The sequence below is a fragment of the Helianthus annuus genome, chromosome 16 (genome assembly GCF_002127325.2).
Source record: "Helianthus annuus cultivar XRQ/B chromosome 16, HanXRQr2.0-SUNRISE, whole genome shotgun sequence".
Taxonomy (NCBI): domain Eukaryota; kingdom Viridiplantae; phylum Streptophyta; class Magnoliopsida; order Asterales; family Asteraceae; genus Helianthus; species Helianthus annuus.
The window spans coordinates 149322182-149394270 of record NC_035448.2 but is presented as its reverse complement, the minus strand read 5'-3'; the positions used below and the strand labels follow the sequence as shown (position 1 = coordinate 149394270).

Sequence of the window (72089 nt, the reverse complement as noted above, 5' to 3'; positions counted from 1 at the left end):
CAGTTTAATCCAGCTGACTACATATAGGAACCTTCAGGCTTTGTTCCATTAGGGCCACAAGATCACTTCTCCGAAGATCATATGGATGAAGATACTGATCCAACTGAACCTGCTCGTGGTACGCCCACACATCCGATAGAAGTCTCTGATGGGTCATCCTTCCATGGCACACCCTATCAGGGACCAGACAGTTTCCAAGCGTTGTTTGACCGACATGAGTGGTACTACACGCCACCTCAACAGACATCACAACAACCGCGACATCCACAGGATCCCTCTGAGGATTCACGCTTTGAGGCAGTTACGCCACCACCTCCGCCACCGGCGCAACCAGTAATGCCTGATCCGCCAAGGCGTAGGAGGACAAATGCTCGTATGTCCACACGAGGAGGAGGGGGTATCCACTTCAGCACCCCTCGACACTCTAGTAGTAGCCACTATCCGCCACTACAAGAAGAAGGACCTTCAAGTCCTATACAAGAGGCGAACTCCGCACCAGCTGCACCAAATTCGCCACCATTTGGGTACGACCAACCCATACCTGCTTACACGGGTCCAACGGCTTACAACCCGTTCGAACCGTCTCAGGCACATTACAACTATAATTATGAGCGCGACCCATATGTGGTGTCGGCTAGATATAATGCGCGCTACCCCGACGGAGCTCATGGGAACATGGGACCACCGGACTACTCAGCTCATGGGTATCCAATACCTCCCAGACCCCCAGTTCCGCAACAAGCGCCACAACCACGTTTCTCTCCTCCTGAACAGGAAGAGATACTCCATCGACTAGATCGTGTGGAAAGAGAATTCGAGGAAGAGAAAAAGAGCCACCGAGGATTTCTCAAAGGCTTGGCGAACCTACTAAAGGGCAAAAAGAAGAAACGTGACCACTAGCCCTTAATAAATTGTACTAATGTAATTTCTACTTTGAAATAAGTCCCTGCGTGGACACTTATCATATTTCAGTCCCTACGTGGACTTATCTTTTAGTCCTTGCATGGACACTTATTTTATGTTAGTCCCTGCGTGGACTTGTCACTTATTTTAAACCTCTATAGAGGTATGTACTATTTGAAAGACCCATTTAGGGCAATATGTGATTGTATTTGAGGTTATGGAATGTATGTTATGAGTTTTGTTTTAATATGTATGAAATAAATCAAAACCATTCCTTTTAAATTGATCTGCCTAAATAAAGAATCTTAAGAGTGAAACCTAGCCTGGTGTCTTGTAAGATCCGGCCAAGATGGTAAGACTTAGTTAAAAGATTCAGATTCCCTGTTAACCTCTGCAAGCATGTTGACGATCATGGCGGATGTGATTCGTTAAAATCACACAAGTCATTCTTATGCAATAATCCTTTAGAGGATTTTAAAGACCCAACTAAATGATTTATAAATCTTGGGCAAAAATCATCAATGAAGATGATCATTTATAAAAACATCCATTAGCGATGTAGGGCCTACGGGCCAACCTTATTTAAAACATCATTAGTGATGTAGTGCCTACGGGCCAACCTTATTTAGAACATCCATTTGAGATGTAGTGCCTACGGGCCTATCTTATTAAAACATCCATTAGAGGTGTAATGCCTATGGGCCGTAATAATTGTCTTACAAAGACAAAAGACAGTGGTGGTCTATGACTCCCTGCCAGAACGGGGTAAGAGAACTACGGTTCAAACCTCTATGCCTTTGATTCTCTGAAATCTCGGCTAATATTATAAAACATCCTCGTAATTAGGCTTTATGCCGCCAATATTATTGTTATAGCTAAAATAGGATGTATTCAAATCCTAAGATTTAATGACTAATAAGTTAACCACTTATGGTCTCTGTTACCATGGTTGACAAATTGTCATAAAAGACAATTATATAATAATCTCCTGAATAAAATTTTGTTATCTTCTGTAACAGATTCAAGTTACAATGGTGGATCCCAATGGAGAGAATAGCCATACTAATGATGATGACTACGACAATGCGCCAGTGCATCTGACAGGCGCACAGCTAAAGGCTCTGATTGACAATGCTGTTCAGGCAGCTCTTGATCGTCAATACACTGAGTCTCGTAGCAGATCTGTAACAAAACCACCCTCCAAACCAAAGACACACTCCAAACCACCCTCTCAACCCAAGAAAGATGACGACAACCACTCGTCAGCTGAAAATAGTATTCGTCGTGAACGAGAGTACACTGATGCATCTGGTGCCAAGGGTTGCACCTACAAGTATTTTGTATCTTGTAAGCCCCGGGAATTTACGGGGGAGAAAGGTGCTGTTGATTGTATCACCTGGCTAGATGAGATGGACACTATTGTGGACATCAGTGGGTGCGCAGAGAAGGATGTGGTGAAGTTTGTGTCCCAGTCATTTAAGGGCGAGGCCCTGGCATGGTGGAGGGCGTTGGTGCAGGCATCGGGTAAGTCTGCTTTATACAAGATGACATGGGAGGAATTTATTGCTCTCATTAAGGAAAACTACTGCCCTCAGCATGAGGTTGAGAAGATCGAGGCTGACTTTGTGTCACTGGTGATGACGAACCTGGACTGCCAGGCTTATTTGACGAGCTTCAATACGATGTCTCGCCTGGTTCCGTACCTTGTGACACCAGAGTCTAGAAGAATCGCCCGTTTCATTGGGGGATTGGAGCCTGCGATAAAGGCGAGTGTAAAGGCCTCCCGGCCGACGACCTTCAGGTCAGTTACTGACCTCTCCTTGTCTCTCACTTTAGACGCAGTCCGTTTGAGGACCCTAAGGAGCAAGGAGGCTGAGAAGAGGAAACGTGAGGATGATACCTCACGAAGGTCAGGGAAGAAGCACCGTGGAAACGGTGAAGGCAAAAGAGGGTCGGAGGCGAAGAAAGATGGGCAAGCTGGTGAAAGGCCCAACTGCAAAATCTGCAAGAAACCCCACTCTGGGAAGTGCAGGTTTGCATCAAATTCACAGTCACAACCAAAGACTCCTTCCTGTGGACTGTGCAAGTCCAAGGATCATAAGACTGTGGAATGCAAGAAGATCAAGGATGCAACCTGCTATGGTTGTAATGAAAAGGGGCATATCAAGAGCAACTGCCCTAAGAACGCCAAAAAGGCGGAGGAGACCAAGAAGTCAAATGCGAGAGTTTTTCGCATGGATGCAAAGGAGGCAGTTCAGGACGACAATGTGCTTACAGGTACTTTTCTCGTAAATAATATATTTGCAAGAGTACTATTCGATTCTGGCGCCGATAAATCCTTTGTAGACCAGAAATTTTGCCAACTGTTAAGTATGCCGATCAAAACCCTAGATATGAAATACGAGGTAGAGTTAGCAGACGGCACGTTAGAAACCGTCTCCACTGTGCTAGAGGGATGTGAAATGTCCATTAAGAACCATTCTTTTCCCCTATCTCTACTTCCCTTCAAACTAGCAGGTTTCGACATTGTTCTAGGCATGGACTGTTATCCCGTAATCAGGCCCAAATCATTTGCGGCAAAAGGCATATAGTGTTAAAAACTCCGAATGGTGAATCGCTTACCATTCGAGGAGATACACAGTACGGATTGCCCGAAGATGTATCTATGCTCAAAGCTTCTAGGTGTTTGAACAGAGGCTGCGTAATTTACATGGCTCAGGTGATAATAGAAGAACCTAAGCCGAAGATCGAAGATCTTCCTGTCATTTCTGAATACCCAGAGGTTTTTCCTGAAGAACTACCTGGTTTGCCACCAGATAGACAAGTGGAGTTCAGAATAGACATCATTCCTGGAGCAGCTCCGATAGCAAGAGCACCTTACAGGCTGGCTCCAACGGAAATGAAGGAACTGAGGACCCAGTTGGACGAACTGCTGGCGAAAGGTTTTATCAGACCTAGTTCATCTCCCTGGGGAGCACTAGTCCGATTTGTAAAGAAGAAGGACGGATCGATGCGGTTGTGCATCGACTATCGAGAGCTAAATAAAGTTACCATAAAGAATAGATATCCTTTGCCGAGGATCGATGATCTGTTCGATCAGCTGCAAGGAGCGAGCTATTTCTCTAAGATCGACTTGAGGTCGGGCTATCATCAGCTAAGGGTCAGAGATGAAGATGTACATAAGACTGCATTTAGGACTCGCTATGGTCATTACGAGTTCCTAGTGATGCCTATTGGGCTCACAAATGCACCGGCTGCGTTCATGGATCTCATGAATCGCGTCTGCAAGCCGTATTTGGACAAATTTGTCATAATCTTCATCGACGATATCCTTATATATTCCAAAAGCCAAGCTGACCACGAGAAGCACCTCCGTTGCATTCTCAAATTACTACAGCGTGAGAAACTCTACGCCAAATTCTCGAAATGCGAATTTTGGCTACGAGAGGTTCAGTTTTTAGGTCACGTTGTAAGTGAGCGTGGTATCCAAGTGGACCCCGCGAAGGTAGAGGCAGTCATGAACTGGGAAGAGCCAAAGACGCCTACCGAAATTCTTAGTTTCCTGGGGTTAGCAGGATACTACAGGAGATTTATTGAGAATTTTTCAAGGATTGCTGCGCCCCTGACTTCCTTAACCAAGAAGAAAGAAAAATTTATTTGGGGCCCAAAGCAGCAAGAGTCCTTCGAAATTCTGAAGCAGAAGCTAAGCAACGCACCTGTGTTGACACTACCTGAAGGTACAGACGAATTCGTAGTTTACTGCGATGCATCACACACAGGCATGGGGTGTGTGCTTATGCAGAAGGGCAAGGTGATTGCCTATGCTTCAAGGCAATTAAAGGTGCACGAAAAGAATTACACCACCCACGACTTGGAGTTGGGTGCCGTTGTATTTGCACTGAAATTGTGGAGGCATTACCTTTATGGTATTAAATTTGTGATTTATTCTGATCATAAAAGCCTCCAGCACCTGTTCAATCAGAAAGAGTTGAACATGAGGCAGCGCCGTTGGATGGAAACCTTGAATGACTATGATTGCGAGATCAGGTACCATCCCGGCAAAGCGAATGTAGTCGCTGATGCCTTAAGCAGGAAAGAAAGGGTAAAACCTATTCGAATCACTGCCAAGAGCATTGAGGTCAAGAACAATTTAATTGAAAGGATTTTAGCTGCACAGCGAGAGGCTGTGTTGGAAGCTAATTATCCTAATGAAAAGTTAGGAGTAACTAAGGAGCAGTTGACTCTTAGCAAGGATGGAATCCTTAGATTAAACGGACGAATATGGGTTCCGATTTATGGAGGACTACGAGATATTATCCTCCAGGAGGCCCATAGTTCCAAATATTCTGTCCATCCTGGTGCAGACAAGATGTATCATGATTTGAAGGCAAACTATTGGTGGATAGGCTTGAAAAAGTCTGTGGCCGCCCACGTAGCAAAGTGCTTGACTTGTGCTCAAGTCAAAGCCGAGCACCAAAAGCCGTCTGGCCTGCTACAACAGCCTGAGCTTCCCGAGTGGAAGTGGGAATGTGTAACTATGGATTTCATAACCAAGTTACCCAAAACCAGGAAAGGAAACGATACAATATGGGTCATAGTCGATAGGCTGACTAAATCAGCTCATTTTCTACCCATCAAGGAGACGTATAGCTCCGATATGTTAGCCCAACTTTATGTTGATAAGATTGTAGCCTTACACGGCATACCTGTGACTATTATCTCCGACAGGGATACCAGGTACACGTCTCATTTCTGGAAGAGTTTCCAGCAATCTTTGGGCACGCGTTTAAACTTCAGTACGGCTTACCATCCACAGACGGACGGTCAGAGTGAGCGTACTATCCAAACGCTAGAAGACATGCTTCGTGCATGTGCAATCGATTTAGGTGGTAACTGGGATAAGAATCTACCCCTAGTCGAATTCTCCTACAATAATAGCTACCATACCAGCATAAAGGCTGCGCCTTTCGAGGCATTATACGGTAGGAAATGTAGATCGCCTGTTTGTTGGGCGGAAGTAGGAGAGGTCCAATTATCAGGACCAGAGATTGTTTTCCAGACAACGGACAAGATTGTCCAGATTCGGGAACGTCTCAAGGCTGCCAGAGATAGGCAGAAGAGCTACGCTGATCCAAAGCGTAAGGATTTTCACTTCGAAGTGGGTGAAAAAGTGTTGCTTAAGGTGTCACCCTGGAAGGGAGTGATGCGTTTCGGCAAGAAAGGCAAACTGAGTCCGAGATACATAGGACCTTTTGAGGTCATTGAACGTGTCGGATCAGTCGCCTATAAGTTGAACTTGCCTGAAGAGCTTAATGGAATTCACGATGTGTTCCACATCTGCAATCTCAAGAAGTGCTTCGCCGATGAATCATTGGTGATCCCACACACAGATGTGCATATAGATGAGAGCTTAAAGTTCGTAGAAAAGCCTTTGTCGATTGAAGATCGGCAGGTGAAGAAGCTTCGAAGAAAGCACGTACCGATTGTAAAGGTCAAATGGGATGCTCGTAGAGGTCCCGAATATACGTGGGAAGTCGAAGACACAATGAAAGAAAAGTACCCCTATTTATTTGAGTAAATCTTGGGTCGAGATTTATTTTAAGGGGGTGAGGATGTAACACCTCGAATTTTTGTGTCCAATAATGTGTTAACACGTGTCATTTGTTTACACGTGGCATTGATATTAAATAAAGGACTAATATTGACAAAACTTGAAAGTATATAAATTCGAGGGTTATAAATGTCAACAAAGGGTAAATATACTGTATGGTAACCCTAAATGGTTCTTGTACCTTCAAACGAATAAATCACGGATCGTACGGAAGCGAAACGCGGAAGAAAGTGAGAGATTACAAGCTACAGGGGTTAACTGTGTCAACATGTTTAATTATACCTCTAAGTGACCCTTTAACGCTCCCGAGGCTTTGTAACAGTATTATACGCTCACTAGAACATACTGTGTAAATTTCGCGAAGTTCCGTTTTAAAACGAGAAAGTTATGATCGAATTCGTATAAGAAGGGTTAAAAGCGTCAACAGTGAAAGTTAAGGCTTTCCGAATAATTAATAAACAAACCGGGGATTGAATAACGCGGGTAAATAACACGAGGTCCTTAGTCGTAATTAACCGAGGGCCAAACCGCAAAGTTACCCCTTCAAACCCGAAAGGTCAGGTAAATCATTACGAAAGATTTCGTTATTAATTATCAGGATTTCGTAATCATTACAAAAGATTTTAAAAAACCTGAAATTTTAACCTCTCGCGACCCGCGTGATGATTTTGGCCTAAGTTGAGGCGGGCCGCGAGCCACCTAAGATACGCGCCTGATATTTGAATCTCAGGCGACCCGCATTAAACATGCAAGGAACTCCCATGCGGGCCGCGTGGGACGCCCAGATGCAGAATGTTTGGACAGACTTGCCTTTTGAACTTGTGAATGATCATTTGGACAATTAGTGCAGCATGGGTGCCCCCTACTCGACCCATAACCCTCTAGGACACATGCCAACCATCCATGATCAGTTGTAGGGTGTTGTGTGATGATCTTGGACCTTGACTTTGGCTATAAATAGCATACTTGTGTTCATAACCTTCATCACAACACAACAACACTTCTCTGGTCATTCTAAAGGCTCTCAAGTGTTCCTCATTGCTCTCTAAGCAAGTCCTAACTTCTGTAAGTTCATAAGATCCTTTGTAGTTCAATTTATGCTTAGAAAATCACTAGAAACCAAACCGTCGTAAATACGGTTTGACTTTAAAATAAATCCGTGATGGTTCAGTCTTATGACGAATCAAAGGTAGTTATGAGTTGGTATTAATGTGGGTAATAAACCCCTAAAAGGGTTCCCTCTGATCACCACTCTAACTATGTCAAATATCGAGTCAAACGCGCACTTAAAAAGTCAACAGAAAGTCGTTTTGCCATTTTGTGCATAATCTGTAATGTATATGCTATGAAACCTGTTTTGATAATCATAAAACATGATAATAAGTATGCAAACTTGTTTGCGCTCGTTTGAATCGACCATTTGCTATATTGACCCGATTCGGAGCCGAATGTCGCAAAAGTTTGACTTTTGCTTTGACTTCAGTTCTAACCCGTTTTAGTGAGGTATAGATATGCCTTAGGACTCTCATAGTACCAGGTTACATGATGGTATAGACCTCTGTGATCGGTTCATGAATTGTCCGAGTCTTTTGCGCATTTCCGTTAATCGCCTAAAAGTTGACCGTAACGGCCTTTTAAAAATAAGACGAGTATTTCGGACACGTGAACGGACCATAACCTTGCTTACTAAATTATAAGCATGTCCTTAAAGTTTCACGTCAATCCGAGGTCTAGAATGAGAGTTATGCTAAAAAGCGCAATTAAAGTAAACTTTTGTAATTAACGACGCAATTAGCATAACGCCTATCTAAACCAAGATTTCGTCACCAAAACTTTTACCCACTGTATTAAAATAATATTTTGAGAATTTTAAAGATTTTTAATAATTTTTACCTTGCTCATAACCTGCGGTTATGGCTACGGTTCGGTAAATACCGAATATGCCCTTTTCGGCCAAAACTTGAGTTCTACAAGGTCTTTTGACCCGATTCCAGTTGCTACTGATTTTAAATAATAAATAAAGTATTTTAGACTTTATAAACTGTTCGGGAAACTCAGATTTCCTGTAGAACTCGAAAAGCTCTTTAAAAGTCTTTAAAATGACCGGAAACCCCTACGGGGCATAATATTAACTTAAACTCGTTACGGGCATCACGGAAGGTATCCTACTCTTTAAGGCATATTGACTTAGGAAATAAGCGTAAGACTCTCATGGTTAACCGTTTCGCCTATTGCGCGCACGGTTCGGCTTATGAAACTAGTTTTCATAAATTAGCCGATACGGGTCAAAGTATATTATTCGGACCCCAAAATCCAGAGTGTGAACCTTAGACCTATATAAAACAAGTCTCTGAACTTGTTGGGTCAGAATCACACTCCATTCTCGGTTTTCGCCCTTTCGCGCGATTAAACAGTATTCACATATCGGAACCAACCGGTCTAGGCTACGGCCATTATAAAGACTCGTTAGGATTCTAAGAGGTTAATTAAAAACTTCGTTCTAGATTAGGAGCCCAGTAAAAGCTATCGGTGATTTAATCAAATTAAGAAAATATACTTGCAAAGGTAAATACTTTAACTTATTTCCCCTATATGGGCTTGGGTTACGATATGTTAATACCGCTTGATTGAGCATTGTATTTTTCCATCGCTTAGGTGGTTAATTAAATAATATGATCGGCTCATTTAAACAGTTTTGTTTCTTAAAAGCCTTTGGGGGGTTTAATGACCGTTGTCCCGGATATCCTTGGCATCATTTTACGAAATGGCCACGACCATCGACATCCCGGTGTAGGCGTACACCCGGTATATATTGTCGACATTAAATTAAAAGACGTAGCCGTTGGTTTTTATACTACGGTTTTACGCAATGTGGTGTGTCTATAAATCTTTAACCCGGCATGACCCGGGCTACTGAACGCATAAAAGAACATGTAATACGTTCACAAGATTTTAATAATTTTCCCAAGTTATAAAAGAGTTTGTGCCTTGTGCATTCAAATCAATTTTAAATAAACATTTTCAAATGTGTCAGTTGAATGTATTTACCAGTGTAAACTGACGTATTTTCCCCAAAAGATTAAGTGCAGGTACTATACGAAATTGGCTGGTATTAGCTTCCTAAGCATCACGAATAGTCTCGCAAACTCGATGCCGTATCTGAATGAACAATATTTTATTTTATTTTGATCCGCTGTGGATATATTCGACTTCTGTAATACATTTGATATTACAACCAGAGGTTGAAGTACATATTTATCTTTAAGCTTCCGCTGTGCATTTATATAATTGTGTGGTTTGGCTATATTGTTGCCAACATCGTCACGGTAATCCCCCACCGGGCCCACCGGTGAGACACGTGGAAATCGGGGTGTGACAGTTATGAACCTTGCTAATTAGTGCATTTATTTTGGTATCCATTAAATCGGTTAAAGAAGAGAGTGGGAACCTTGCTAATTAGTGCATTTCAATACGCCTCATTACACATGTTAATACCCATAATTATTATTGCAAATATACACTGCAAAAGAGGATCAATGACAAGCACATCTGTTAGACTTACCTTGGTGAAAGTGATACTTGTTGGTAATCTGCTATAGAACACAACGATGGTAAAGAATTTACCGATGGTTTGCCAACAAATTTACAGAGAGATTCCCGATGAAGGAGTTTGTGCCCTTAACTGCATACCAATATATTATACTATACTATATATTTAATTGCATCACAGACTACAATACACAAAAGTTCCTTCTTTTTAGCTTTACTAGATGTAAAACCCGTGTGCAAACACACGGGTAGTTTTTAGAAATTTTACATACCACATTTTATTAAACAACGATTTTTTCAGCTACAATACAAATAATAACCTATTTGACCATAGGATAGTGATAGGATAGAAAGAGGGATAAAACAACAGATCATATGCATAATGATAAAAAAATCATTCACATTATTATCACATCTATTCATCTGTCAAATCTAAAAACACAAATTAGAGTCATAAAAAATCGTTTTAATATGTTCAGATTTTGAAGCAATTAGATCTCCACAAAACAGATTCTCTGAACTACCCAAACAGAGTCTTAAGCAGACAGAAAACTCACACAAGCACTGCTTATTGATGAACTACCATTTAATTTAACAAAAGAATATACAATTAATATAAAAATAGCAAACAGACAAACTGTGATGCAACATGTTATTAACTATAATACAATTAGAAAAGTTTGTGAACAATGTTTTTATTTTTTATTTTTCTTTTGTGTTTTATTACACTTTTAACCCTCAACTTTTAGCATTAACACTCAGAATCCTTTAACCTTCCAAAGACTTTGTAATCAAGTTTTGCGTGTTTATATTTATATACGAGTTGGTATAAATTCAAACTGATTTACGTTTTGAACATATTTCTTTCGGTTGCTGTACTAAACCAAAATAGATATTGACCGAAATCCTGCCGCGTAGCGCGTGTAATCTTAATGGTTATTTACAATTTTATAATATTAATGGTGAACCTTCACAAAAGTTCCTCCCCACATTGAATTACCTTTCTTTCTTTTTAAATTTTGTTTTGTTTTTTCGTTTGGGTTCTGGTTTTATTGTTGAGTTTTCATGATTTATAAATTTAAATCGAATAACATGTGGATAATATTATTTGGACGTTAAATACATCAATATATAATACTGATGTGTTTTCTAATACCATAATTATTAGAACAGATTTTTTTGTTACATCAATAGTTCTTGCGTGAAAATTTTCATTAATTATAATTATTTTGGATGTGTCACGCTTTAAATTCGTTTATATTTGAACCGTTCGATTTTAAAAAAAACTTCGACCCAAACATAGATAAAAATAAGCATGTCACAATGATATATTCGAAACTTTACGAAACATTATATTATGTTATAAAAAAACAAAAATGAAAACGAGGTTGCTTCATATAAAAAAACGAAAGCATGAGATATCTTTAATGACATGTATGTTTGTGCTTTGGTCATTTGGTGTTTCTCCTCACCTTGAATTTTTTATTTCTTTTTTAAGTCTGATTTGCTTTTTGTATGAGTTTTCATTATTTATAAAATAGAATAACATATCGATAATATTATTTGGAAATTTAATACATCAACATATAATCCTGATATGTTTTCTAAAATCATAATTATTAGAATGTGATTTTTTTTTTGTTACAACAATAGTTAGAATTGATTTTTTTTTTTGTTACATCAATAGAATTGAATTCTTTTATTACGTTTTTTATTTACTTTTCGATGTTGATAATGTAGCCGCTGTAGTTGAACACATGTAGATATTGTTTTAGTCATATACAACTTACTTTTTGGTTAGTCTCCTTCGCTTACCGATACTAACCGAACTACTGTAGGGTCTTCGCCGCAACGCGCTAAAATGTGTTGCTTTTACTATAAAATATTACATGGAGTTGTTATTGTGCTTTATGGTTCCAAGATGATAACATACTAAAATGAGTTAATAACGATATGAGAAACAAAAAATAAACATGTTAATGATCAAACTTGGTGTATTTTTGTCATCATCGTTTAGTCATTACAAGCCTTCTTTAGTTTTTTTATTATTTAATTCAATTTCAATAGATTGATGCAAATCAAATGGGTTAATAATTAGTTGAATTAGACTGGAATGATTTATAATTTTCTAATTAGGATGTACTAATTGTAAGGATTGATTTCAATTGGTTTTAAAAGGATGCATCAGGATTCAGGAATTAAATTAAATCAAAAGGATCGTGGACTAATTTAAAAAAGAAAGGATGTGAATATGATTAAGGAAAAATTACAAGTTTTGTCCTTTATCTTTATATCACTTTTCAGGCGGTGTCCTTTTTAAAGAATGTTGACAGGCGGTGTCCTTTACTAGGTATTTTGTTGCAAGTTTAGTCCTTTATACCCAACCCAGTTAAAAAACCCTGTTAATTGTTGACAGGCGGTGTCCTTTACTAGATATTTTGTTGCAAATTTAGTCCTTTACCTAGGTATTTGGTTGCAAGTTTAGTCCTTTACACCCAACAATTAACAGGGTTTTTTAACTGGGTTGGGTGTAAAGGACTAAACTTGCAACAAAATACCTAGTAAAGGACACCGCCTGTTAACATTCTTTAAAAAGGACACCGTCTGAAAAGTGGTATAAAGATAAAGGACAAAACTTGTAATTTACGAGAACCTGGGCTTCAGTAAATTAATGGGCTACATAGTATGTTACGGGCTTCAATGAAAATATGGATTGAGATCTTGGGCTGCGGGTCGCACGGAAACCAGAGTACAAGAATCACGGAGCCGGTTGGGAATGTAATTCAGTTGTCATAATTTATTTTATGTAGTTATGGGTTGGTGGCCTAGGAATTATTATGAAGTAGTGGGAGTTCGCGTACTATGTGACGGGTATTCGAACGATATTGATTCGATTCGTTATTTTACTGACGTTTGTTATGGCAACTGAAAAAGAAAATCAAGAAAAAATAATGTTGTGATATACCCAAATAAATATCACATGTGTTTTACACCATTCAAAAATTGAGTACCAAAACCGGTTCCAATAACACCGATTTTAGTATGGACGTTGTTTTGACGGTATCAGGCCGCTTCGTCTTAGTACCGGTAATCGGTGTAGTCTACGACACAAAGAAATATATTTACTCTGAACACAAATTGTACGATACAAAAAAAAAAAAAAAAAACTTATTTAACAGTTACGTTAACTCAAAGTTATTTGATAAAACCCAAAAAATAAAGTCGTGTCTTACATTGATCGAAGACCATAAATACGAATATCCATACCGGTTGTGATGATATTTACACTAGTACCGATGTTGTTTGCTCGATATAGGTTTCGTTTGTCATGGTACCAGTAAGACCATGACACCTGATATAGTCTACGATAGAGATGAACGTAGTACCGGTACCGTACCCAGTACCATTACTGAAAATATCGATACAGTACCGAACTGGTAGTGATGCCGGTTTGTGGATCGGATGGGCAGAGTTGTCAGAGCCGAGTAATGGTGGGGATGTTTTTGGTGATGGTGTAGGGGCAGGTGGTTGTGCAAACGGTTCCGACGGGTTTGGTACCGATGTTGTTGTCAGTGTATAGGATGTCGTCAACGGTGATGCGGGATTTGTTTTTTGTGGAGGATGTGGCGGTTTCGTGGCGGGTTGGTAGTCGGACATGGAACAGTGGTGTGCTGTGATTTGGGCGACAATTTGATCAAGGTCGGCTTTGAATGCCTCTTTTTGCTCGGTGGAAAGGGAGGCCATTTGACAATTGAAGTTGCGGCGATTTAGTCGACGTTGGCGGTGACATAATTCAAGAGTTGTTTTGACATAGCTAATGTCTCATCGTGTGACGGTATTCCCTTGCAGGAAGGAAATAATGAAAGCACCATTGTTATACGTTCAATTCAAGATGAACCAATCTCGAAGATAGAAGCCTTTTCTAGTAGGCAAACACTCCCAAGAAACAAAGTATAGAAACAATCATTTTTTATACCAATTTCTAGTGAGGGCTCTAAGGAGGGGCAATGTAGGCGTCCGGCTGGGGCACGTTTCTTTTCGAGGACACAAAATTTTTAAAAATTCCCGGTTATATATAGATGTGAATAATCATCTGGTAAAATTTGGACGATTTTCTTTTGTATCTAACATATTCAAAGTGAAAAAGAAGTATAAAAATATGATAGGTTGATTATTGATTTACCGTGGTATGTAAATGAAAAATATAAGTAATAAAAATGGCATCATGTAATTAATCACATTTGAGTTATAATATCTAAATACAATAGTAAGGGGCATATATTTTTTGACTCGAATAAAGCATCTGAATTCTCAGGATTTCCTCTGCAAATAACTTAAATAACAAAGAATACAACCGGAAATGCTAACTTAACTAGAACATGGAAATCATGGAGTAACTTGATATTAAAGTAAAACTAGTGAAGGGTGGTGAACATGGGCATGCATGAGATCAGAATGCGGGCATGAGGAGAAGTGGAACGTATCAAGAGTTGTGCTCAAGATCAAATTCAATTCGATGCTAAAACTAATAGCCTATTCGTTGAAGGATCGTAAATAACAAGTGTATCATACAAAATTTTATATATGCATGCATACGTGCACATTTTTCCAATGCGTGTTTTTTAGGTGTATTGTCCAAACATAATTATATTTTAATGGATGTACATAGAGAGATAAGTGTATATTTTTTTAATTGTTGTATTAACATGTTTCTTTTTAGATGCACACATATCATGCTCTTATGTAAAAAAAATATATAGATTTTACATTCATGTACATGTACGTACATATTAATATACATATAGCCTTAATATATTGATATGATTAGGTCTTTTAAAAATAATTCTTTTCACATGTGCATGCTAATATTAAAAAAACTGTTTTTCTGTACAGATTTATCATGAAAAGCTGACTAGTTCTTATATTCATGTCATGCCTTTATAAAATTTTACAAGTTAAGATTTCTTTTCAACCATCTACGCTCATGGTACATCACCGGAAAATTAATTGGCCGAAAGATTTTTAAATAAAAGTTTTTGACAACGAAGTTAGCCGGGAAAGAAATATATTGTTGCCGATTTTTGTATAAATAAAATTAATGTGATCTTACACTAATTATACGTATATTATATTATACATATATTAAAAAGGAAACGTAATGAACAGTAGTTGAAAGCTATAATCAAATATTAATTTTTAATTTTGCTTTTTTATATTATAATAATTGTTATTTTCTTTACTTTTTAAGTTTGATAAGTTTGATGTCAACCGGTACTTGTATCGAAAATACCGGTTCGTTATCGGTACATGAAGGTAAAAACCAACACCAGCCTGGTACATAAAACGCCAAAACTCAGTACTGATTGAGTTTGATAATCTTTTAGGTCGAGAAATTTGGTACTGCATCCCTAATCACGGGTACCGTAGGAACAACAACTGTATTGTACAACTTTTTTTTAGTTTCAGTGGTAGGGATGAGCTCGGTGTCAACCGACACCGAATCGGTATTGGTGCCGAAAATACCGATTACGGTATCGGTATATGAAGGTACATACCGGTAGCGAACCGGTACCAGGAACGCCAAACGTCAATGCCGAACTGGTACTTAGGATCTTTCGGTTTAGGAAATTTGGTACCGGTGCCCATTACTATTTGCTCATCTCTGACTATGGGTTTCTACCGAACAACATCATTACCATAGAACTTTTTTATTTGATTTTCTTTCGGTTATTTTTTAGTTTTTTTCTACTTTTTTTCTTATCAAAGGTTCCGTGTACAACGCCTTCATAATGATTTCAAACACATATAAACACAGACTAAATAACAAAAGAAATTCGCCGCAACACGACATACAGTTTTTATAACTAGTGTCTAATTTAAAATACAATGTCACAAAAGATGAATAATAAAATATACTAGTTGCGATATACTCGAAAATAACTGAATTAGAAAGAAAAAAAAAACAAGGTCTTTCCTAACATAAAAATTTTTTTTTCGGTCAAATGGGAAAAAAAATTAAAATCCAAAGGCCAAAAGATCAATGAAACTAAACAAAAGGACAGGAAAAAAGTACGTGGATGTTTGTTTGATGCTACAGTTTTGGGGCAAAGTAATCAGAGAAATATCCGAAGAAAGAACAGGACAGAAGAAGATTCTTTCCCCCTTTTTTCAGATGGTCTAAAAGAGGTTAATCCTCTCAGATCATCTTGAAAAAGGCGGTAAATATTATTCATACTTCTTGATTCTTTTTCTTTTCAAGAATTCATTTCATTCTTTTTACCATTTTCATTTCTTCTTCATCTTCTTGTTTACATTCAATGGTGCATTTTTATTCACCAACATTTCTTCCTGAAAAGATTTTTGAATAATATATTTTATCCGAATAAATCGAAATCCTATAGAAAGACAAACAATTGGTATATATATTGCGTTCGTGATTGCGCTTTCTACCTAACTTCTTGTAAGTTTATTGGTTCTTGGTTGTATTTAATTGATCAAATATTTAATCTTTGTAGATCCAATCTTTCCCAGATTTTTTTGGGTTAAAATTTATTATTCAGTCATGACTCAGTGTTTGATTAATCGATCATTCAGAAGAAAGTTTGTCACAAGAGAAAGCTGGCTCATTCAGATAGCTTGCGATATAGGGACGGGGTGTTGGCAGAAGAAGCTGCTGCATCCACCGTCACACGATATAATTATAAGTGCAATGGGAGGTAGATGGACGATTAATAGAATTCAATATTTTTTTTTCTTGATATGGATTCTTGTTCTAGTTCATGGGTGTTCTTCGCTTAATCTTGAAGGTAAGTTCATCTTAATTTTCGAAAAAGAATCTATATTTTTCCGTATGTTATAGAAATTGGGATTTTTGTGTTTTAATTGTATGCTTAATTGAAATTGCAGGATTGGCATTATTAGATTTTCATGCAAGAGTCTCTCATGATCCAAATGGGGCGTTTACAAGCTGGAATGTTGATGACCATGATCCGTGTTCATGGTCTCATGTTCAGTGTGTTTTTGGTCATGTTCATGTTCTGTAATTCCATCATATTCTTTAATCATTTTATATGTTTATGTTACTTATATCTTGCATTAAACATGTTTTGATGTACTTATATATTTTTCTTGAAGTGATCTTAAAGGGCAATATTTGGAAGGAGTACTTGCACCTGAGTTAGGCAATCTTACTCATCTGAGACGTCTGTAAGTGCCGATCAATCAAACAATTATATTAATATGGATTTTGAAATTTAAAAATTAAAAGTTGAGGTAAGGTTTTTTTTTATCAAATTTTATATGTTTTTGATCTATCAATTATCAGTATTCTCTCTCACAACCATTTTTCCGGAGTTATTCCTAAAGAGCTTGGTGAACTCAAGATGTTGGAGATGCTGGATTTAAGGGATAATAAATTGATTGGAAATATTCCACCAGAGATAGGAAAGTTACAGTCGCTAAATTTTTTGTAAGTGGTTTAACTTTAGATAATGCTAATCCAAATGTTCATTTTGTTTATATATTTTACTTATAAATGTCAATCAAATTGCTTTCAATTTCAAGATTGTTAGTTTATATAATTGTTTAAAAGACTGCCATAAAAGAAAAATTGGTGAAAAAAATGTTTTGAAAAGATATATTGATCAAAAATTTTTGTAAAAACAACTTCTAACTTAAAGTCAAAAGATCACAATTGTTATTTATTAAAGTCAACCTTTTCTTTTTTGTTTATAACATACCTAATTTTGCTGCATTTAGTTAAATTTTATTTTGTGGTCACGTAAATTACTTAAGTAATCTTTATTTTGGTTTGGGGAGTATTCCCATTTAATAAAAGTGGATTATGGGTTTTGTTGGATCTTCCAAGAATGCAAATTTCACTTGCCTTTCTTTAAGAGATAGATTTTTTACTTTTGAGGTTAAAGCTATTATTTCAAGACTCAAAATTAACATGGATTTTACAAAAGTGATATCAACAAGTTTTCTTTTACTGTGTATTTGCAGCCCTTTACAATATGATTTATCAAAATTTTCTTTTAAATATAACCAGTCTTTTATGAACTTGAAGTTAAGAAATGTGTTCATTTGACTTCAATTATTTGATTCTGCCAATCCCAGGCTGCTTTATAACAACAATCTTGAAGGAAACATCCCCGAAAAAGTTGAGAAAATTAATTACGACTACAAGTTGCAATTTATACCAAGCTTTACATTCTATGTTAAAGACGCAATTGGATTTCTGAACAGGAAACTTGGTGGATAGTAAGCGTTTTTTTATTATTTGCAATTTGTTTAATTTGATTGACATGTATTTTACTAGTCATAACATATTATTATTGCAGCATCTGGCAAGGCAATTTTAATCCTAATAGGAATGAAGATTCCCTTATATCCCCATTTAAAGAAACTGCCATTAGTTATCTCAAACTGTTTCAATTGTAAGAAAATACCATACTTTTTACCTCAATTGGTATTATTCTTTTATAACTTTTCTTATGTTTCTATCATGTTTCAGGTTTAGCAAGGGCATTTTAGATAGTTCTTGTGTTAATGAAGAAATTGTCCAAAATCTACACATAGATAGAAACGTTATAAACCGAAAACTAGTTGAACATCCTGCATATCTTGTGTCTAAATCTTTTACTGCCATCAGAATGAAAATCAAGAAACTCCAAGATGGTGAAGCTCCATCATCTGATGGTACTGACTCAGATTCTAGTGGTCAACTTCACGTTAATTCAGACATGTGGTTGATCATGGTTGGAGTGTGTTGTGGAGGTTTTCTTCTATTTACTGCTATAGCTATATGGTTCATGATTAGACATCCAGTTGTGAAGACTATGGCTCCATGGAAGTCAGGACTTAGTAAACAACTACAGGAAGCATTTGTTACAGGTAAATTACATTTTTATTAATTACTAATTAATTACTCATGTTTATGTTTTCTTTTCTTAATACAACATAATGGTTATAAAAGGGGGTAAGGTAAAATTACTTATTTACCCATTCGATACTTTTACATATATCTTAAAATTGTCCATTCTTTAACACAACATTGTAGTTTTTGTTACCATTTTTTAAATTTTAATTCAAAATTAAATAATTAGAACTTGTCAAACACTATTTAATATTAAACTTGAGACAACAAAATCACATCGAAATGTTATGTCTTCTAGCCTGTTTCATTGTAGCTAATTAGAGATTACAATTTTTCAATGTCACATTATCACTTTCAAATCGCACATCTTATCACCCTAATTGAAACAATTATCACAGGTGTTCAAAAGCTAGACTTGAGAGAGCTAGAAACAGCTTGTGAAGATTTTAGCAATATTATAGATACAGTTGATGGTTGTGTGCTATTTAAAGGCACATTGCCAAATGGAGTTGAAATATGTGTTGCTTCAACCACAATTACTACACTCAAAGATTGGTCAAGACGTGCAGATATCGCATTCCACAAAAAGGTTTTTGTTTTTTTCCCGAACTTATTTATACAATCAAAAATATAAATTAAGCTAAGTGATAAAGATCTATTGAGTATCAAGCTCCAAGAATTAAGATGAATAACCAGAACACTTGCAACATTTTTTTTTCTAATTTTTCATTCACAAACTATAGACCAAGACACAAGCCATTTATATAAAGGATTACAAACCTAAAACAAACAGAGAGTAAAAAAGTAAACTACTAAGCAATTAGTTAGGATTGCATGGGGAAAGTGGGTACACGACGAGAAACAACTGAACAATTAGGATAGCATGGTCACCACCACTTTGGTGGGGTGGTAGAGGCTTTGTGCCTCTTGGAGAGAGACCAGGGTTCAATTCCTGGTATGAGGTAAAATTGGTGTAATTTAGGAGTAGTGATTATGTAATCTTTGCTGTTAAAAAAATAGGATAGCATGGTGAAAGTGGGTGGGTGATGGTTATTGGCACTTTATCACTAAGTTTCTTATATTTTTGTAGATTGAAACTCTATCATGTGTGAACCACAAGAACTTTGTTAATCTTATTGGTTATTGTGAGGAGAATGAACCTTTTATTAGAATGATGGTGTTTGAGTACGCTCCAAATGGCACACTCTCAGAGCATCTACATGGTAATCTTGATATCGGATGTAGTCTTGTAGAGTAAGCAAGTGGTTGAATTCATTACTTACACATAATACTTGTTTTTTATTTATTGACAGACTATGCACTCGAGCATCTTGACTGGAGATCAAGGATAAGAATTATTATGGGAGTTGCATATTGTCTCCAGTGTATGCATGACTTGAATCCTCCAGTGGCTCACATGCATCTGGATTCGAACATGATCTATCTAACCGATGATTATGCTGCCAAAGTAAGCTACTAATCAATCTGTAATTGGAGCTAGTTTTTATTCATATATAACTTAAAAATCATTGAAACGAACGCTTATCGTCTATTCCTTTGTGTTTGTAACATTGTATAATCAATCATGAATGACAAAAAGCATACTTTCCCAGGTTGCAGATTTGAACTTCTGGAAAGAGTTTTACCCGAAAGCAAAGATGTCTGGGGCAAAGGAGTCTGTACATTCGCCAAGTATTGATAAGGAGACAGATATATGCAGCTTTGGTGTTTTATTGCTTGAAATCATATCTGGGAAGCATCAAAATTCCAATAAATTAGAGCCTCTTATAATTTGGGTAAGTAGATAAAGCCATCTTGCCAATCAAATATTATAGTTTATCATGTTGCTGAGTATTAGAAGCTTGTTTTAATTTCTGTTTCACCACAGGCTGAAGAATTTTTGAAGGAGAAAGAAAACATCAGTCATATTATTGATCCAACTTTAAAGTCTTTCGAGCAGAACGAACTTGAAATTGTGTGTGAAGTTATTCTAGAATGTATAAAAAAAGATGGTAGCCAAAGACCAAGTATAAATGAAATAATTCCAAAACTCAGGGAAGTGCTTGGGGTTTCACCTCAGCAAGCAACCCCTAGATTGTCTCCCCTATGGTGGGCTGAACTAGAGCTTTTATCTATAAAAGAAGGAACAACTTAAAAGCTAATGCCACTTGATATATTATATATTTTGATTTGATTTTTCTTTGCTTTAGAGGGTATACAAGTATAAAACATAATTTAAAACAATGCAAGACAACATAAATCTTAGAGTTAAACTCGTTTTGTTTATAACAAGGTAGGCTCAAGCTCTTAATTTGCTGGAATTTTTAGGTTTTAATTTAGGTTCTCATTATTCTCACATTCATATATCTTACTTTCACACCCTTTATCACTATATATATCTCTATATTTATCTATGTATACATGGAGAGAGATAAAAATGATGTGAATATTAACTTCCTTTAAGTTAGTTTATGGAAGTAAAATGTTTGATAAATCAGTAAAATGTCTAATCAATATAACAATAGGCATATAAAATTAGAATAGAAGAAAAATATGTATGACTTTTAAGATTTCATGTTTGTTGAGTACCTAAAAGTTGACTAACTAATAAATCATTTATCCTCCGGTCAAACTTTCTTAAAATATTAATATTATCATCACCAAAAGAGCTATATCCCTATTCCTGTGTTCTCACATGTCAAGACATTTTTTTTATCTCATGCTAATCAGAGTTTGTCATAAACAAATTCTTAAAAGTTATTAAATATTATTAAAATAATATTAAACTCGTCATTTTATGTTATTACAAAAGAATGTAATTATTTAAAAAAAAAAAAGGAATATAGAGTAACTATATGTAGTGACAATTTATGGTGCCATTTTCTATAAGAATCAAAGAGAGTTGTCTGTATCACAATTATTACTAAAATAATAAAAATTGTTGACTATAATAGCTATAATAAAAATTGCACCCATCTTTTTCAAGATTATATAATTACCCCACTTCATAGAACAAATTTCCATAAATCTTCCAACGCCAAAAAAGGCCCCCCCTCTCCCAACCCAAGTTTCCTATTCTTTGTTATTATTTATAGGTCTAGCATATTTTTTTAACCCCAACCCAAGTTTCCAGTTTCCTATTCTTTGTTATTATTTATAGGTCTAGCATATTTTTTTAATCCATATATTCGTTGGGATAAACTTAATATGATTAGTTCCTTGATTTAGTTGTCTGTCGTATGCTTTATAAAACTACTTGGATGAACTAAAATTATTTTTTTTTTAAATTAAAGATGAAAAATGCAAATTGACAAATAAAAAACTCAAATAGAAATCAAGATGTGGATTCAGGTATCCATTGAAATCAACTTATGTACGTATTTGCTATTGAAAACATGTGAGAATTGGACTAAATCTATCATTTGATAGTTTCAAACCTTATCTATGTCAAAAGTTCCTTTCAAAGAGCCAAATCATGCCCTTAATAAGTTAGAAAGGTGCGTCAAAGATGGCCATTTGTTCAAACAGTCGTCGTGAGACAATGTCCATCTTCTTTTAAGAGAGTCTGATCGGTTAAAGATTTGAGACAAATCAATCTTCTTTTATAAGATTTTTGAGTTTGTGTAGTTAACAATGAATTCAAAATTCATGTGATTAATCGCTTAGAGGTTGGAGATAAAAAAAAGGTTTATATACTTGGCATATATCATTGTAGTAGAATTTTATTATTTTTATACGGTAGGAGAGGCTACCAAAACTGGGATGTAGGTGGCAATGGGCTTTTTATCAAGACAAATTCCCTATGTACCATAAAACAACACTTGGTTTTGTCATCACCATGCATGGAGAGTTGACCTTTGTATGGTTTCATTGACAAGAATCTTTCAGAGAATTATCTGACTTTTTAAATGATTTTTGTAACCTTATTTTAACAATCTGTATTTCAGTTTTATGTTTTTTTTGTGTGTAATTCAGTTTTATCATAGGATTTTTTTTAATGGTAACTTTCATTAAAAACAACAAAAAACAGCCCATCCAAAATCCGGGAGACCAGACTACAAACAACTACATAAATATAAATTTACATCAATTCTCCCATGTAACATCCTTATGTTCCGACCTATTAGAGAATCAAAGATTTCCGCCGCTTTAACTTGGCTGATGATGTTTTCAACTTTAACCAGTTTGTTCGAGAACCTCGATTCATTCCTAGCTTTCCAAATACTCCAGCATCTGATCACGATAATGCCATAGGATCTTATTTAAGGAGCAATTTGCTCAAAAAATGGCTTGCCAAAAATCTTCAACCTGCACCCTATTATTAACATGCTTTCCACAAGAAGCACCAAATTAAGAATGAGAGTAAGTGGCACCAAACTCAGAAGAGCAAACATAACCCTTTAACTATAGGATCTGAAAATCCGAGTTAGCTTAAAAATGATGTTCTTTATCAATTGATGGGGAAGGTTGCCTTCTTGCCTTATTCCTATGTTAAGAACCTACGGGTGGGGTGTTGAAATGTCAATTCAACTTTAACAACTTTTAAAATTTCTTTGTATGCTAAAGAATCTATTTGTTGAAAAACTTGTATTTTGAAAAATGATTACGAGTCACCTTAAAGAGATATCAACACATGAAAGAAGATTTACAGTGGTGGTGGGTGTTAAGTAGCCCATCTTATGTGCATTTATTAGTACCCTCCAACATTTTGTTTCACTAAAAATAATCCTAACAAGGTAGTGTTCAGGTTTAAAACCATCTCGTTGATAAGGTAGTGGTCATTTCTTCAGGTCTCACTAATATAATAGTACCACTAAATCTTCTCACTATTGTAGTAACCACTCTTCAAAATTTTCGCTAATATTGGTAGGGATCACTGATATGACCATGTAACACCCCAATTTTTAATAATTGTATATAGAAATAAAAGTAATCTGGATATATAATATGGCCTATGATTAAAAGCACAATTTGAGAAAGAACACGGCAAGGCCCATGAAGGACATAATGATAACTGTGTATGGAAACCCTAATAATGGAAAGAACTAGAGCTGCAGCCCATCATTTGAAACACCTCATCACCCAAGCTTAGATAGACAAAGCTTGAGAGAGAAAGAGAGAATCAGGTGTTTTGGCATCGTATTCTAGTGTGGGGTCGAAGGGAACAATCTAAGAAGCGTTTTTGTATCATATTCAAGCTCAGGTTAGGGTTTTCGTAAAACGGGGTAAGATACATGTAGAATTTCACAAGTTATTGATGTTTGAAGTTTATATTGATGTTATAGGTTATGATGCCTTTCCAACATAAAATTCATGACTTGGCGTTGAACGAACCTGGATCTGACCACGGGCGCCATTGACACTGTTTTGGTCAAAAATCAAGCTAAGGATAATGTAACTGTAGGTCCCTTTCCGGAGGATGATGAACCTAAACCTTGTTATACAAACCTACTAGCGAGTGCGGAATCCAAGCTAGTAAGCAAACCGGGATGAAGCAAGTAGAGAAACAAACACACAAGGGTTCACCGATTAACACCACTGTATTAATACGTATGAAAGGTTTCGGTTACAAGCACTATGTTCACAAATCTGTTCTGCGAACTCTCAAGTGTGTGTGTGTGTTCGGACAGAATACTCTCAAGAACTCTCTATCTTTCTATCTGTGTGCATCTGCCCTCTCACATACACTGCATGGGTATTTATATACCCAGCTCAGGTTGTCATGTCCGAAGGATCCGATAGATGGTCGAAGGATCATCTATCGAACATCAAGTCATCGAAGGATTCACATGGACCTCGAAGGACGATCTTTCGAGGTCAATCATTCGAAGCATATCTTTCGAGGAGATCGAAGGATCCACATTATCCTTCGATCTCTTATCCTTCGAGACAGACTACCATCTTTCTAACTGTTTACCAAGTCAAACCAGGAGGACGGTTGACTTGGTCAACTTACAGGACTGACACGGACATCGTTTACATCGTGACCGAATATAGACAAAGTACAGACACAAGTGCACCAACAAACTCCCCCTTGGCTGTAGCTTTGTCTTTATCTTCTATAGTTGTAGACTCGTCTCGAACTTCGATGGTCTTTGGTCTTCGAGTTCTCAAAACTCTGATGTCCTTTCAAGTCTTCAATGTCGGAGGATCTTCAAAGTCTTCACGTCTTGAAAGCAGAGAGTGTATCAACAAACTACCCGTATCATGTAGGAAGTGTGTTGACAAACTCCCCCTTAACATAAACTCCCCCTTGAGTTATGCTCGTGAAATACTTGAACTTTATGAAGTGAGATCCTTGTGGTGTTGATGATGGTCAGCGGCTACTCGATCATTTTCATCCTTTGAGTGCCTTCACGTCGTGTCTTCATTCCAAAGCTTTGTCATCGACCATGTTCTCCTAGCCTTTAGAATCTGCACATGCAAGAAATCTAAACGCGTAATGAGAACAACTGCTTGGAATAGTTAGCATAAACAAATGACACACGAATGACCATGTCACAATCAAACACCGTCCGACAGTTTGAAAGTTTAATAAATTTGTCAATTTTAGACTTAACTTTCAAAACTTGCAAATTTCGACCGTTTATGAAGATTTAGTCAATTCGGTTTTCGTTCAGGTTTCAGGTAACGAAGACTCGAGCTCCAACATCGTACGATCGAAAATAAAGTAGAAATAAAATCTTTTTGGCTTTTATAAAGTTTATATTAAAACACACATAAAATCTTTTTGGTATTTTTGAAATTAAAAGACAACAATTTAAAATCCTTTGAGTGTTATCAAACGACATCACCGCTAATGTCGTGCTGATATGCACCAAACGACGAAACTGTTTAAAAGAAAACAAAAAAAGTTAAGCAGTAAATAGATAAATATACACAAACATTCTTTTTGCGAGTTTCGAGGGTAAGAGAATCATATCAGTGTACGGTCATGCCAAAACACTCTTGTTGTTCAGTTAGTTAACATTAAGATAAGCATCCTATAACAATTATCGGTATTGTTGTCCACTTAAGCTCAACTTATCAGATGTAATCATGGCGAGGGGATACGTTAAGGTATGATTTATACTTACCGACCGGTGTTCATCCACATCACGACACATTCCCGTATCAAGGTATGCACGAGAGTTCATCTTACCGGTGAGTATACCGATTATCATCTGTTTGACCGTATAAAATGTGAGGTACTCACTTATTTTGATTTGAAAACAAGCCCTATGTGATATAATCACTTATTGATGAGGAACTTGATTTTCATATGCATGAGGGCACAGGTGCAAGTCCGTGAACAGGTCAGTACTTCCGTACAGCAGAGAGACGAACTTGACACCCGGATAGATGTGATATTTTATCACTTATTTGTAGGGACATGTGATTGTTTATCACTTATTGAGGTCGAATGCAGTATGTATTATGTACACGTATGTATAGTATCATGGAAGATCTAGACTTGCGTCCCCGTTATTTTTCGGTAAAAGATACAACCATGATACCCAGATGATAAGCAGCATAAAGACCGAATATCTCAGAACCTCGGCAATCTATCAAACGAAATTTCGGTACTAAGACCATATGCCAATGAATGGTTCCCACCTGATCTTCAGTCGATTAAGATTTATATCACCCTGCACACTTTAAAATGATTGTGAGCCTACCGATACATCTTATATAGAGCTGCTTATCGTTTTTCATTTAAGGTTTAAAGAGGTTTGGATAGACCACTGATGTACTATCATTTTCTCTTTTGCTCGCCAGGAAACTCATTTTTGTTTTTCTATTGTTTTTGTGTTTTTGAAATTTTTCGATGTTTTTGGATTTTCAGATTTTTGGATTTACTCCCCCCTAAAATCAATAAACTAAGATAAATTTAAAACACACAAAGATATTTACAAAAATGATTTTCGATGTTGGTTTTACTCTTGCTTGACCTTAATGCCGTTTACCAATAATAAGAAGTCAAATCTAGATTTGTCAAAAGCTTTGGTAAATAAGTCGGCACGTTGGTCATCGGTGTGGACCTTAACAACATCGATTAGCCTTTTCTCAAAGCAATCACGTATGAAGTGATATTTGATTTCGATGTGTTTGGTCTTTGAATGCTGCACAGGATTTTTAGTGATATCTAAAGCAGCAGAATTATCAACGTAAATAGGAGTAGTTAGGAATTCAAAACCGTAGTCCCGCAATTGTTGTTGGATCCAAAGAACTTGGGAGCAACAACTTGAGGCAACAATGTATTCAGCTTCGCATGTTGATGTAGCGACGCATGTCTGCTTCTTGCACTGCCATGTGACTAGGCGATTTCCTAAAAACTGACATCCAGCCGTTGTGGATTTGCCGTCGATTTTGCATCCGCCAAAATCAGAATCACTGAATGCGACCAAGTCAAAGTTATTATCCCTAGGATACCACAGACCGGTGTCGGGGTAAGCCTTCAAATAACGAAAAATCCTTTTGACAGCTGCAAGATGTGAGGCCTTCGGGTTAACTTGATATCTGGCAAGCAGGCACGTTGGGTACATTATATCTGGCCTTGATGTTGTGAGGTACATAAGGGATCCGATCATCGCGCGATAGTATGAAGGGCTAACAGGTTCACCCTTCAAGTCAGGAGTAATTCCGTGATTAGTTGGCAATGGGGTACCAATGGGCGTTGCATCGGACATCTGAAACCGGCTCAAGATGTCGCCAACATATTTAGTCTGATGGATGAATATCCCAGACTCCGTTTGTTGCACTTGTAGGCCCAAGAAGAAATTCATTTCCCCCATAGCACTCATCTCGAATTTATCCTGCATAATGCGCTCGAAATTCCTACACAAAACATCATTAGTAGAACCAAAAATAATATCATCAACATATACCTGTACCAGAAGAAGATCTCCATCTTGTTCTTTGATGAAGAGAGTACAATCGATAAGACCTCTTCGAAAACCGTTCTCCAGCAGATATGTAGATAAGGTTGCATACCAAGCTCGTGGCGCTTGATGAAGACCATAGAGAGCTTTGTTGAGCAACCAAACCCGATCGGGATGGACAGGATCTTCAAAACCTGGAGGCTGTTCGACATATACCTCTTCTTCAACCACACCATGTAGAAATGCACTTTTGACGTCCATCTGGTAAACCTTGAATCCTTTGAATGAGGCATAAGCCAGAAAGATCCGAATAGCTTCCAGACGTGCAACTGGTGCATAGACTTCATTGTAGTCGATCCCTTCTATCTGACGAAAACCTTGAACGACTAAACGAGCTTTGTTCCGAATAACCACTCCACGGTCGTCTTTCTTGCATTTGAAGACCCATCGAGTGCCAATCTTCTTGTAGTTCTCAGGCTTTTCAACAAGCTTCCAAACACCAAGCTTGTGAAATTGATGTAATTCTTCCTGCATGGCTTCAACCCAAGCACTGTCTTTCAATGCTTCTTTCCACGACTTTGGTTCTTCTTGTGACACGTAACACGCGAAGGACCAGTCATTTTGTTGGCCAGATTCTCTTATAGCTGAATACAAACCAGCATTTCGGTTGTTTCTCAGCTGATTACGCGTCTGCACACCGCGATGGACATCTCCTATAATGTTCTGCTGGGGGTGGGTATCATGAATCCTCATTTCAGGATTATCTGGCACACGTGCATTGATACCCAAATTGGTAAGATTAAGATCAACAACCAACTCCACACCAGGAATGTGGGTAGAGGTGGATGCATTCCCTTCAGCAGTGTCTATATTCTGCGTATGAGATGTATCACCCGAGGCACCTTGAACAGGAGCAGCTGGAGCTGAGGATCCTTCGGCTGCATCATGATATTCATCATCTTCAGAAGAATCATTATAATCAGCAGCATCTTCATAAACCTCATTTTGAACCATATTGTTGACTGACGAAGAAGCTTGAGGGTCAACAACAATAGGTCTAACCAATGGCGAGACAGCAGCGTTGTCACTTTCCAACAACATCCTAGCCGCTGCTGATTCTTCGTCAAAGGTTGGCAGATTGAAGGAGTCAAATAGCCCATCATAATCGAACATCCACGGATCACCCGGAGCCCTAACAGGACTCGTGTACCTTTGAACCCTAACTTCGCTCCATAGCTCAATCTTTTTGGTAGCTAGATTCCAAACACGAAAATTCGGAGTAGCATATCCAAGGAAGAAACCCTCGATAGCTCTTGCACCAAACTTTCCATCCGGCTCAATCATAGTACATGGAGCACCAAACGGTTCAAGGTAAGAAAGATCCGGTTTCCTTTTCTGAAGGAGTTCGAAGCAAGTCTTGCCATGTCTCTTTACTGTAAGAACTCTGTTTAACGTGTAGCATGCAGCCGATACAGCCTCCCCCCAGAATTGAATAGGGAGTTCCGACTCTACTAACATTGTTCTTGCAGTTTCGATAATCGTTCGATTCTTCCTCTCCGCGACACCATTTTGTTGTGGAGTATATCGAGAACTTTACTCATGAAGAATGCCTTTAGAAGTACAAAACTCATCCATAACTTGATTCTTGAATTCAGTTCCATTGTCGCTTCGGATCCTCTTTACTTTCAACGAATAGAGATTCTCCAACATTGTAAGAAGATCCTTGAGGATGCCAGGAGTTTGACTCTTGTGTGCCATGAAGGATACCCAAGAAAATCTAGAGTAATCATCAGTAACAACTAGACAATAGGCATCACCGAACGTTGTCTTGTGTTTCATAGGTCCAAAAAGGTCCATATGAAGACGTTCGAGAGGCATGCTGACAGTGTTGATTTTCTTCAACGGGTGAGACTTCTTCGTTTGCTTCCCTTTTTGGCACGAGACACAGATATGTTGTAGATGAAAACTTCTCACAGGCACACCATTCACAAGATTTTTTTTCACCAAATGGTTCATCTTTCTCAAGTGAATGTGTCCCATTCTTCTGTGCCAAGATATAGACTCCTTTTCTGTGGCTTTTGAGACAAAGCAAGTGACTTGTGCAGATGTTGTAATCGCCTGGCTCATGTCGAGAATATAAAGATCATTAACTCTCGGAGCCGATAAGAGAATCCATTCTTGTGGAATTTTGAATCCAGGTTTCAGCACATAGCAGCCGGCATCATCAAAATGCACGGTGAATTTCTTATCACAGATTTGTGACACACTGAGAAGATTATGATCAATTTGCTTAACATAATTGATCTTATCGAAGCACACCATGCCATTTGAAATACTTCCTTCTCCAGTGATAAATCCGCCTTTGTCACCCGCAAAAGCAACATACCCTCCTCTAATGTTTCTCACGTCGTATAGGAGCCGTAAGTCGCCAGTCATGTGCCTGGATGCTCCACTATCAACAATCCAATGACTATTAATAGTTCCTCCTAGAACATCCTGCACATGTCATTTAAACACATCAGTTGAGAATGGGGACCCAAGCCTTAGTGGTCTTGGGTCGTCCCTGAGCATCACGAAACGTGATATCAATCTCTTGATGGTTTTCAAGAATAATTGCTCCCCCTGAATTGTCACCCGACTTAGGTAACCAAGTTCGTCTGTGCCTACCAGTTTTTGAAGATTCTGGTTTTACAGGTTGTGACACACTTGGTTCCCATTGAACTGTTTTAATCTCAGATTTTAAAGCTTTTTCAACAGTTTTCATGTTCTTACGTCGTTGTTTAGTTTCTTGTTCTTTTACAGTTCGTTTATCTTGTTTAGGTGAAACTGACCGACGTTGAGGATGAACTGTTTCAGGTGGAGTTTTCTCAACAAATTTACTCTTTGGAGCATTTGGGCAGTTTCTGATGATGTGCCCAATTTCTCCACATTTAAAACATGTTCTCCTTTCAACTGATTTTGGAGAACTTGATTGACCACAAGATGTCGAACTCGTGGAACCCGAGGTACTAGCCTTTTCATCACACCCATTTGTGCGTTGAGTGTAATTGTTATCACTGTTACGCTTTAAGATTGTTACTTGTTTTACAAAATCCGTGTTAGATTTGTTTTCAAAAGTTTCAATCTTATCAGTACCCTTGGATGACACGAACTTGACATCTTTTGCTTTCTTTTGAAAACGAGCTCCTTTTGTTTCAGACTTCATCTGAGAAACTTTATGCTTTTGAGCTCGTTTGACTGGTTGTTTACCATTAGAAGCAGCAGGTTGTTGAGTGGTTGAAGATTTTTGTTTACCAAACTGTTTTCTAATCTCAGCCTTAGGAATTGGATCACAGTGTGTTACCACAATTCCCGGAAGTGTTTTTCCCAAAAATTTGTTTGTGTTGTCTTCAAAGACTTTGTCAATCAAAGATTTATTTACATTTTTAATTGGGAAAACATGATCTGAGTAGATTTTATTATCTCCAACCAATGTATACAGCACGTTACTGCTTTTAACAGTAGTCACACCTGTCTTATCAGCTTTGACAGGATCAATCACTTGCTTCTTAACAGATGGAACCTCAGGAGTATTAGGATCACAAAGGATGTGATTCTCTCGTGGAATATCTACTCCTTTCATCTTGCTAAGTGATTTGTCCTGATCACTTACAGCCACTTCTGATTCATCATCCGATGTCTCATAGTCCTCGATAATTGGAGGACTTTGCTTCATGGATGATGAAGTTTCTTGTTCCTTAGAGGCTGTGTTCGAAGAATTGTCCGGTTTGAACCCAAGGCCAGTAGCAAACTCCTCAACATCAAGAGGCACACTGGGTTCATACCGAGGCATTTCCTCCTCATCAGGCATCTTGGTATAGTTGTTCATCAAAGGGGGCGGACATTTCCTATACCCTATGCCTTTCTGATTTCCCTTCGGTTGTTGAACCTCGATGATGTGATCAAGCACAAATTGGGAGTTAGAATAACTATCCAATTTCTGTTTGATCGCATCATGCTCGCATTGGGCAATGGCTAATTGCTTCTTAGTTTCTTCCACAATGTTAATGTATTCGTTTATACTTACTTGCTTGTGGTAAACTACTTTGTTAACCTCGGACACATTCTTCTTTAATGTTTCTATTACAGATTTAAATTCTTTTTCATTTCGGGTTAAAGCCATGTTTGCCTCTTTGCATTTCGACAGTTCAATAACCAAATTCTGGTTATGACTATGAAGCTTTTCTGATTCAAGCTTCATATCAGCACATGATTTACAGACACTAGGAGCAGGAGGTTCAGAAATTACCTGACTAGAAGAGGCTGAACCGTTTGCCATAAAGGCAGTTTGAAAAGAAAAAGTCCATCTTCAGAAAATAGCTTTTCCGTTTCCTTTGATGCAGTAGCCGCCTTTCTAATCAGAATTGATTTCTGACATTTAAGCTCATCAGCTTCATTCAGTAGATCCTGAATATCATCATCTCCTTCCTCCTTCTCATCAGGCTCTGAGTGATTATCCCCAGAAACAGAGCCTTCTTCATCTGAGCTTCCAGAATAACCAGAACTATCATCGCTTCCAGAAGATTTTTCTTTATGAACCTGCTCGATGATCTTTGCATAAAGAGCTGTTCCACTTCTCTGATCATCATCACCAAACTGCACTGACCAGTCACAGCCCTCATCAGCTTGAACAGCCAAGGCCCGATTGGTATTTGAAGATCCAGGCTGGCCCTGATTGTTATTAACTGCCACCATCCTCCTCTCACGGTTTTCATTCACATTCGTCGTACTCGTCTGGTTTCTGAAGGGGTTGTGATTGTCGTGTTTTGTTGGTAAAGTGCACTCACGTTTGAAGTGCCCTTTATTACCACAGTTGAAGCATGTAACGGCGTTGATATCAAACCCATACTTCGTATCTTTCTTTCCTTCCAACGAAGTTCTACCAGTACGAGCCATGAAGTCTTTGGCCCTTCTAACCGCACTTGCAAAAGCCCACTTAATATCCATCAACTCCATTTCTTCCTTGTCGATCTGTTGGTAGTCTTCATTTGTCATATTGATGTTTCCAAGCTGACCTGCTACCAAACCACAGTAAGCACTGACCATGGTGTTGATAATTTCCATATGTTCCTTAGCAACTTCAATGCTAAGATGTGAAAGATTTGAGTTGTCGACTCGGATTGTGTTAGGATTTTGAGGTTGAGGATTGCTTGTATAACGAGCTTGTTGTTGTTGTTGTTGTTGAGGTTGGACTTGTGGCTGTGTTGGAACAGGAATGTAAGACCTCGGATCGAATTGAGGTTGTGGTGGAGCAGCTATTGACTGAGGAAATGGAAAGGAACTTGTGTTGGATACAAATGCAGTCTGCAGTTTAGGTTGCTGTTGCTGAGCTGCAGCGGATCTTGTCAAGGCATGGAAACCTGGAAGGAACATTTCTGTATTCTGAGGAGCTGGAGCACGCCTTGCTTTCCTGATTTCTTCATCATTTTTATGTTCTAGCTTCTGAATGAACTCGTAGATATTAACCGTGTCTAGAGTTCCAGTGTGCTTCAACAACTCAATAAATGAACTCCATTTTGGAGGCAAAGCGTCAGCAAACCTATTCACCATGTCTTGTTGAGTAGAGACAACTCCATAAGCACACATTTCACTAATCAAATGATAGAAACGTGTGGTCATATCATTCAGAGTCTCGTTTTCCAAAAACTGAAAAGATTCAAACTCTTTCTTCAACAAATCATGCCGAGACTTTCGAGCAGCTGCATTGCCTTCTCCTCTAGCTACTAAACAATCCCACAATGCTTTCGTGGTCTTGCAGTATGAGAACTGATGGTAGATGTCTTTGTTGAGTGCTTGAGTAAGTGTGGCAAAGGCCTTTTTCTCCAATTCATAAGCCTTCTTGTCTTTTTCAAGCATATTGGCATAACCCTCAGAAGTGGACGCAGCAGTCTCCAGATTTTCATTGAATGCATTGATGAAACACGTCCAAAGATCGGTGCTTTGCCCTTGGACATACGTGTGAAAGCGGTTTTTCCATGATGGAAACTCATTCATATGATTTAGCTTTGGTGGACGATTGTTACTGCCCGTTTCGCTTTCACTGATCAAAAGGTTTTGAATGCTTTGACTTTGATTGGATACCAAAGCCCATTGACTTGGACTGATTGATGGAGGAGGAAACATACTCTTTGCCCAATCTGCAGCAGTGACTAGCTCTTGATTGGATCGTGAGTCCAAACTCCAATCCCAGGGACTTGTACAGCTCATTTTGATCAAATATTAATTGAAGATCTACACAAGCACAAACTGTTAAGTGTACATAGACACAAATCGAAAGATACAAGACTTGTTCGAAAGATCGAAACTTGTTCGAAGGATCAACAGTGATCGAAGGATTACTGTTGAGTTTCGAGCAAAGTTTTCGAAAGATTCACAATGAAAGATCCTTATCTTTCGAGCAATTATCACGAAAGATTCACAATTCGAAAGATCTTTATCTCTCGAATACTGATCTCGAAAGATTCACAATGAAAGATCCTTATCTTTCGAGATGAATCCTTATCTTTCGGACAACTAACTTTCGAAAAGATTCCAGAAACGAAAGATAATGCTTAGACTTCGAAAGACTACTCGAAAGATGCTAATCTGTCGAGCTGTCTCTGATCGAAAGATGATCTTTCGAAATCGAAGGATATCTTTCGGAAGCTTCTGACACACTGACACGATGGGACAGGTTGGTGAAAAAGGTGATGGGTTGGTGCACAACTTTCGGCAGAAGGGATGTGCAGGCACCAACTTTTCACCAAACTTGTTGACTTTTCAAAAAAATATGCCCAAAAAGGAAAGATCTTATCCAGATCCAGTACCGGAAAATATGACCGGAGATATGGCCGGAAAAATCAAAGTCACTTAAAAACAAGTTTTCAAGTTACCCAACCCAACCTTGAACACTCCCGAAAGTTTAGAACTCGTTTTTCAGTTTTAAGATGCAAGAAAAACCACCAAAACGGGTGCTAAACCTAGTGTCCAAACACACCAAGAACTCGAACAAACCCGGTTTTAAACAAGGTAAAGAGCCAAAGCTCTGATACCACTTGTAGGTCCCTTTCCGGAGGATGATGAACCTAAACCTTGTTATACAAACCTACTAGCGAGTGCGGAATCCAAGCTAGTAAGCAAACCGGGATGAAGCAAGTAGAGAAACAAACACACAAGGGTTCACCGATTAACACCACTGTATTAATACGTATGAAAGGTTTCGGTTACAAGCACTATGTTCACAAATCTGTTCTGCGAACTCTCAAGTGTGTGTGTGTGTTCGGACAGAATGCTCTCAAGAACTCTCTATCTTTCTATCTGTGTGCATCTGCCCTCTCACATACACTGCATGGGTATTTATATACCCAGCTCAGGTTGTCATGTCCGAAGGATCCGATAGATGGTCGAAGGATCATCTATCGAACATCAAGTCATCGAAGGATTCACATGGACCTCGAAGGACGATCTTTCGAGGTCAATCATTCGAAGCATATCTTTCGAGGAGATCGAAGGATCCACATTATCCTTCGATCTCTTATCCTTCGAGACAGACTACCATCTTTCTAACTGTTTACCAAGTCAAACCAGGAGGACGGTTGACTTGGTCAACTTACAGGACTGACACGGACATCGTTTACATCGTGACCGAATATAGACAAAGTACAGACACAAGTGCACCAACAGTAACAAAGTCTGATTTTGTGAGGTAGTGTGCTTGAATGATAGGTAATTGAATGATCAATGAATGAAAGGTAAATGACAATGAACACAAGAAGATCTCCGGCACAAAAAACTTCGGATAGTGAAAACTATCACTATAAAGTATACTGCACAATAAAGATTACAACTTCAGATGATATTGAGCTTGTTACAACTGAGTTCTAGTGTGAGTATTTGAGAGCAGTTTTCGAGAGTACCAAAATGTGTAAGTGTGTTTCTAATCAAGGTTAATATCCTTCATAGACATTTGTTAGTAACTAACTAAGCGAAAATGAAGGAAGCTCCCACGTTTTCCCCATAACAGCTACATGCCTTCAACTCATGCGAATTAAAGAGCATATTCCCTGATATTCCAGCATTGACTAAGTTCAAGTTGTTATACACCTACAAATACAAGTTTAAAACAAGGATATAATTGTTAGTTGATGTAAACAATAAATAAGGATCTGTGATCCTCAGACTTCCTGCACCATTTGTTAAGGATCAGTGATCCAGGCCAATCTAAGGATATGTGATCCATAGTTATAAAAATTAACCCCTAACAATTGCCCCCAAATATGGCTGATTATCAAGTTAATTATATCTGCCATATTTCTGTTTGTTTCAAACTAGCCGTGACAACGCTTGCATCACTGATACTGATGGGATAAGTTCTGTAACCATCATTACGAATAATTAGGGTGAAGATAGAGTCGACAATCCCATTTAAATCAGAGATCATTGATTTAAAACCCATATCATAGATCCTCCAGGTATTCTCTCCTCTATTCTTCTCCTTTTCTCTTGTATTCATATCTTCTTCAGCAATACAATGACAAAAATGGTCACCGGACCATCTCTAAATAAGCATCAGGATCATGGTAGCCCACCCAAAAGCCAAGACCTGCTGAAGTGTCCTTCTTCAGAACTTTGTAGGTTCACTGATCTTGAAGTTGATCAGTTCTTTACTTGTTTCCCTCCGGGAACAGTATTTCGTCCATTCAATTCTTCACTCAAAAGCGACTCAGTATCCCATGTTTGGGTTTGCTTTTCGACTGCACCGTCCCAAATTAGCTACTCCTACCCCTTTCCCGAGTTCACTCAAAGGTTTTTCACATTGACTAGTCTGTGCTATAGTCAGGCTATGTCGATGCTATGGAGGGTGTTATACACTCTCGAGCAAATCATAAGGGATGAAGGATTAGATTTCAATCTTTCTGGACTTTCACGTCTGTATAATCTTGTTTCTCATGGATCCCACAGATTTTTATTCAAAGCCAAACCTCAGTAACCACTCCCACTCCTCAAAACCACCATAAATGATAGCTCCTGAAGAAACCAGTTTTTCTTCGTAAGGAGAGACACTATTCCCTTAGGGAATACTCTTCCATAAAAGTGGACTTTGAAATGTAGGATATAGGATCCTTAGGTTAGGACTATAGAGAGTTCCTTTCTTTTTTATGAGGATAACTGATCTGTTTATTTACTTGTGCAGTGAGCAACTTCTCTTCTCTTGCCTATCAGCCTGGGACTGAACAAAGGTTAGCTGCATTCTTGGCACTAGACTCAACTGTCAAAACATTCAAGCCAAAGGCAAAGGATCTAGAAGATACCACGTCCACATCCTTCGCAATGTCAAGTAAGTACTCATGTGTAAATAAATAAAATAAAATAAAGTTAGAGGATAATGAATACTTATCTTTTTGTTGGCTGAATAGGTGTTCATAAGTCTGCTTCAAAATTTGACATGGGCGATATAGACAGCATGATTTCTCCTCGGTCACTCAAGAAAGAGCTGGCTAGGGGCCAAAGCCAACCAGAGCCCAAGGTCATGTCCACGCGAGCTAAAACTGGATCAAAAAGGAAGAAGCCATCAGAGCCCGGTCGAGGATAGCTTCCAACTTGAACACCAATTCCACGATTTCATCACTAAGGTAAGGATCCTGGATCCTCATAATTGTTCTCTGACTGCTGCTAAGGATCACTGATCCTAAGTTCTTGTTCTTGTAATCTGCAGGGGTTTGTCCGCATCATTGCTCTCCAAGAGAAGACTCTTGTAGATGCGGATGAGAAGCTAGCTGATCTTCGTTCCATAGCTGCTGCCAATGACAAGAAGATTGCCCAACTGGAGAAGGAGAAGACAGGCCTCGACGAACAGCTGATGTTTGCAGAGATCGAGATCCGTGAAGCACAGGTGAATGCTACTGAAGATGCTAAGGTCTGTGCTGCCCGCACCGTTCTTCAAGACAGGATCAAGATAGCTAAAAAAGCTATGGATCCTGCATTTGACCGCTCGGCTTGGAACATCGATGGATGGAAGCTGGCTCTCCTCAATCTGGGTGGTGATGGTGATATGGATCAAGTGATGGCTCTAGAAGCTGGACCAAGTGGAGCTAAGGAGCAGAAGGAGGATGGTGGAGATGTAGCAGGTGGTGAAGCTGCAACAGTGGGCGATGAAGCATGTTGATGCCTTGGCCTGAGCCCCCTTTTTAATGGTTTTTTGTGCTTTATTTTGTTTTTGTTTTTAAACAATATGGTCTGTAATAACTCCGAACAATAGTTTTTAAGTTTAAGGATCATTGATCCTTCAGACAATAGGTAAGATGACAAAGGTGGAAGGATCCTCTATTTGGGGAATGAAGCCTTTGTTATCCTGTCGTTTATTTTCCTACACTTTAATTTCTGCACAAACATTATAACTGTTAGATAACCCTGTCCGGCCTGGGTGGATGGTCCACGTTTTGCTGGTGAAGTCCAGGCCAGGCACTTTTGGCATATATTTACGGGTTTAATAATGTTAAACTTTTAGCTATGATTGGTGTTGTACATTTATCCTTGAAGTTTTTTACTTGTTATTCTTATATTTCCATATCCAAGTATATTATTTGTAAAAATCATCAAAAATTCAGAAAAAACATAAGTTGTTAAATGTTTGATGATATTAGGTTTGATAAAAAAAAACTTTAATTGTCTCTATGAATATAGATCTTAAATCTTTAGCTGGAAAGAATAGGATGTAATCATTAAAATAAGGCTAAGGATAAAACATACCAGAGAACCCAAGTTAGGATTCTATATCCTTATAAGTTACTACGGAGCAAATAGACCAATAAAATTAGTTAAGGTTTTAAGGATTCAGGATCCTTGTTGATAGGACTTGCAAACCTTGAAAGCTCCAAGAACCTATAAAAATGAACTTGGGACTAAACCAAACAATTTGGGGATAAACCCATTATAACTGGGACGGGCTCAAATAAACTAGGGACAAGCCCAAATAAACTGGGGACAAGCATAAGATACTTGTGATACTGGGGTATGGCCTAAACCTGCGACTATCCCACGTAAGTGACATGAAAATGCCAAAACCTTAGCTAACGTGAAAACATTAGAAACCTTAGGAAAACGGATGTATGGTACGTCTACCATTATACTTGAGATCCTACATATGGCCAACAGCAATGTTGTCAGCCACTAAGCGTGTACTGGTCCCAATTCGTGTGAAAGGTGAAAACCATTAACCTTATAAGGTATAAGATACTTTAAACTGGGGACAAGCCCAAAAACTTTGGAGACGTGGACAACCCCTTGATCCTTTGTGAAAAATGTTAAAAACACTGCAAAAGCTTAAAACTTAGGAAAAATGGATGTTAAATGATTAACATCCTCTCCTTACAATGGATAATAAGTATAAAATGTATGAAAGTGAAAGTATCCTTTGAGGATCCCTGATCTTGAGTTAAAATACAGGAGTCTCTAAGGATCCATAATCCTTCTTAGATGAAGTATTTCTTTAGATGAACAACATTCCAAGCTCTTGGTAGGAGATCACTATCCATAGTCAATAAGCAATATGCCCCCTTTCTAGCTTCTGCTTCTATCAAATAAGGGTCTTCCCATTTTGGTGCTAATTTACCATCAGCTGGATTTGTAGTGTTCTGGAATGCTTTCTTGTAACACCCTAATTACTATTTAACGGTTTTACATAAAATTACCAACAATTAGTTGTGTAGATAAGACTACACATACTATAAAAATATGGGTTTATTAAAACTTTTACAAATCATAAGTTATTCGACATAACGTAATTGAATTCGTCGTTTAAAATTTACGACGGGACACTGTGCGGAAGCATGTATCTTTATCGTGTTCGGTTCTCCAATGAGCTTGATCGTCTTCCGGCATCCAAAGTGTACTTACATTTCATAAACAAAAAAATGCTTTAGTCTTACGGGGGTTATAAACGTGTCTAACGAGTTCTGGGAAACGAAACTGATTATAATAAATTTTGTTACAGGGTCTACCGTAAATTACGGTGGCTACCGTAATTTACGGTGGCTACCGTAATTTACGGTAGCCCCTGAATGTTGATTCTTCCACCGTAACTCAGTGGGTTTAAGGCGTAAAGATTTTTAAGGCTACCGTAAGTTACGGTAGCCTCTGCAAGATTTTCCAAGTTTGCCGATTTCTAAACAGAAACCTTCATAACTTTTAATCCGCTTGTCCGTTTGACCTACCGTTTCTTCCTACGTGATTGTAAATTGAACCTCCATCAAATGGAGTCAAGACCCAACATCTGGATTAACAAAATTTAAGACTTTTAAGTCTTCGGCTTATTACCCCTTTTTACCAAATTTGACCCGTTCGTGATTTTATCAAACAAACCTGTTGTTTGATTCTAATTTCTCATTTTTAACCAAATCTTGTTTTCAAAACATTCTGTCTATAATTTAAATTCTTCGGTTTACCTATTAAGGTAACCGAATGCCCTTTTTTTATTTTGCCTAACTTTCATAGAACTTCAAGTTCTACATGATGAGTTAATCTATTATACATACCTGGCTCGGATCAACTTACTAACCCGGTTTAATACCTTGCTTTATAATTGCTAATTAAGAGCGATGCGAGTATCCATTGGATATCTACTCCTGTAAACATATAACTCGACACCAGAATCATTAGTCGATATTGTCAAAAGGTGATGTCTACACCTTTTGACCCGTTTGGCCGAATTGACCGTTTATCTTTGCGAGATAATATTTATTATCATCTCATCTACATGACTCGCTCCTTTTAACACCGTATGCTCATTTTATTTATAAACCGTTTATTACCACTCTCGGCTCTTTATGTCTTACGCGGGAAAGCGTCTTTTAAAACTAACGATTATTGTCAACGTGTGACTAAATTACCATTTGTCTTATTCGTAGTCAATACGACAAAAGAACATTCTAAAATATATGACTAGTGTAAGTTATACTTACCTTGCATCCTTGCGAGCTTCATACTTGAACTTGTATCCATTTGACCCGTTCATTTCCAAGCTCCTACCTAGCTTGTCAGAGTCAAACTACCATATCATATCCACAAGATGATTAGATTAGTCAACCATTAACATGACCATCACACCTTATGGATTCACACACTTATTCACCAAAGTATGCTATTTATTCAACAACTATATTATTTATTTATTTATTTTTTTTGTCATAATTCTTTCCATTCACTAACCGTTTGACCCGTTAGTCAAGTTATTTATACAAACTAGTTAGTAAGTGATTTTGAATACTTTAAGCATGTCATATAAAGTGTTACTTGTTCCTATCAATAAATACTTCATGACTAAACAAGTATACGCAATCATATGTCTTTTTCCGGATTAATAATAACATTATTAATGTGCAGCGATTTTCTATTCAGCTGCTGTAATCGACCATTATGACCCATTTAAAGTCCGAACTAGATTAACATGTTCAAAAATGGATCGTAGAAAACTTCAATACCTTCGCAAGCATATAAGGTACACCTTCTAACGAATTTTCTATGATTTTATATGATTTTTATAAAATCAGCACAGCAACTATATTTTCATTTTTCAACCAGCTTTTTATTAGAAGTATTATAAACATAATTCTTAGTTAGGGTATGTAATATTTATGTTTATTATGTAAGTAGTATAACGATGTAACTCGAGTATTGAACCGGTGTGTCGGTTGGTTGATACCCTTTCAAATGGCAGTTATTCCCGCCATTTGTTCAACCGAAATGAACACATAACCGCTTCCTATCTGATATATATATATATGGCTTGGCGGGAACCATTCTCGTTACCAAGACAATTATTCATCCAATTGTCCCTACATATTCGTAATCATTCACTATTGTCAAACGTTGTTGTTCATTGTTAATATGAAGCAACGATATGATGATGTTACTACTGCAAATCCGATCAATGTTACCGCTGCAAATCCGTTAAGGGCCCAACAAAGTGGTATCAGAGCGCCAGATTATTCAGATCTCAGGGCATCTTCCACAACATTATGTGTCAACACTGTGCAGACGAGAGACGGGAACGGAAGTGGCTGATGAAGCGATGTTACTAATGTAATATTCCAGGCCACCAAATCTCCAACTGCAAAAGGAAAGAAGACGATGAAGAATCTCAGTTGATACGAATCGCCATTAACACCGGCATGGAACAACAACGTGAGGATGAAGATGATGACCAAAGAAAGGATCAGATAATGGAGTATCTCGTAGTCGGAACAGACGGGGGTTTGTGGTCAGAAATGTGGTACGTAAGCAAGACTCTCAAACATCATTTTTCTGGAAACCTTAATATGTTTAAACGTATGAAATGTATGAATGATGTCGAAACCAGAACGAGTGAAAATCAGTTTTATTTTATTCGGGGAATAGGACCGGTAGATGTTATTTCAGGGGCCGAAAAAATCAGGATTCAAAGTGTGTTCTTTACACAAGATATAGATAGGAACGTCTTAAGTTATGATCAATTAATTACACAAGGATTTACTGTAAAATTTACCGGTGATAAGTGCAAATTATTTCCAACATTTAGTGTACCCCTGAATAATAATGTAAGTGTGAAGTCTGGTTTATCAAAAGAGGAGGAAATGGGTTTAGTAGAAAAACGGAAGATGATGGATATGGAAACAGAGTTTATGATGTTCAAAACAAAGTACTTGAATGATTATTTCAGTAAACTAGAAATATCATCTAACGAACCAGATTGGAACGTGATGATACTTCAAACAATGAAGTTCAAGGATTTTCTGGATTGTAAGGCATTACTTGATATGATGGACGATGATGACTATGTCCGGAAATACAAGTTTATACTGAACGCAAAGTTTGAAGAGATGGTGGAGTGGTTTATAACAGAAAAATTGGGGATAACAACTAGGCCTGTTCCGGCTTATGCATCAAATAATCGAAGGATATGTCTATTAGATGTGTATCTGATAATAGAACGAGAAGGAGGATATCGGTACGTAACAGAGAATAATATTTGGCCGATGATAGCCAAAGAAATGGGGTTCGAATATAGTGATGGTGAACTGATACGTCTAGTATACATGATGTACTTAGATGTTCTCGTTTATTACTATAAATTCAAGACTATTCAATCCAAGGTCTATGATAAGAAGGTGACAGATGAAAAGGAAGTGCTTGGAGGTATGATGGATCCAAGAGGCAGCCGGAGTGAAGGAGGAGACGTCGAACGAGATGCTGGTGAAGATGCAGGAAATGTCGACGGTCAAGAGGTTGCAGGAAATCCAATGGAGCACTACGCATTGTTCACTGACAATGGATGGAATGAGGTTAAACGGAGGCGGTTCAGAAGGACTTTCGATTTTAACAGAGCAAGGGCAGCCGTGAATGAAGCTAATGCAAGTGTCCTTGAATACTCTCGTAAACTGAATCATGTTTAGGGGAGAGTATTAGAAGTATTATAAACATAATTCTTAGTTAGGTATGTAATATTTATGTTTATTATGTAAGTAGTATAACGATGTAACTCGAGTATTGAACCGGTGTGTCGGTTGGTTGATACCCTTTCAAATGGCAGTTATTCCCGCCATTTGTTCAACCGAAATGAACACATAACCGCTTCCTATCTGATATATATATATGGCTTGGCGGGAACCATTCTCGTTACCAAGACAATTATTCATCCAATTGTCCCTACATATTTGTAATCATTCACTATTGTCAAACGTTGTTGTTCATTGTTAATATGGAGCAACGATATGATGATGTTACTGCTGCAAATCCGATCAATGTTACCGCTGCAAATCCGTTAAGGGCCCAACACTTTTAAGTTTTCTGAACAGCAGTTTTAATCAGATTTTTGACCTCTTTAACAACCACATTTGTTTCTTATGATTGAAAACAGTAAAACTTTACTTCATAAGCTTTCCGAAAAGGTATAGAACACCCAAATCGGATAAACTGTTGATTTTATATGATTTTTTTAAGATTAGTCAAAATCCATATAAAAAGCTACGGAAATCATGTTTAGGTTCCTTTCAAATTCGACCCAAACCATCAAATGCAACCCATTTTCATGGCTATAACCCTTATTAAACTCTTGGTAATGGTTTGAAACCTATAACACCGTGATTGTAGGCCAAGAGATGTCAAAAACATCATCTATTTCAGCACTTTAGTTTTCATTTAGGCATTTTAACAAACACCTAGTGTGCATAATTTTACATATTTACTAACTAGTTCATAACTAGTTATTTTTTTTACCAAAGTTAACATCAATTAATCAAACCTCTAAGTCTAGTGTTCATGAACTACACATCATATTTTCAGAAATCAGTTTCTATGCATCAATTTACACTAGATTAGCATTCTACATCCTAGTGTTCATCATTTTCTCACAAAATCCATGGATGACCTTCAATGTACTCATGAAATTTCCAGAATTTAGGCATGATTTCACATGTTGATGTCTAGGTTTTACTCCTAGATACTATATCATCCCTATATTAACCAAATAGCTAACATGCATCATCAAATTTCAGATTTCCCAAATTCATGAGAATTTCAAACAGAGAATTAACATCAAATTTTACATACCTTACAACCCCCTTGCAATGGGGATCAATAATCTATGCTCGATTTTCGATTTTAACTTGGTTTGAGCCTTCAATTTGTGAGATTAGTGAGTTGCTAGGGTTTTAAGAGTGGGGGTCGCCCTCCTCCTTCTGTTTGATCGAACCAGTCACCTAAAATGGTGTATTTGGTTTTATTTTGTTACTTTTATTAAACTTAATAATATAAGTTTAGGTTTTAACAACATAAGCCCCTCCACTTTAGTTTGGTTTATAATTTGAGTATTTTGTTATTTCACTTAATTACAAGACTTGTACTAGGTTATTTATTTCCTAGTTATTTATCTTGTTCTAAACCCGTTTTATTTTAAGTCCCGTTAAATCTCGGGCCTTTTATATACTTTGCTTTCTCAAAGTATTTCTCATCCTTTTGACAAATATTAGATTTATTTATTTAAATCCTAAAATTTACCGGGTAAGTTTTACCACTAACTGTATTTTACCCGTCCTGTAGTATTAACGTGGTTTGATTACCAAACCCGTTTTCGGGCCCGTTTTCGGGGCGTTACAAGTCTACCCCTCTTAAAGAGGTTTCGTCCTCGAAACCTTTTCTTACATAACTTATTGAGTTTAACTCAATGTATCCGATCCGCGAAATCTTTTACAGATTACTTGTGCTTTTATCCAATAGTTAGTACTACCAGAAAAGTATGATAACATCTTTTCGGTTACTAATTGTCTTCTTAACTCATACGACATAGTGCAACTTGAAATAACGTAATCTCGTTATTTCCACTGGTTTAGTAAACTTAGCGATATCCATTGCTTTCATATAATATCGAATTCTTTATGAATCCGTTACTTTAACCCGTTTAAAGGTCTTTAGTGAAATATTTCACTTTCAACAATAATTTCTTTTGTTTTTCAGATTTATTCATTCGGTTCGGTTTAGTTATACCGAATCCATCGCTTACAAGCAAGTCAAATTTTATTGATTTGAATTGCTGGCCTTAACCGGTCTCGCTAACTAGACTTATTAGTCCAGTTACTTTTTACCGCTTGCTTGGTTATAATGTGATTCTACTTCACATTATATTTCTTGACCGTGATTATGTTACATCATGTTTAATTTATAACAAAATTTCATTTTCGAAAATATCACTTTTCGAATATATCGTCTTGCGCCTATCAGTGTCAAGACTTGTATCTTTCATGCTTACTATTTAAATTCCTATCAGAATTTATGTTTGTAAAAACATTATTTCTTACTAAAACCGAAGTTTTAGTTTTAGGATCTTCTCTTTAACTTTTGTCAATTATCCATACCAGGATATTGACAGTCCCCAATTTATTCTTATTTGGTTATATCCCATTACCGGGCTCATTATTCTCTTGCATTTAACGCTACCTTTATCTGGCTAGCGCTCATTTGTGCCATTCGGCGTTATATTGTATTCAACATGTTTGACCTATTAATGTGAAATCCATCACTTAATAAACAATCAACTTTATTCTTTATTCAACCCATTCGACTTCGAATAGTTGAACATATTTACTCACAATTTCTATATACGAGATTTTATAGTCCTAACTCGTAATCCAGGTTATTTTGATTTTTTTTTTCAACCCGCGTTCACGTCTCTTGGTTTACGCATGTGTTTAATTCTTACCCATCAACCGGGTGTTTCACCGAAGTCGTTATTATTGCAACCCTCCCAGTATGCATCAAGACTTCGCTTCATTTTTATATTCCGACTTTGTCCTCAAGTTTGACATTTTACAAAAACGACCCGTTTAGAGACATATTCGCATTTTCCGGGTTCGAGTGTAAGTACACCCCCTCCCAATACATGTCTACCTTGTTTTACATGTTTATATTTTCCGGGTTCGAGTGTAAGTACACCCCCTCCCAATACATGTCTACCTTGTTTTACATGTTTATATTTTCCGGGTTCGAGTGTAAGTACACTCCCTCCCAATACATGTCTACATCATTTTACACGTTTATATTCTTCGGGTTCGAGTGTAAGTACACCCCCTCCCAATACATGTCTACATTGTTTTACATGTTTATATTTTTCCGGGTTCGAGTGTATGTACACCCCCTCCCAATACATGTCTACATCACTTCTCATGCTTGTATTTTCTGGGTTCGAGTGTAAGTACACTCCCTCCCAGTACTTGTCTAAATCATTTTTCATGCTTGTGTTTTCTGGGTTCGAGTGTAAGTACACTCCCTCCCAATACTTGTCTGAATTATTTTACATGCTTCTTTGTCCCTTCATTCGGGCTCATTGTCCTGATGTAATACGCTTCCGTCACTCGGTTGTGCGTTTACCTTATTATCAAACATTTTGCTTATCTGATTCATTTGGGTACTTTTTAATTAGTCCCATTCACTCCGCCCTTACTACATCGGATGTAAATGTGTCCGCTATAAGAAACTCGTGGTATCATATGCCACTACTTACTTGGCCAGAGTAAGCGATTTAACACATGACATACACGACCTTTTTATAGTTTTCACATCACGCCCTATGTAAGTAACACCTCTATTCGGTTTTCTTGGAAATTATATCCTGGATATGTATTTCTGTTCAGGTTTTTCCAAGTTTCTAATTTACCTATGCAACGATCATTCTCTACCTATTTGTTGCATATTGCTAATTGTGCAATTATATTTAAAAACACGCACCTGGTAATGCTTGCCCCGACGGGCGTTTCTTGCCATTAACCTTGTTCGCGGTCGTTACGCGATTTAGTCCTTAGTGAGCATGCTCCTATCGTCATACTTTGGACCGTTCCTCTATCATATCCTTAATTCGTTCAACTCTTGTCATCTTTAAATGCAAGTGTCCTTCAATCAAGATATTCACAAAAGTTAGTAATATCAACTTCAATAATCGCATGTATTATAATACAAGGCTTTTTCTACTATACACGTCAACGCGCATATTTTTGTCAACTATATCAATCATTTATTTGGGGTAACATGTATTACACGGTAACCCTATGTGTTGTCTACAGCACTTTAATACGCTAAACCATTAGCATACATGCACTTACCGGATTTGCGATCAAGCCTCGAACCGAACACACCTTACTCTTTAACCATGAGCTCTGATTACCAACTTGTAACACCCTAATTACTATTTAACGGTTTTACATAAAATTACCAACAATTAGTTGTGTAGATAAGACTACACATACTATAAAAATATGGGTTTATTAAAACTTTTACAAATCATAAGTTATTCGACATAACGTAATTGAATTCGTCGTTTAAAATTTACGACGGGACACTGTGCGGAAGCATGTATCTTTATCGTGTTCGGTTCTCCAATGAGCTTGATCGTCTTCCGGCATCCAAAGTGTACCTACATTTCATAAACAAAAAAATTCTTTAGTCTTACGGGGGTTATAAACGTGTCTAACGAGTTCTGGGAAACGAAACTGATTATAATAAATTTTGTTACAGGGTCTACCGTAAATTACGGTGGCTACCGTAATTTACGGTAGCCCCTGAATGTTGATTCTTCCACCGTAACTCAGTGGGTTTAAGGCGTAAAGATTTTTAAGGCTACCGTAAGTTACGGTAGCTACCGTAACTTACGGTGGCCTCTGCAAGATTTTCCAAGTTTGCCGATTTCTAAAACGGAAACCTTCATAACTTTTAATCCGCTTGTCCGTTTGACCTACCGTTTCTTCCTACGTGATTGTAAATTGAACCTCCATCAAATGAAGTCAAGACCCAACATCTGGATTAACAAAATTTAAGACTTTTAAGTCTTCGGCTTATTACCCCTTTTTACCAAATTTGACCCGTTCGTGATTTTATCAAACAAACCTGTTGTTTGATTCTAATTTCTCATTTTTAACCAAATCTTGTTTTCAAAACATTCTGTCTATAATTTAAATTCTTCGGTTTACCTATTAAGGTAACCGAATGCCCTTTTTTTTATTTTGCCTAACTTTCATAGAACTTCAAGTTCTACATGATGAGTTAATCTATTATACATACCTGGCTCGGATCAACTTACTAACCCGGTTTAATACCTTGCTTTATAATTGCTAATTAAGAGCGATGCGAGTATCCATTGGATATCTACTCCTGTAAACATATAACTCGACACCAGAATCATTAGTCGATATTGTCAAAAGGTGATGTCTACACCTTTTGACCCGTTTGGCCGAATTGACCGTTTATCTTTGCGAGATAATATTTATTATCATCTCATCTACATGACTCGCTCCTTTTAACACCGTATGCTCATTTTATTTATAAACCGTTTATTACCACTCTCGGCTCTTTATGTCTTACGCGGGAAAGCGTCTTTTAAAACTAACGATTATTGTCAACGTGTGACTAAATTACCATTTGTCTTATTCGTAGTCAATACGACAAAAGAACATTCTAAAATATATGACTAGTGTAAGTTATACTTACCTTGCATCCTTGCGAGCTTCATACTTGAACTTGTATCCATTTGACCCGTTCATTTCCAAGCTCCTACCTAGCTTGTCAGAGTCAAACTACCATATCATATCCACAAGATGATTAGATTAGTCAACCATTAACATGACCATCACACCTTATGGATTCACACACTTATTCACCAAAGTATGCTATTTATTCAACAACTATATTATTTATTTATTTATTTATTTTTTTGTCATAATTCTTTCCATTCACTAACCGTTTGACCCGTTAGTCAAGTTATTTATACAAACTAGTTAGTAAGTGATTTTGAACACTTTAAGCATGTCATATAAAGTGTTACTTGTTCCTATCAATAAATACTTCATGACTAAACAAGTATACGCAATCATATGTCTTTTTCCGGATTAATAATAACATTATTAATGTGCAGCGATTTTCTATTCAGCTGCTGTAATCGACCATTATGACACATTTAAATTCCGAACTAGATTAACATGTTCAAAAATGGATCGTAGAAAACTTCAATACCTTCGCAAGCATATAAGGTACACCTTCTAACGAATTTTCTATGATTTTATATGATTTTTATAAAATCAGCACAGCAACTATATTTTCATTTTTCAACCAGCTTTTAAGTTTTCTGAACAGCAGTTTTAATCAGATTTTTGACCTCTTTAACAACCACATTTGTTTCTTATGATTGAAAACAGTAAAAATTTACTTCATAAGCTTTCCGAAAAGGTATAGAACACCCAAATCGGATAAACGGTTGATTTTATATGATTTTTTTAAGATTAGTCAAAATCCATATAAAAAGCTACGGAAATCATGTTTAGGTTCCTTTCAAATTCGACCCAAACCATCAAATGCAACCCATTTTCATGGCTATAACCCTTATTAAATTCTTGGTAATGGTTTGAAACCTATAACACCGTGATTGTAGGCTAAGAGATGTCAAAAACATCATCTATTTCAGCACTTTAGTTTTCATTTAGGCATTTTAACAAACACCTAGTGTGCATAATTTTACATATTTACTAACTAGTTCATAACTAGTTATTTTTTTTACCAAAGTTAACATCAATTAATCAAACCTCTAAGTCTAGTGTTCATGAACTACACATCATATTTTCAGAAATCAGTTTCTATGCATCAATTTACACTAGATTAGCATTCTACATCCTAGTGTTCATCATTTTCTCACAAAATCCATGGATGACCTTCAATGTACTCATGAAATTTCCAGAATTTAGGCATGATTTCACATGTTGATGTCTAGGTTTTACTCCTAGATACTATATCATCCCTATATTAACCAAATAGCTAACATGCATCATCAAATTTCAGATTTCCCAAATTCATGAGAATTTCAAACAGAGAATTAACATCAAATTTTACATACCTTACAACCCCCTTGCAATGGGGATCAATAATCTATGCTCGATTTTCGATTTTAACTTGGTTTGAGCCTTCAATTTGTGAGATTAGTGAGTTGCTAGGGTTTTGAGAGTGGGGGTCGCCCTCCTCCTTTTGTTTGATCGAACCAGTCACCTAAAATGATGTATTTGGTTTTATTTTGTTACTTTTATTAAACTTAATAATATAAGTTTAGGTTTTAACAACATAAGCCCCTCCACTTTAGTTTGGTTTATAATTTGAGTATTTTGTTCTTTCACTTAATTACAAGACTTGTACTAGGTTATTTATTTCCTAGTTATTTATCTTGTTCTAAACCCGTTTTATTTTAAGTCCCGTTAAATCTCGGGCCTTTTATATACTTTGCTTTCTCAAAGTATTTCTCATCCTTTTGACAAATATTAGATTTATTTATTTAAATCCTAAAATTTACAGGGTAAGTTTTACCACTAACTGTATTTTACCCGTCCTGTAGTATTAACGTGGTTTGATTACCAAACCCGTTTTCTGGGCGTTACATTTCTTTAGCACCAAATCACCAACTTGAAATCTCCTGACCCTAACATTTTAATTGTATGCTCCATCCATTCTGTGCTGATAGCTAGCCATCCTTATTCTTGCTAAATCTTTGAGCTTATCCACCGTGTCCAGGTCTTGAGTCAAGTTTTCAGCATTTGCTTCAGGATCACGGATGCTTGTTCTTGCTGTAGGAACCACCATCTCTGTAGGATCACTGCGTTAGTTTCAAAGACTAGGGAGAATGGAGTTTGGCCTGTGGCATTCTTTGGAGTTGTCCTATCTGCCCAAAGGACACATGGTAGCTCTTCAGCCCATTTTCCTTTCTTGGATCCCAGTTTCTTCTTCAAGTTGTTGATGATGATCTTATAACTCGATTCTGTTTGATCATTAGCGTGTGGGTTGACTGGTGTTGATGTTATCATCTTAATCCCCTAGCTGTCACAAAAGTTAGTAGTTCTATTCCCAACAAATTGGGATCATTATTGTTATGGGCCATTTTCTGAACGTATATCCTGTCTAGTATTCTGCTTTTGATTGTTTATTTGAGACCAGGATACCGGGTCAGGATATTGGTAGCATCCTGAAATGATATCCTGGTAATAACTTATTTAACCATGTGCAGATTAAAGGGTATAAGTCTCCAACGTTCAAGTGGACTTCTTCTCCTTGAGACTCGGGCAAAGCAGTTGGGAGAAAGATGTTGAAGCCAGAAGATGTGGATTACAACGTTCACATGTGGAATATTCGCCGGATCCCGGAATAATAGGATAGTTGGTTAAGTCATATACACTCATTCGCACACTTTGCTCTCTAGTCTCTAGCAATCGTTACACACGAACACTTGTACTCAAATCTCATTGTAACACTTAGTTGATCCGTATCATATCCTGCACTGTATCCTGAAGTTTGAAGCAATAAGAAGCACAAGGCAGCTGCGATTGTCAGCTCCCGAGGTTTATGCCGGCGATCTAGATTGATCAAGGGCTTTCCTCGTACATCTCGTGTCAACCCCTTTACTTTTTGCTCATTGTTTGATCGTAGATACAGCTCAATATCCTGAGCCATATCCTGAACACTGTTTTTCTAAGCAACTTAACCAACATATTTTCAACACATTTTTTTAGCACGCTACCTCACTTAACTAATTTGATCACTTAATTGCTTCGGTAATTTTTGACCAAAACAATTTGGCGCCCACCGTGGGGCAAGTGGTGCTCTCTTTACTAAAAATTTTTGTGAAATCGCTAATCAGTTTTCTGTTTTCAAAATTTTTTGCCACATTGTTTACAATGGCCTCAAGATTAAACATGAGCTCCTCCACTGTGTCTGCTACAGCTTCTGCTACTACCGGTTCGGTGCTTACACCACCTCCTCCAAGGATGCCGGCTTCTTCACAACCTCAGGATGTTATCCCTACCCGGGGTGTTCAGGGATCTGCTCCCATTTTAGCTTCTAATGATGAAATTCTAACTTTGTTTGGAAGTGTGCAAAAACAAATGAGACAGCTGCAGGACACTAACCAAATGCTGTTAAGAGAAATACAACTCTTAAAAGCTGGCTCGAGCAGATCCACCGAAGATATCGTCACTCCTCTACAACCCAGAACTTTGAACTTCAGTTCCGCAGTTTACACTGAGGATAACAGGGGGAATATTGTGCCCAGCCTTCCTCAGAATCATACTCCTGAAATACCCTCCTCGGTCAGGTTGTCAACCATGAGGAGCTCAGGATATGCTTCAGGATATGGGCAGAACCCTCAGACTGGTAACGTGTCTAATAAAAATAATACTCTTGCCACTAACAGTGTTGGATATTTGCAGGATACAGCTGTGACATCAGAATTATCTAGGGAGCTTCAGAAGCTAAAGGATATGATATCCAGTGTACCTGGGGTGGTTCAGCCAATTCCTGAAGTACCCCAGGATAGCCACAGGATATCTCGGTTTGTGTATCCTATTTGTGATGCTTAAATCCCAAAAAGATTCCAAACTCCCAACATGAAGCTCTATGATGGAACCACGGATCCTGAGGAGCATATTGCCCAGTATAGGGAACGCATGGAAATCAATCCTATCCCTCCAGATCTCAAGGAAGCATGCTTATGCAAGGGATTCGGTTCTACCTTGACAGGATCAGCCTTAAAATGGCTGTTAAATGTTCCTCCTCACTCAATTACTTCTTTTGCTCATTTGGTTAACTTATTTAATAGTCAATTTTCTTGCAGCCGGAGTTTTGAGAAATTAACCAGTGATCTTTACAGGATAACTCAAGGACCTCAGGAATCCTCGAGGGATTATGTGAACAAGTTCAGTCGAGAATCCTTGGACATCCCGCATCTTGATGTTGCAACAGTTGTGCAAGCTTTTAAGATGGGGTTACAAAAGGATTCTCAGTTTTATCAGGATCTTGTAATGAATCCCTGCAGGAATCTCGACGAAGCTCGTAACAGGGCTTTGAGATATATCTGTTTGGAAGATGACAAGAAGATGCAAGAGAGGATGAATTCTACCTCAACCTACGAATCAACCAACAGGAAGTCAGAATCCTCATATAAGCCATATCGCTCCAAGCCATATGGCAGAAATGATAGCAAGAGAGTGAATGCTGTTGAAGACGAGGATCCTGAAGAATATCCTGAATTATCTGAATATTGTTTTTCTGTTAATATACCTGAACTAATGTATGCTATGCAGGGTTTGGGAGATAAAGCCAGGTGGCCTCGGAAGAATCAACAAAAAGCTGATTGGAAGGATAAATCCAAATGGTGTGCCTTCCATGAGGATTTCGGACATGTTACTAAGGATTGCATTGCCCTGAGGAAAGAAATAAGCTACCTACTAAGCAAAGGATATCTGAAGGACTTGCTGGGAAGAAAGAAAAATAAAGGGCAGGATCCCGAGAAGGATCCTGAACGAGCAGCATCACCCCCAGCAGATGCCAAGATAATTAACTTTATTTCAGGAGGATCCGACATTTGTGGGACTTCGTATTCGGCGGCTAAGAGACATGCAAAGGAAGCCAAGAGTGAAAGGGGAGACAAACCAGCCAGGATGACTACCTTCACAACTGATAAAGTGATCACTTTCGATAGTGACGACAGGGATACTGTTCAGGATCCTCACCATGATGCTTTAGTAATAACATTATATGTGGCTAACCATTTTGTACGCAGGATATTGGTGGACAACGGTAGTTCTGTCAACATAATTCAGCTGGAAACATTGAAAAGGATGAATGTATCTCCGATGGACATTACTTCGAAGTCCACTGTGCTCGTTGGTTTCAGTGGAGAAGCTAGAAATACCGTAGGAGAGATAAAGTTACCAGTATATGTTGAAGGGGTCAACTCGATACAACGCTTCTGTGTGATGGACTCCTTATCCTGCTATAACATAATACTAGGCAGGCCGTGGATCCATGACATGAAGGCTGTGCCTTCGACTTATCACCAATGCATCAAGATTCCAACCCCTTGGGGGGTCGTCAAAGTTGATAGTGATCAGCAGGAGTCGAAGGAATGCTACACATCCTCGATGAAATCCTCGACTAAGCCTAATCCAGCGTAGCAATTAAAGATGTGGGCCCGGGATACCTTGGAAGCTTCGGAGCAGGATGTGAAGAAAGTTATCCTGGATCAGGATAATCCTGATATCTCGGTGCTCGTCGGAACCAATATCCCTCGGGATATTGAAAAACAATTAACTGACTTTTTGAAGTGCAGGATATCAACGTTTGCATGGAAGCATGAGGATATGACAGGTATATCCAAAGACATTATTACTCACAAGCTTGGAATTGACAGGTCGTTCAAGCCTATTCAGCAAAAAAGAAGGAAGTTTGCTCCTGAGCGAAATATAATCATCCAAGAGGAAGTCGAAAGATTGTTGAAGTCCAAAATGATCAGAGAAGTCAAGTTCCCAAGATGGTTGGCAAATGTGGTCGTAGTGCAGAAGAAAAATGGGAAATGGAGAGTCTGTGTAGATTATACAGACTTGAATAAGGCTTGTCCTAAAGACCCATTCCCCCTTCCTCATATCGATGCAATGGTGGATGCTACTGCTGGGCATGAGATGTTAACGTTCATGGACGCATCCTCAGGATTTCAGCAAATTCAAATGGAGCCTTCGGACCAAGAGGATACTACTTTCATGACGCCAACAGCTATTTATTGCTATACTGCTATGCCTTTCGGTTTGAAAAATGCAGGTGCAACATACCAGAGATTGGTGAACATGATGTTCAAAGATACGCTAGGGGACACCATGGAGGTATATATTGACGATATGGTGGTGAAATCTAAAAAGGCTGAGGATCACCTCCAGGATATCAAGGGAGCATTTGATATCCTGTATCAGTATAACATGAAGCTGAATCCTGCTAAGTGCCATTTCGGAGTGGGGGCAGGAAAGTTTCTAGGATATATGGTGACGAAAAGGGGGATAGAGGCAAGCCCGGAGCAGATTAAAGCTATCCTGGATATAAGATCACCCTCAAATATGAAGGATGTTCAACGATAAACAGGCCGAGTAGCAGCATTGAACAGATTTATTTCAAGATCCTCGGAAAAATGCAAGGAATTCTATGATATCCTCAAGAAGAATAAGAAGTTCGAATGGGGAGCAAAGCATGAAGCAGCCTTGCAGGATTTGAAGCGATATCTCTCGACTGCACCTCTATTGATGAAGCCTGAAAATGGTGAACCACTATCCCTATACCTCGCTGTATCAGGGAATGCTGTAAGTGCCGTTCTTATAAAAGACCATGAAGGTCAGCAATATCCTGTCTATTATGTGAGTAAAAGTCTGTTAGATGCTGAAACTAGATATTCTCATTTAGAAAAATTGATATTAGCCCTAGTTATGGCATCGACGAAGCTTAGACATTACTTTGAAACGCATAGGATTCATGTTAAAACTAATTATCATGTTAAAAATGTGCTTAGGAAACCAGAGATGTCCGGTAGGATGGCTAAGTGGTCAGTGAAGTTGAGTGCTTATGACTTAGTATATGAACCTAGGAATGCCATAAAATCTCAGGCTTTAGCTGACTTTGTGGCTGATTTCAGTAGTGACATTCAGGATGAGGTAGACCTAGAAGTCCAACAGTTAGGAGAATCTTCAGGATCCTGGACATTATATACTGATGGTGCATCTAATGTAAGAGGTGTAGGTTTAGGTATACTACTAAAATCGCCACAGGGGGACATAATACCCCAGGCTATTAGGTGTGAATTTCCTGCTACTAATAATGAGGCAGAATATGAGGCTTTAATTGCAGGATTAGAATTGGCTAAGAATATGAGTATCAAGAATTTGCAAGTATATGTTGACTCCTTGTTAATTACTAATCATTTTAATGGATCCTATGCAGTCAAGGGTGAGAAATTAATCGAATACCTCGGTATTCTCAAAAAATTAGCAGAATATTTCGATATTCTTACACTTGAACAGGTACCAAGGGAGGATAATGCTGAAGCAGATGCCTTAGCAAACCTGGGATCATCGATCAGGATACCAGACGGGACCCCGATACCAATATTACATATCTTGTATCCTGCAACGAATCCTCAGGATAAAGAAGTAGCAGGTATTCAGGATCCTGGAGCGGAGTATCCTGAAAAGGATCCTAAATCCTGGACGGCTCCAATCATGAGATATCGGGAAGGACATATCCCCGGAGATGAAAATCCTAAGGCATTTAGGATGAAGGTATCACGATTCACTATTATAAACAATGTTTTATACAAGAAATCTCTTGCAGGACCGCATTTGAGGTGCTTGGAGGGTCCTGAAGCCAAAGAAGTACTTCAGGATATACATGAAGGGGATTGTGGTAACCACACTGGGGGCAGGTCATTGTTCTCCAAGGTATTAAGGACAAGATATTATTGGCCAACGATGAGGAAGGATGCTGCAGAATATGCTTGAAGGTGTGATGCATGTCAAAGGCATAGTAACATACTACATCAACCAGCTGAACCACTATATCCTGTAGCGTCCCCTTGGCCGTTCATGAAATGGGGGATGGATATAGTAGGGAAGTTACCAAAAGCTCCGGGAGGAAAAGTCTTTATGCTAGCAATGACGGGTTATTTCTCTAAGTGGGTTGAAGCCGGAGCATTTGTCCAAGTTAGAGACCAAGAAGTAGTATCCTTCATAAAGAGGAATATCCTGACCAGGTTCGGGGTACCAGCTGAAATCATTTGTGATAATGGGTCCTAGTTTATAAGTAAGAGGACTACTGACTTTTGCAAGAGTCGGGGAATCAAAATGATTACGTCTACTCCGGTACATCCTCAAGCAAATGGACAAGCTGAATCCTGAAAACAAGATAATTGTCAACAACTTGAAGAAAAGATTAGGGGCCAAGAAAGGAAGATGGGCAGAAGAATTACCCTTTGTTTTGTGGGCTGATAGAACGACGGGAAAAAATGCAACTGGTCAAACCCCGTTTTCCTTAGTATTTGGAGCAGAAGCAGTGATCCCGACAGAAATGGTGATACCCATAGCAAGATCCAACCTCTGGAATCCTGAGCAGAATACTGAAGTCCTATGCCAGGAGCTGGATACTATTGATGAGACAAGAAATGCAGCACGGCTAAGAATGGCGGCATATCAACAAAGGATATCCAGAACATACAACAAGAATATAAGGATTAGAAGGTTCAAAGTTGGAGATTGGGTGTTAAGAAAAGCTTTTCCGAATACTACCAATCCTGCTGATGGGAAGCTGGCTCCGAAATGGGAAGGACCATATGAGATTGAATCAGAATCAGGAAAAGGTGCATACCGACTCAAGGATATGGAGGGGGATATGCTGCCGAGATCTTGGAATGCTATACACCTTAAGCTTTATTTCAAGTGAGTTTAGAATTTAATTTCTAACTCAGGAGGGTATGAATTCTATCTCCTTTAAATGTGTTTGGTTTAATTTATTCTTTGAAACCCAATACTGACTTAAGTATCGGAGGGGTGTTAGCCAAGCTAACACCCACCTTAGTTTTCAAATGTTTTGCAGTATATGCTTCGGGCTCCAGGATACACACTCAGGATGCTTCGGAAGATTAGAGGATTGGCCCCCTCTCTCACGTATAAGGGATCCTGATCCCTTCATAGGTTTAAAGGTATTCACCTTTCATCCGAATTGGGTTTAAACACCCCGCCTGGAGCGCAAATTATTCGGGAATAGTTCAAGGTGGCGGGACCAGTCCATGTAAAAGTGGCTGACAATTTCGTTACTGTTGGCTACATCCTGAATCCTAAAGGTATATGAGGATTGATCACCCTCTCTCACGAAAGGGTATTTTCATAATGTCTAAGGTTTAAAGGTTTTCACCTTTCTAAGTCTTGGAGTTTATACACTCCCGCCTGTAGCGCATGAGAATTTGGGATTATCCCCAGGATACTAAGGATTTATCTCTAGGATGATTTCGGGTTTTACCCCAGTAACACAAGAACTGTCTACGCAGTTGGACATAAATCTAAGCAATTTTTTCTAAGTGTTGGAAGATTTCGTGCACAGGGGACATTTCTCCTAAGGCGATTATGTAAGGTACAAAGAGTCAGGTTTGAACCAAGTATACAAAGACTGGGGACATCTTGGTACAAGGAATTACAAGAAGGGTTGAAGTTTGGTACTAGGGTTACACTCTATTCCTGGTATGATCTTTCTTTTGTGAATCTTACACAACTTGATCGAACTTTTGAAACCATGTCTGAAGTTTAAGTATCCTGACTAGGATATATCTTCAGGATATATTCTCAGAATATGTTCTCATGATATGATACAGGATATTTGTTTGTAATATTTGGGGTACGGTACTCAAGTTTAAAAATCAGAATGGAATTTGTTTATAAATGCTAAGTAAACCATCTTTTTCCTTTGAAAACTTTAAATTATTTGAGATCTTAAAAAGAATAAACTATTTTTGAAACTTTGTCCGGATTATGGGGATTTTGAGAAGATCTATTTGCCAAAGTTCTTTACGGGATATTGCTGAGAATATGGATCGAGGTATTTAAACGATTGTACTAACTGATATCAAAACTAAACAGTATATAATGAAAGACTAAAGCATTGACAAAGGCAAGTAAGTCAAAGGCAGGTTATATTATTAACATGTCAAAAGTTGTGCTTTTGGTTTCACCTTAAACTAAGGCCCATCCACCAAAAGCACAATAGATTCCTAACTAGATTTACTTAACAGATTGAAGGTTTCGTCTCAAACCGAGACCCATCCGCCTTCAACTGTTATATTGTTCAAAATAAACGATACTAATTGATGACCAAGGGCTTCATCTTGAAACCCAGGACCCATCCACCTTTGGCCATCATATTGTTGTAGTGCAGGAAATGTAAATTGTTCAAAAGCAAGAAAAGTAAATTGTTCAGACAATCACAACCATGAAATTTTAAAAAAGTGGGCTCCGACCTCAGCACATATATCCATCATTGCCCACTTCGCTGCTTTTAAGGGGCAGCACCCTCTTCAATCATCGCTTCGTCAGCATCCGCACCAGCATCACCACCAGCATCACCGCCAGCATCATTCCCAGCATCCACGTTGGCATCAACCACATCCTCGGTCACTTTAGCAGACTCTCCAGCAACAGGCTTCACGGGATGCTCCACAGGATTGCCACCAAGATCCCTCAGTTTTGCCTCCCAAGCCTCAATATTCCATGAGGGGCATTCGAATCCTAAGGCCTTGACTTCGTAGGCCATTTTCAATCTAGCCTGGAGAAGGGAGACAACCACAGAGTTTTTGAGGCTTTCCCGGTATATGACCATGTCATGCTCGTGTTGGACTTGGGCAGCATCAGATTTGGCTTGAGCCTCCTGAGTAATCTTCTTGATGGCGGCTTGGTGATCTTGGGTCATGGCCTTGTACTTGGCCTCGTAATGCTCAGACTTGGCAGTGGCAATTGTTGCTTGGTCCACAATGGTGGTTTCAGCCTTCTTCAACTTAACCTCTAACATTTTGTTCAGTCCGCATGCATCCTCATAAAGAAACACTAGCCGCTCAAGGCCCTGTAATCAGGTACACAAATGTTAGTATGTATATTCAAAATATGTGTTCGGCATATATGTGCAGGATATAAGTTGAAGATATCAACCTGGTTGAGAAAGCCAGTCATGAACTTGCTGGATTCTGAGAACCTATGATTCTCAAAGGGAAAGACGTCTGAGGCAACAAGAGAGTCTGGTTCCTTTCTTTTGCGGGAACTAGAACCGCGTGGCTTTGAAGCGGTAGACGGCTTGGGGACAGCGGCAGCCTTGGAACTGGTAGGCTTGGATATGACTGCGGGTTTGGGGTTAACTTCTTGCTTGACTTGCACGGGGGCAGAGTAACTATCCAACTCGTTAAGTTGGAAACCCTCAAGATTGATGACGGGCACTACAAGGGGAAATTCTTAACTCTTGAATAGATATGAATTATAATTAATTTAATACATAAAGATGTGCTCACCAGACATTTCGGAACTTGATTTTTGACTTGAACTAGCGATGGACAGGGAAAAGGTTCTCTCACTCTCTGGAAGCCGGTATATATCTTTGATCCTTTGCTCTGATTCTGCAGACGGAGGGGCTAGCTCTTTGAAGTTTGCTACACAGGAAATAAAAATGTCAAATTTAGGATACAGTTTCAAGATAGCCTTGGGGATATTCCTAAAACCCTAAATCCTACCAGAGGTCAACCACTTCACCGGAAGGTCAAAACCCTTAGGGATGGAATCCCTTTTTACGAAAAAGAATTTCCGCTGCCATTTATCCTCATTCTTGGTGGCCTTGAGGATAAGGGGGTTCTTGGAAGTAGAGAAAAGAAGAAAGCGACTGTTGCCGTGAGAACGGAGACGGTATGCGACGGGAAGATCCTCAATGCAAAGGTCAGGGGAATGACGAGACCTGATCTGATCCAAGGTGACGAGCACACGCCAAACCATAGGCATGGTTTGGGCATAGCTAAGGCCAGTGAGTTCAAAAAAGTGGGAGATAAACGCCGGAAAAGGATATCGGAGCCCTATGGAAAAAGGGTAGGCTAGAAAGCACACCCATTCGTTGGAAGAAGCATCCGATCGGACCTCTTGGTCGAACGGACGTATGATTGCCTCGGTTGGAAAAGCACCGGAGGCTCGAAGGGCGGCGATGTCGGCATTATCAAACGAGCAGACCTCTTTTTCAGGCTCTTTGAGAAGACGTTGGTCTTCAAAGGTAGGGACGGAATCTGCTGTATGGGATCTTGTTCGGCTGGCCATGGGGATTTTAGCAAGGAAAAACAGAAAAGAGAAAGAAGAGAGAAAGTACCTGGGATTTCTTGGTCGAGTGGATGAATATCAAAGAGGAAGAGAGAAGATATAGCGGCTTCATAGATAGCCATTGAGTATTTATCGCGTGGGAAGTTGCACCTTGTCACCTCAAGGGTCCAGTCATATTTATTGTCTCGGTCTGCGAGATAATGTTTTAAAATATATCCGTTGGATTGGTATACTAACAGATATATTTTGGGGACAATTGTTATGGGCCATTTTCTGAACGTATATCCTGTCTAGTATTCTGCTTTTGATTGTTTGTTTGAGATCAGGATACCGGGTCAGGATATTGGTAGCATCCAGAAACGATATCCTGGTAATAACTAATTTAACCACGTGCAGATTAAAGGGTATAAGTCTCCAACGTTCAAGTGGACTTCTTCTCCTTGAGACTCGGGCAAAGAAGTTGGGAGAAAGACGTTGAAGCCGGAAGATGTGGATTACAACGTTCACATGTGGAATATTCGCCGGATCCCAGAATAATAGGATAGTTGGTTGCTTTCTTTTTACTATAAATGGATTAATCGGATCAGATTAAGTCATATACACTCTTTCACACACTTTGCTCTCTTGTCTCTAGCAATCATTACACACGAACACTTGTACTCAAATCTCATTGTAACACTTAGTTGATCCGTATCATATCCCGCACTGTATCCTGAAGTTTGAAGCAATAAGAAGAACAAGGCAGCTGCGATTGTCAGCTCCCGAGGTTTTATGCCGGCGATCTAGATTGATCAAGGGCTTTCCTCGTACATCTCGTGTCAACCCCTTTACTTTTTGCTCATTGTTTGATCGTAGATACAACTCAATATCCTGAGCCGTATCCTAAACACTGTTTTTCTAAGCAACTTAACCAACATATTTTCAACACATTTTTTAGCACACTACATCACTTAACTAATTTGATCACTTAATTGCTTCGGTAATTTTTGACCAAAACAATTATCACAAATAATTTCAGAAGGAATTCCAAATCTAGTAATAATGTTTCTTTTAATGAAGAATATAACTTCCTTTTCCTTGACTTGGACAAAAGCTTCTGCTTCTATCCATTTGGAGAAGTGGTCTGTGATAGATAGCATGAATACTTTTTCTCTAGGTGCTTTAGGGAGTTTGCCTACTATATCCATTCCCCATTTCATAAATGGCCAAGAGGAAATTATTGGATATAAAGGCTCTGCTGGCTGATGTAGGATGTTGCTATGTCTTTGGCAAGCATCACATTTCCTTGCATATTCTACAACATCCTTCTTCATTGTAGGACAATAGTATCCTGGTCTAATGATCCTTGAGAATAATGTTCTGCCATCAGTGTGATTTCCACAGTCTCCTTCATGAAAATCCTTCAAGACTTCTTGATTTTCTAGATCCTCAATACATCGCAAATAGGGACCTCCAAGAGCTCTCTTGTATAGCATGTTATTTAATATAGTGAATTGAGATACCTTAATCCTGAAGGCTCTGGGATTCTCTCCTATGGGAATTTCCCCACTCTGAAAATACTTCAGATTCGGAAGGATCCATGATCCTGAATTTGACTGTACGTCATCACTAGGCACCATTACAGTATCCTCCACCATCTCCATTGCTTCATTTTCCTCAATTGTAGGAGAAAGGATATGGATGATGGGAATCCTCACATCCTCTGGTATTTTTAAGGATAATCCTAGGTTTGCTAAGACATCTACCTCTGCATTCTCCTCTCTAGGCACATGTGTTAAGCTGATAAAATCAAAAGAATCTGCCAGTTTCCTGACTATTTCTAAATATTTGATTAGTTTTTCTCCCTTGACAGTATATGAGCCATAAAATGGTTAGTGATTAGTAATGAATCTATATATACTAGAAGATACCTGATCCTCATATGCTTAGCTAATTGTAAACCGGCTATTAAGGCCTCATATTCTACTGTATTGTTAGTAGTTTAGAATTCACATGCAATGGATTGGGGTATTATGTCCCCCTATGGCGATTTTAGTAGTATTCCTAGTCCAGTTCCTTTGACATTTGAGGCTCCATCTGTGAAAAGTGTCCAAGGATCCTTGGTCTCCTCAAGTTGTTGAACCTCTAGTTCAGCTTCCCTTTGTAGATCACTACTGAAATCCGCCATAAACGCAGCTAAAGCTTGAGACTTGATGGCAGTCCTGGGTTCATACTTAATGTCATAGGCACTAAGCTTAACTGTCCACTTTTCCATTCTTCCTGACATTTCAGGTTTCCTGAGAACATTCTTAATAGGAAAGTTAGTTTTAACAATAATAGTATGAGTTTCAAAATAATGTCTAAGTTTACTGGAAGCCATAATTAGAGCAAGAATTAATTTCTCTAAATGAAAATACTTGGTTTCAGCATCAAGAAGGCTTTTACTTACATAGTATAATGGATCTTGTTGGCCTTCATGATCCTTAACTAACACTGCACTTACTGCTTTACTTGAAACAGCTAAGTACAAGGATAATGGCTCACCATCTTCTGGTTTCATCAAGGCTAGTGCTGAGGATAGATAATCCTTGAGAGCCTTGAGTGCTGCTTCATGCTTCTCAGTCCACTCAAATATCTTATTCTTCCTCAGTATGTCATAAAATTCATTTCACTTCTCTGAAGATTTTGAGATGAACCTATTTAAGGCTACGATCCTTCCTGTCAGCCTCTGTACATCCTTTGCATTGGTTGGAGACTTGATGTTCACAATTGCTTTTATCTGTTTAGGACTAGCTTCAATCCCCCTTGTGGTTACCATGTATCCTAGGAATTTCCCAGCTTTGACACCAAAATGACACTTTGAAAGATTTAACTTCATGTTATACTAGTCAAGGATGTTAAATGCCACTTCTAGATCCTTAAGATGATCTTCTGCTTTCTTGGACTTAACCACCATGTCATTAATGTAGACCTCCAGACTGTCTCCAAGTTGTTCTTTGAACATCATATTCACCAGTCTTTGATAAGTGGGACCTGCATTTCTCAATCCAAAAGGCATAGCAATATAATAGTATATGCCAGTGGGGGTCATGAATGTTGTATGCTCCTGATCAGATGGTTCCAATTGGATTTGTTGAAATCCAGATGAAGCCTCCATAAAAGTAAGTAGCTCATGGCTCACCGTTGCACCCACGATGGAGTCAATGAGTGGGAGTGGGAAAGGATCCCTAGGAGATGCTTTATTTAAATCAGTAAAGTCAACACATACCCTCCACTTTCCATTTTTCTTTTGGACAACTACCACATTGGCTAACCATTTTGGATACTTGACTTCCCTAATCATACCTGCCTTTAAGAGTTTGTCCACTTCTTCTTGGATAATGGCATTCCTTTCAGGTGTAAACTTCCTTGTCTTTTGATATATTGGCCTGAAAGATTTATTGATGCCTAACTTGTGAGTAATAATATCTTTGGAGATACCTGTCATATCCTCATGCTCTTCCAAGCAAAGGTAGACTTTATTATCTTTAAGAAGGATACCAGATCCTACTCTATACTGTCAAAAATCCCGGATCCTATGAAAATTTTAGATTCAGGATCCTCAGGGTCCAGTACTATATCCTTGAAGTCTTGCTCCCTTGCCTCCATGAAATCCCTTGGAGGATACTTTAATTGCTATGCTGCCCTTGGTTTTGAAGTTAGCTTCATCGACTGATGATCTCGGAACTATTTCTGACTCCCTTGGAGGTGTAAAGTTCTTCGACTCTTGTTGATCACTTTCAATCTTCACTACTCCCCATGGGGTTGGCAACTTTACACATTGGTGATATGTCGAAGGAACAACTTTCATGTCGTGTATCCAAGGCCTGCCAAGGATCACATAGCAACAAGACAACAAACAGTCAATAACACAGAATTTTTGAACAGAATTTATCCGCTCAATGTAGATTGGGAGTTTGATATCCCCCAGCGTATTCTTTGTCTCTCCGCTGAACCTACAAGGACTGATGATCTCGGAACTATTTCTGACTCCGGGATGTTCATCCTTTTGAGGACATCTAGTTGAATAATGTTTACCGAGCTCCCACCATCAATAAGGATCCTACGAACAAAGTGGTTAGATATAAATAAGGTAATGACTAAACCGTCGTGATGAGGATACTGGATATAAACACGGTCATCCTTATTAAAGGATATAATTTTCTGTTGAATCAGAGTGGAGGTTCGGAGAGGCCTATCTCCATTTTCCAGCTAGGTCTCCCTAGCATGTCTCTTTGCTGCACAGAATTTGGTTCCACATATATCAGAGCCTCCGGAAATGAAGTTGATAATTTGAGCATCTGCAGGTAATACAGGAGCTCTTTCTGGCATTTTTTCAGGATCCTGGATCCTTGATTTCTTCCTTCCCAGCAACTCTTTTAAGTGTCCCTTGCTGAGGAGGTAACCTATCTCCTTTCTGAGTGCAATGCATTCATTAGTGAGGTGGCCAAAGTCTTTATGATATGCACACTGACGTGAGGTCGATGTCTCAATCAAATTTAATCCAATTACTACTAATAGTTAGCGGTAAGTGGGTATCGAACACAGGGAGTTTGTGGAATATGCGTTATCTAAATGGGTTATCTAAAAAGACTAAACTTAACTAAATTGCAAGAAAAGTAAATTCATAATTTTGGTTGTTTGGTTTTAAGAACTAATATTAACTAATTAAATTGCAAATCGAAGATTGGTTTTGTAAACAGTTTAGGAAAAAACGACCATCCTAGATTTCAAGTTTTAATCCACACTAATGTTTATGCCCAGCTAGAAAGAACCACATAGACATGGCTTGTGTTTGAGTATCTGTTTGAGATGAAAGGGAACTAAGCACTCGGATTATAAAATGCGGGGTTGTTACCCGATGATCAATTGACAATTATCCAACCCTAATCCCTCCCATGATATCTCGATTGCCAATGGCACCAAGAACGTATGGTTTAGACTAACATCAAACAAGAATCAACACTTTACAAACAAACATTCAAACACCATAATAACTTAAAGAAACATTCCAAAGTCATTATTCTAGAAATTCAAGCACAAACGTAGTGTTTCAAAAGCAAACCTTACATCTAGGATGATCACCAACGAAATTAGCCTTCCATAGTTCGGTGCATCATCATAACTGTTTTGGTCAAAAATCACACAAGGATAATGCAACCAAACTTTATGTAAACGGGGAATGATGCTTGGTATGATGAACAAAGTGAAGGATCACTTAAATGTAAAATGCACAATCGACACAAGGATTTATACGAGGAAAAAGCCCTTGATCAATGATCTCCGGCATAAAAAACCTCGGGTGATGGAAACTACCGATCACCAAACTTCAATATAACAAATAAAGGTTACAACTTCGGATGGTAACGAGCTAGGTACAAGGATCACTATGGTATCGTGTGTCAAAGCGTGTGGGAATTGTGTTGTGTCTTCCGAATGTGGAAGAGTGCTATATATACAAGTGTGAGTGGCCCTATTTTAGGTAAATAGACTAACTATTAGCTCGTTACCCCTTTAGGAATAAAAGTAAATCTAGCCTAAATTATCGCCCTTAAATTATGCCGAGTTTCCATATCGTCCACAACGTTCATCTCTGATTAAGCATATGCCAAAGTTGTAAAGACGAGTCCCTTGTTTCTGTTGCTAAGAGCGGATCCTGCCATACATTCCTGCAAGATAACATTAAATCCAATGAAAACAACTGTTAGTATGAGGATCCCTGTGATGGTCCGTGATCCTGATCCTGGAACTCTTCTGAGGATCACTATCTGCCAAAGAAATAAGGATCACTGGTTAGGATCATATGTAAGGATCATAAGTCATAAAAATCCAGCCCTAACAATTGCCCCCAAAATATAAGGAGTAATATTGTAAATAAACGAGTTGTATTTTGTTTGATCTTATCCTCAACAAGTTAATCGAATAACTAGCCGTTAGAGACGGACTAGCCGTTGCGAACCTTACGTCACAGAAGTGACAGCCCTGCAAATCATCATTATAAATAGGTGTTAGAGATAGGATCAATTTGCATTTAAATTCAAGAGAGACTCCCTTTATATTTTCGTCCGAAGATCAATCAGGTATCTCTCTTCATCCTTCTTCCTTCTCTTACTCTGTTTTTCTATTTCTTTCCATTATTCTGGAAAGATGTTGCTCCGGAACTCCCCACACAAGGATCCTAAGAAGAGGAGTCCCTTGAAGGGTCAAGGGATCATCAAGGATTCTTCAACTGAGAGGTGTTGTTTTACCGACTCTCAGATTGATAAAATTCGTCATTGCTTTCCGGCGAGCACCCTCTTTAAATCTTTTGATCCTACCGCTTTAAGTGACTTCATCTCTGATACTTGGGTAGCCTTTCCTGTTACTCCGTTCTTGATAGGATATTCATATCCTTTCCCTCAATTCACCCAGTCCTTCTTTTCCCTTACCGGCATCTCCTACATCCAGGCCATGCCAATGATCTGGAGGGTTTTACATACCCTTGAAAGGATCATTGAGCAGGAAGGGATTGACTTAGGAATGGCGGAGCTGGCTGAGATGTATGATCTTACCACTTTCGGACCCCATCGTTTTCTATTTAAGCGAAAAGCTGGAGAGGATCATCCTGTCTTCAAGGTCACCAAGAACGACACAAACTGGAAGCGTTGGTTCTTCTTTGTTAGGAGAGATACCATCCCAGATGGGAAGGATCTGCCCAAAGAGTGGGCTACTCATGGTAGGATAGAGGATCCTGGAAGGATCACCATAAGATTTGTTCCCTAGGATGAGGATCACTAATATTTTCTTGTTTATTGTGCAGCTATCTCCATCTCTCGTCTGAAGTTGACACCTGCTGCAAAAGAGAGACTTTTGGCCTTCAAGAAGCTTGATCCGGAGACGAGAACTTTCCAGGTTGCTACCCAAGATTCCCAAGAAGTATCCTCTGCCTCTGTCACAATGTCAAGTAAGTATCCTTATTTAGAAAGTAATTCTATGTAGGATTTTCAAGTTTAATTAGAAAACTTATCTTATTTTGGTTGTGTAGGTGCTGGAAAATCTTCTAAGTCTGCCTCAAAGTTTGGCATTGATGATCTTGCTAATGTCAAATCTGCAAGGAAGAAGACTCTTGCTGCCAGCCCAACTGCTTCAGCCCCTAAAGCACCTATCAGGGGTAAAGGAAAGAAGAGAAAGGCCTCTGAGGATCTACAAGGCCTGCCCCTGCTTCGCCAACAGTTTCTGGACTACTTCAACGAGGTAAGGATCACTGCCCCTGTTCGTTATCCTGACAATTCTGAGGATCACTTGTTTCTGACGTTATGCCTTGTTTTCCTTGCAGAAATTTGCTGAAATAGAAACTTATGTTGGCCACGTCGAGGATCAAGATCGCCAAATTGCTGACCTCCAACAGATGGGTGTGCTGAAGGATCTCAAGATTGCTAATCTTGAGAAGGAGCTCCGGGCCACCAAGGATAAAGCTGCCAGGATGCTGATCAACTTTGATTACGAGAAGCATGACATTACCCAGGATGCCAAGGTCTCTGCTGCGATAACCATGTATAAGATCCAGCTGCAGATGGCTGCGGAGGCTCAGGATCCTTCCTTCGACAAGAGCACATGGGACGTGGAGGGCTGGAAGGCGAGGCTGGCAGAGTTGGAGGATGATGAGGAGGCTGAGGAGATCCCAATGCTTGAAGGTGGTGATGCTGGCAAGGATCAGGGGAAGCAAGTGGAGCTGGTGGTGATGGTGCAGCGAAGGTTTAAGCTGCAGAATTGGGCGATGAAGGAAACTTCTAGACATAGCCGGAGCCCAATTTTTTAATTTTGGTAGTGGTTTCTTTTGTGGTTGTGATGTTTTAAACAATGATGGTCTGTAACTTTAAACAATAGTTTTAGGATTAGGGATCCAGGATCCTTCAGACAATAGGTAGGACTGCAAATGGTGGAGGGATCCTCTGTTTGGGGGATGAAGCCATTGTGATCCTGCCGCCTTTATATCCCTGCATAACTTTTGAACCTATTATCATGGACACCCTTTACCTACCCCAGCGGACGGGCCACGTATTGCTGGTAGATGCTCGGGGTAGGTAATTTTGACAACCTTTGAAGGGTTACTCCTTTCGTTTATAAATAAAATCTTAAACTTTTGTCGCTTATCTTGTGTTATTATCCTTTTTGTTCCTTTAATTACCCATTGTTTTGGTGTACATTTATTGAATAAGTAATTTTGAATAAGTCAGATTGAAAACATTTAGGATATGATCCTTGATCAAATATCCTATAGCTGAAAAATCCCAAAAAGTAGTACATATTTTAAGGGTCACAGGTTTAGTTGTCAAATTTCAAGGGTTAGCATAAAGAAACAATAAATAGGATTAAAAACAGTTAAGGATCATACCTGAGAATCCAAGTTAGGATCCTAACCTTTAATCAGGATAACCGTAAATGAAATTTTAATGGATAATAAGGATTAAGGATCCTTAATTGTTTTAACTTCGAAAACCTGAAAAATAGAACATAACTTGGGACTAAGCCAATATAAAAGACAAGTTAGTAACTGGGGACAAGCCCAAAGGATAACTGGGGACAAGCCCATAGGATCACTAGGGACAAGCCCGAAGGATAACTGGGGACAAGCCCAAAGGATAACTGGGGACAAGCCCAAGGATCGTATGTAAACTGGAGTATGGCCCTTACTGGCGACTATCCAAACTTAGTGACATGAAAATGCCAAAACCTTAGCTAACGTGAAAACGTTAGAAACCTTAGGAACGGATGTATGGTACGTCTACCATTATACGTAGGACCCTAGGTATAGCCAGTACGATGAGGTTATCAGCCCCTGGAGTGGGTACTGGTCCCAAAGACATGAACTATACCAGGATCATCGTGCGCTACAGGCGAAAACTGGGGACAAGCCCAAGGATAACTGGGGTTGAACCCAAGGATCTGAGATGCTTTTGAAGACTATCAATAATATGCTGAGGATACCTGGACTATCAAAACTCAAATTCTCGTGAGAGGAGGATGAAGGATACATGATCCTTATCCTTTGGTAAAAATAAGAAAATGGAATAGTTTAGGATTAGGATATTACCAGAGTAAGGATCATTGACATTATTAGGATCCTTCGAGGATGCTTTCAATGTAAGGATCATATGTGCCAGGAGGATCCTGTTCACATGAAATATTTCTTTAAGTGAACAGCATTCCAGGCTCTAGGTAACAAATTTCCTTCCATGGTTAGCAATCTATATGCCCCTTTTCCTGCTTCAGCTTCAATCAAGTAAGGGCCTTCCCACTTTGGTGCTAATTTCCCGTCAGCAGGATTGATGGTATTTTGGAATGCTTTTCTCAATACCATATCCCCCACTTGGAATTTCCTTATTCTGACATTTTTGTTGTAAGCACCAGCCATTCTTTGTTGGTAGCTTGCCTTCCTTATCCTAGCCAAATCCCTGATTTCCTCAATAGTATCCAAGTCCTGAGCCAAGTTTGCAGCATTCTCTTCAGGATCACGAGTACATGTTCTAGCAGTTGGAACCACCATTTCTGTTGGGATCACTGCTTCTGCCCCAAACACCAAAGAGAAGGGTGTTTGACCAGTAGCATTCTTGGGAGTTGTCCTATCAGCCCAAAGCACATAAGGCAATTCCTCTGCCCATTTCCCCTTCTTGGATCTAAGTTTCTTCTTCAGATTGTTGATGATGATCTTGTTGGATGATTCTGCTTGGCCATTGGCTTGTGGGTGGACTGGTGTTGATGTTATCATCTTAATCCCCCAACTGTCACAAAAGTTAGTAGTCCTGCTCCCAATAAATTGGGAACCATTATCACATACAATTTCAGAAGGAATGCCAAATCTGGTTATAATGTTTCTCTTAATAAAGGATATAACTTCCTTTTCTCTGACTTAGGCAAAAGCTTCAGCCTCTATCCATTTGGAGAAGTAGTCAGTCATGGCAAGCATAAATACTTTTCCACCAGGTGCTTTAGGGAGCTTGCCAACTATATACATTCCCCATCTCATGAATGGCCAAGAGGATGGTATAGGATGTAGAAATTCAGCCGGCTGATGAAGGATATTGTTGTGTCTTTGACAAGGATCACACTTCTTAGCATACTCCACAGCATCCCTTTTCATAGTTGGCCAGTAGTATCCTGTCCTAAGGATCCTTGAGAACAATGTCCTGCCCCCAGTGTGGTTTCCACAATCTCCTTCATGGAAGTCTTTTAACACTTCTTGAATTTCAGGATCCTCGATACATCTTAAATATGGTCCTGCAAGAGATCGCTTATATAGCACATTATTCAAGATTGTGAATTGAGATACCTTAATCCTGAAAGCCCTAGGATTTTCTCCCATAGGAATCTCCCCGTGTTGTAAGTATCTCATGATTGGTGAGATCCATGATCCTGAATAAGATTGAGTCTCCTCACTAGGGATCATTGCAGTATCCTCTTCTATTTCCATGGCCACCTGATTTTCAATAGAAGGAGCCAGGATATGGATGATGGGGATACTTATATCCTCAGGGATCTTTAAAGATGATCCTAGATTGGCCAATGCATCAGCTTCTGTATTTTCCTCCCTTGGTACCTGTGTCAAACTGAAAGAAACAAAGGAGAGTGCCAATTCTTTGACTATCTCTAAATATTTGGTTAGTTTTTCACCTTTTACAGCATAGGATCCATTAAAGTGATTAGTGATTAACAATGAATCCACGTATACCTCAAGATACCTGATCCCCATATGCTTAGCCATTTGTAAGCCAGCGATTAAGGCTTCATATTCAGCCTCATTATTAGTGGCTTGGAACTCACAAGCTATGGAATGGGGTATTATGTCCCCCTGTGGCGATTTTAGTAGTATACCAAGCCCTGTGCCTTTGACATTTGAGGATCCATCAGTATGTAGTATCCAAGGATCCTTGGTCTCATCCAGCTGCTGGACCTCTAATTCGGCTTCCTTTTGTAGATCACTACTGAAATCAGCCACAAAGTCTGCTAATGCTTGAGATTTGATGGCTATTCTGGGCTCATATCTTATATCATGGGCACTAAGCTTTACTGCCCACTTAGCC

General features: G+C 38.5%; 1 protein-coding gene and 2 long non-coding RNA genes across 4 annotated transcripts; 1 reads left to right on the top strand and 2 right to left on the bottom strand.

The window, feature by feature from the left end:
• Positions 1-16663: 16663 nt before the first annotated feature.
• LOC110917629 (protein MALE DISCOVERER 2) lies at positions 16664-21096 on the top strand. Its single transcript, XM_022162123.2, has 12 exons — positions 16664-16869; positions 16970-17102; positions 17198-17269; positions 17388-17531; positions 18182-18325; positions 18406-18501; positions 18579-18958; positions 19340-19530; positions 20032-20164; positions 20255-20409; positions 20555-20737; positions 20830-21096. Exons 1-12 carry the CDS (start codon positions 16773-16775, stop codon positions 21094-21096), a joined length of 1995 nt encoding a protein of 664 aa, XP_022017815.1. The 5' UTR covers positions 16664-16772.
• A 19189-nt stretch (positions 21097-40285) lies between these two features.
• LOC110917528 lies at positions 40286-47250 on the bottom strand. 2 transcript variants are annotated; one of them, XR_004883964.1, is made up of 2 exons: positions 47075-47250; positions 40286-40865 (listed from the first exon to the last, which is right to left on the bottom strand). It is a non-coding gene; the product is annotated as an uncharacterized LOC110917528 (long non-coding RNA). The 2 variants fall into 2 exon arrangements; XR_004883963.1 differs by lacking the exon at positions 47075-47250 and adding an exon at positions 44405-44507.
• A 301-nt stretch (positions 47251-47551) lies between these two features.
• LOC110917582 lies at positions 47552-50350 on the bottom strand. Its single transcript, XR_004883962.1, has 2 exons — positions 50223-50350; positions 47552-48912 (listed from the first exon to the last, which is right to left on the bottom strand). It is a non-coding gene; the product is annotated as an uncharacterized LOC110917582 (long non-coding RNA).
• Positions 50351-72089: the final 21739 nt, after the last annotated feature.

Excerpts from the sequence above, each read along its gene's own strand:
- LOC110917629 (XM_022162123.2), top strand. The coding sequence starts at position 16,773 with ATGGGAGGTAGATGGACGATTAATAGAATTCAATATTTTTTTTTCTTG. Across the intron at positions 18,326-18,405 it reads AACAGGAAACTTGGTGGATA|CATCTGGCAAGGCAATTTTA; the intron begins GTAAGCGTTTTT and ends TTATTATTGCAG. Across the intron at positions 20,410-20,554 it reads CCGATGATTATGCTGCCAAA|GTTGCAGATTTGAACTTCTG; the intron begins GTAAGCTACTAA and ends ATACTTTCCCAG.